Source organism: Haliotis asinina, chromosome 15 (assembly GCF_037392515.1).
Source record: "Haliotis asinina isolate JCU_RB_2024 chromosome 15, JCU_Hal_asi_v2, whole genome shotgun sequence".
Taxonomy (NCBI): domain Eukaryota; kingdom Metazoa; phylum Mollusca; class Gastropoda; order Lepetellida; family Haliotidae; genus Haliotis; species Haliotis asinina.
The window spans coordinates 52,720,046-52,781,106 of NC_090294.1; the positions used below are offsets into that span (position 1 = coordinate 52,720,046).

General features: G+C 41.8%; 1 protein-coding gene across 1 annotated transcript; it reads right to left on the reverse strand.

Moving 5' to 3' along the window:
• Positions 1-501: 501 nt before the first annotated feature.
• On the reverse strand, positions 502-45,253 carry LOC137265194 (26S proteasome non-ATPase regulatory subunit 4-like). The gene is made up of 11 exons (XM_067800536.1): positions 45,169-45,253; positions 38,937-39,077; positions 35,001-35,112; positions 30,765-30,851; positions 30,128-30,196; positions 19,275-19,336; positions 14,980-15,133; positions 14,494-14,605; positions 2,506-2,658; positions 1,914-2,002; positions 502-1,057 (listed from the first exon to the last, which is right to left on the reverse strand). The coding sequence occupies exons 1-11, from the start codon at positions 45,192-45,194 to the stop codon at positions 881-883; spliced, it is 1,182 nt and encodes a 393-aa protein (XP_067656637.1). The 5' UTR covers positions 45,195-45,253; the 3' UTR covers positions 502-880.
• Between the last annotated feature and the right edge of the window lie 15,808 nt (positions 45,254-61,061).

The window sequence follows — 61,061 nt, forward strand, 5'->3', positions numbered from 1 at the left end:
TTCGAGAAGTGACCATTCCTCCTGTTAGCTACCCTGCTACAATGGACTGACAGTACCAACCTACAATGTACTAACAGTTTCAACCTGCAATCGACAATGGACTGACAGTACCAACCTACAATGTACTGACAGTTTCAACCTGCAATCGACAATGGACTGACAGTACCAACCTACAATGTACTGACAGTTTCAACCTGCAATCGACAATGGACTGACAGCTTCAACCTACAATGGACTGAGAGTATCGACCTACAATGGACTGACTACAGTGGACTGACACCTTCAGCCTACAATGGACTGACAGCTTCAACCTACAATGGACTGACAGTTTCAACCCTGCACAGGACTGACAGTTTCAATCCTACACTGGACTGACAGTACAATGAAGCAGACAAATTCAGTCTTCTTGAACTAGTTGAAGGTACTGACAAGCTCTATCTACAAGTTGTGAACAAGAGTTGTCCACTGTAACAAAGAAAGCAGAATCTAACACCACCTGCATTTATGGCATACATTTATTTTTGTAGTTGATACACTGACAACACATCAGTGTGTTTCATGGATGAAATGATTACAAACAAGACAGCAAAACTGTTAACATCAATTTCCAAGTTCAGCTTTGGTTTGCAAATCTAAAGATTAATACTCAAAGCATGGTGTTATTATTCATAAACAAAACCATTTCATGCAAAACAGGAAAGTCGTCACCTTAACACTCAAATACTTGTTTCAATAACTCAGCAAGTGAGGCTATGTTCAGACAGACTGATTCACATAAGAGAATGAAAAAGTAAGAATTGTACATATCTGCACAAATGGCTGGAAGGTGATGTTGTATTCTGAAATTTCAAATGACACCAATGTTGCAGTTTATCCAATCTCATTTGGCATCCTTGTCTTTTTTTCCATCTTCCTTCTTTGTACCATCTTTATTTGTTAATGAGCTGACAGCATTCTGAATAGCCTCGCTGTTTGGATCAACCCCTGGTAAATTTTCTAACACACTTTGTAAAAAGGCTGGGTCATTCATGACTTCTGAGTAATCTTCATCCACATCCTACAGACAGAAACAAAGATGAAAAGTAGAACAAATATAGTTGTAAACCGTGGTGAACAGTGCTTCTATCACTTTTCATTTGGGGCAGGTTGTGCATACAGATGTTGTCACTTGGTAACTTGGGGCAGGTGTTTACTGATGTTGTCACTTGTTCTTTGGGGCAAGTGGTGTATACAGATGGTATCACCTGTTCTTTGGGGCAGGTGGTGTATACAGATGGTATCACCTGTTCTTTGGGGCAGGTGATGTATACAGATGGTATCACCTGTTCTTTGGGGTATACAGATGGTATCACCTGTTCTTTGGGACAGGTGATGTATACAGATGGTATCACCTGTTCTTTGGGGTATACAGATGGTATCACCTGTTCTTTGGGGCAAGTGGTGTATACAGATGGTATCACCTGTTCTTTGGGGCAGGTGGTGTATACAGATGGTATCACCTGTTCTTTGGGGCAGGTGGTGCATGGTGCATGGAGATGTTGTCACTTGTGGTGCATTGGTATACTCACTGATCATGTAGGATTCACCTGTCAGCTCAGACTCTTGGAACTACATGTCAGAGCATTGATAGTTTCTGCTTTACAAGTGTTGACGGAGTGAAGGAGCCTTCAAAGAGACTTCTATCAACTAACTACCACCAGGACCAACTTGCACTAAGCAACAATGATTGCAATCCCATTCTCCAATATAGGCTTAAGATAGGCACAGTGCTAAGATCATTTTGAGGAAGTGGACCCAGTTCTAACAAGGAATCTACACAGGGGCACTAACAGTAGTTGAAATGAAGTCACAGTTAAAATGGTATTAATAGGATAAAAGAAGTAACTCCTGTGCAGAGGCACAGACCAACAAACCTTCTTCTCAGTGGCAGCAGTGGCAGATTTGCCAGCTGTGTCCTCCTCCACCTCCATCGGAGCAGGGGTGTTTCCCTCACTACCTCCTTCTGCAAAAACATCATGTCAGGCAGTATCGTACAGTGTCAGATCACCACACAGTCAATGATACATAAACTGTCAAAACAGATCACCACACAGTCAATATGTACACTGTCAGAACAGAACACTGCAGAGTCAATGATACGTACAGCACAGAACACCAAACTTCAGGACTCAACAGTCAATGATATATCCTCTCTCACTACAGAGTCAATGGCAGTGATGCGTACACTGTCAAAAAAGTACACCACACAGTCAATAATACACACAATATCAGAACACCACACAGCCAATGATACATACTCTATCAGGACACCACCCAGTCAAGTCAATGGTATGTACACTATCAGGACAGAACACAACACAGTCAATGGTACATACACTATCACAACAGTATATGCAGAGAAAGTGACGCACATACAATCAGAAGAATACAACATATCACTGGTTTTGAAGCAGTGTCTAAATCACAGCCTATGTTTCAAAGAATTCTATGTCCATGATCTGGTACCTGTATTAAGTGAAAGTCTCATAGCATATGCTATTTGTTCATCCTCAGACATGGCTCCAAAGTCCATTCCACTGGTGGGTGTGGGAGTGGCTTCATCCGTCTGCATGGACATGGCAATTGCTTTCTCCAGAAGCACCTCCTCAGGGTTCCCACCTGGGCAAGAAATTACAACATTAGCACGGACAAAAGACAGAATCATCATACAAAATCTTGTTCTCAAATGGACTGGCAGCTATATCATCCCTAAAGACTCAACCAACAGTTTTATTCTCCACAAAGCCACAACTAATAGATATATTCTTCTCCACAAAGACACAACCAATAGCTTAAGTCTCCAAAAGGGCACAACCAACATCTTTATTCCCCATAAAGACACGTCCAACAGCTTTAGTCTCCAGAGACACAACTAACAGATATATTCTCTACACAAACACATCCAACAGCTCAAGTCTCCACAAAGGCACAACGTGATACAACAGGGAATTATGGGATGCTTATTCCTGTGTCCTATACACAAAAGAATTAATCCTGGAAGCAACAATATTTATTAACAATGTCCTCAAGGATGCACAAAAAGTCAAAATACTTTTTGTAAACAATTCTATTAAGTAACAATAAGTTATCTCTGAATCTGCTACTAGCCAGGTTGTAGTATCATTTGCAATTTAATTTTGCTGTAACAATGTGATGATCATGATACACAATACAATATCAGTAACTGAATTGCAAAAATATTTCAACAATAATCATGTTTGAATGTCTGTGACCCCCCATTTTGTAGCTCTCTTGGTGCTATGATGGTTGTAAGTGCCATACATTAACTTATGACTATCTTAGTGCTAAGAGAGCTTCGAAAATCTAGGCCTTGGACCCCTGAAAATCTTGAGTCCGAGGGACCCTCAGATATAGGACTCAAGATAAATCCTTGGTGGTAATATGTAATATTTATGAAAAAATTGATGTTTCATACTTATCCTGACACACATTGATTGCTTTTCTCCCTTTCTCTCAAAAGGTTGAGTGGAAACCTCTGTCCTAATGCTTTCTCACCCCTACTGGACCCTTTGCCTCTTCCCATCACTGTGTCTGACGCAACTGTGGCCATTTTCTCCATAATAAACCCTCACCATAGCATTCAGGGAAGCCAGATAGTGGTAAGAGGGAACAGTTGGGAGGGCCCTTCTATGAGTCAGAAGAAGTAAAAAATGTAATTTTCTGATTAAAATTGATATTATAGCCTTATCCTAACTCATATTTAGTATGACTTAGTCTCCTTCTTCAGTCCGAACATATTGGAACACTTGAATCCCTTGAAGTTTCATTCTTCAAAGAGGACATAAACTCAACACCCACAAGTAGCCTCTCTTTAGCCGGTGCATTAGCCAGAGTCAAACTTGTCAATGAAAGTGTCTTGTGACATCCTCATGTGGTTTTAGATGCACATGTACTAGTGTCCTACTAGTTATCTTGAAGCACCTTCATTGTTTGACACATCAGTTAAGTGAAGATGCAAACCCTTCTCCAGGTACAAGTATAGCATACAAGTACAGGGATGCAATCGCTCATTCAAGTCTATTCTGAGACATGCTAATGAATTTAACAATTCCACTCTGCAGAAGCATTGACAAGTTACGTGATAAAAAGGGTGTGATTTTTCTCAGCGCCTTTGAGAAACCATAAGTTGTTGTGCTAAAACTAGTGGACTGAATTGATGAATGCTAACATATTTGGTGGCGATATCTCTCGGGTGGTGGTTGGCAAACACTGTATCGGATTTCCCAAAGCAGTCCTCCATAATTGTTGTAATCAAGCTGGACGCTAGGGCAGTTACGTCATGTGGATTGGAGGCTTGTTGTGGAACAAGGCCAGCTGCTTTGTATGCCCGTAATATAGAAGTTCTTCTCATCCAGACCGAAATATTGTATTCCTTGAAACGTCTGTAGGCGGCTCAGTTGATAACGGAATAAAGAGGCGCTTGAATTTCTTTCTCCTTGTCTTTGTCCATTGCAGGTAGATTTTCAATGCTCTCACAGGACACAAGGACAATCTAGCGTGTCACTTGGACCGAGTACTGTAGACAGTGTTGGAATGTGAAATCGTTTGTCAGGCTGTCCAGGCAGATGATTCTTGGCAATAAAATCCCATCAGTCCAGGGTGTACACTGTCACTATGCGCCATTTTCTCGAGCATGTTCACGCTTAGTCCAGCACATGTATTTTTTACATCCAAACAGGTGTTGCTAGGGCAACCAAAAAATAGTGTTTTCTGCGATAGCAGGTCCATGGATGTCCAATCTAGTGGCTCAGAAGTGTCGCTTGAGATGTTGCAGGACTTCGTTCAGATCCCATGAGGGAGCCTTGACATTCTTTATCTATCCTCCAAATTGAATGAACGTAGTAACACAAGTAGTTTTGGTACTTTAGGCAACTTTGCGCCAGTTTTCATTGTGATGACTGTTCTAAGCACCGTTAAGTAAGTTGATAACTTAGAGCCTTTTAATGTCTTGCATCATAAACGGCACAAGTAGTCAACCACTTGAGAATGAAATGCTTTACTTGAAGTAAAGCCCTCCCGCTTTGCATGTAACTTCAATCTCTTTCACTTATCATTGCATAGTGACCGAGTAGATGTTAGTGAGGTGAACATGACAATCTTCGCCATTCAGGCAGCATATCTTCCTTTCTTCAAACAAGCGTGTAGCTGGAATGGTGGCTGGATTTCAGTGAGCTTGCTAGGTGTGTGGGTGAATGATTTGACAAATCTGGCAGTTTTAAGGCAGGATTTCCAAGGTCTTGTAGGAGGTCACCTTGTATTTTCTTGCAATACTTGAGGCAGTGATACTGCCATGGTATGCTGAGTGCATCTGTAGCTTGAAGGCTTGTGGATCCGGTATTGGAGACACAAATGTCTGTTACCGTTGAACTTGGTTGCAATCAAGTCTACTATCGGGGATCCTAATGTCTGTATTTTTAGCTGAAACGCCTCTGGATGTTTAAGCCCATTCTGTTGGAGACTGCTGTAGCGGTCGTGACGGTATGTTTGCTATGACATTCTTTGCTCCTGGAATGTGGCATGCCTTCATGAAGATGTGCAGCTTGTCTACAGGTGAAACGTGAGTTGTAACAAACGAGCAAACGGGTGTATAGGTGGCTGAGTGGTAGAGCATGGAAAAACTTCACTGAATAGTATTGATGTAATAAATCTATCTCTCAGGCAGTTGTGTTTGTTCTTCCACTTATCTTCACCGCAATGACTTGCGAAGCTGATACCGTCTTCTTTATCCAGGATAACTTCGAACATGGCATTTGCAACAGCCTGTGTGATAAAGATACAACTTCGGAGCTTTCTCTGACATTATCTGACACTGTTAGTTTCAGGTGCGCCCTCTTCTGTCAGCCATATATTAATCCAATTTAGCCATCATCTACATTCAAACATGCTTCATGAGCACGTCTGGGGCGAATTTCTATGACGTGGGCCAAATCTTGACACACTATGATGGAAGCGTTTCAAGAACGCTAAAGTGCTGTCTACACCTTCCTGAAGCTGTAATTTTGTGCAGGCTGTTTGTTTTCATGGAACATACTTACGTTGAACGTGCCTTCTTGGAACCTGCATATGTAAGTCTTGCTGCATTCATGGAACCTGTGTTCCTGGCATCCTCCAGACTTCTAGTAGTAGAGACAAGTAATAAATGTTAACGTTCTCCTCTCCGAGAGACCTTGACTGCATACATGGGTGACTGCTGCAGGTAATTGTTCTTGACTCACACCAGAGTTAAAGACTTGAAGACACTGGAAGCTTTCTTTGCTTTCAGCAAAGCATTGATTCATCATGTTCTCAGAGAGCTGTTATATAAACATGCAAGGTCAAAGTTCTGCAATGAATCCTGCACCTGTGACTGCTACAAAGGGGGTGTTGACACTGCTATAGGTTCTTGTACGTTGTGTCTGCAGTGATTGTAGGTCTGCGGCAGGTGTAGAAACTGTAGTTGTCACACTACCACTTGTAGAAGTCTGTAACCTCCGTCAGGAGGATCGGGGGTCATAAGAAAATGTCTGCTTAATCTGAAGGTCAATCTCAGAAGAGAATGACTGACTTCTGTGATGTACCACGACGGGAGCTTGACGAAGTCTTTTGGGTTGTCGTCTTCATGGACAATGGGCTAGGGATGACGACATCTTGGTAGGTGACAATCTCTTCTGTGTGGCAACGGCGCCCTCTACTGTAGCAGAGGACTGACCCCAGGAGCTACAATATTATTATTTACAACCCAAGCAAGTTATCATCAAATGTTAGCAAACATACAGAGATGAAATACAACACAAACTACATATAAAATACACACAATTTGGTCATAATTCTGCTATATAACATAAATATACAAATCACAAACCGGATACAGCTGAAATTTCAATGATATAAGGTCAAAAACTAAAAGGATATAGTGCTGTATCAGTACCCAGGTGCACTCATATATATCATGTAGGGTGATGAAGGAGAGAGTGAAATGCACCAACTTGCATGCCAATGCAAGGGCTAAAGGGAGGCTACTCGTGGGTGAGATCTGATTTTATATCTTTTTCAATGAATGAACTTGAACTATGTTTGAATAGATGAAAAAGACAGGCATCATAATCAAGAGTCAGGATAAGGAAAAATTATCAATTTTATCATAAAAATTACACACTTCTTCTAATCCTGTCTCAAACTTACTGCTCAAATCCAACAAACAGGTGGTGCCTCCGCCACCCTTCAGGCTACCCAAGCTTTCTAGTCTGATCATGTACTACTGTGAACTCATCTTCATTCTTCTGATTTAGTGACTGGTTGAGCAGGGAACCACCTATTCATACAGAAGTATTAGAAGTAAATCACACAATTTAGTTGATTTAAAAGACACACTGAGAATTCAAGATTCTCGCTGATGTAAAATTTCAATGCCCACACTCGTGACCTTGGACACCTGTCGGTCACACTTGACTGCTAAGACGGAATTAAGAGCCGATAAGTACATTGCAATGGTACTGCCTCGAAGATTCCACTTGTTATCATAAAGAAATCTCTAGTAGATACCCGGTGCACCAGAGCAATAACCTTTGCCACCCAAGTAAAGTAACCCTTCTCAAGGCTTTCTGCAGATGGTCCAAACGTGTAAAAGAAACCTCACCGAATCGGGATGCAGAAGATGACTGTGTGGATGACGTAGTAGCTGCGGCCAATCTGTAGCGGTACCTTGACCTTGGCCACCACCGCTGGTAGAAGAACTGGTGGAGGGAACACATAAGAATCCAGCAATGACGTTGATTGCCAGGCCTGTGGATCCGGTACGATCAGGTCGATGAGTGGCTGGTTGTGTTGTTGACACAGCAGACGAAAAGCCTCCGGGTGCAGCATCCACTCTGTTTGCGATGGTCTGCATGGTCTGGAGAGGGCGTCTGCCAGTACATTCCTGGGATGTGGCAAACTTGAACTCGAATGTTGCCATCGTCGAGAATGTTGGCCAGGTGAAACATCTGGTCCAACAGCTGCTGGCATCTTGTGGTGCCTTGATTCCGAATCACCCAGACAATACTGTGGAGTTGTCGGACGCTATAAGAAGGCATGTGTTCCGCAAAATCTACATCCAATACTGAACAGCAAGAATCACCGCTAGAAACTCCAGACTGTTGATGTGCCACCTGCGTTCGGCATTGGACCACAGCCCGAGAGCACCTGACTGTTGAGGTGAGTGCCCCAACCTTGAAGGGAGGCGTCGACAAAAAGTTCTTGGTTGTGTTTCAAGTCTGTCAAGGAGACATAAACGTTCGACTCTCGAGTCCACCATCGAAGATACTGGTGAAGATGATCCGGTAGACGGAACCTGACACATAGATTGTCAGCCTGTATGTGAGGAAGGAGAAAGCGCTGCAACGGTTGAAGCATCAGACGACTTCTTAGAGCCAAGTCCTGACAGATGTGAGAAGGCCTAGCAGGGACTGCCACTCCCTGAGGGTCATTGGCTGAGAAAGTCCCTGATCGGCGAAAGCAGCTATCTTTTCCCATTGAGACGGTGGGATTCTGACAAGGATGGAGTGTGTCATGAACAGGCCTCCAATGAAAGTCAACTCCTGGGATGGTTCCAGATGGGATTTCTCACTGTTGACAATCCACCCTAGTTGCTCGAGGAGACAAGTGGCAAACGCCATCTGTTTGCGTAGCCACTGATGATCGAGATGTTTGATTAGACAGTCGTCTATGTATGGGTTGAAATCCACATTCCGAAGATGGAGAAGCCGGGTGATGGGCATTGTGATATGGGTGAATAGCAACAGGGCCTTAGAAATGCCAAGCAGGAGTACCTTCCATTGGTAGTGACCGTTGTTGAATACAAAGCGCAGGAACTTCCTGCGCGGCCAGTAAATTGGAACATGTAGATAGGCGTCCTGCAAGTCTAAACTGGCTAGCCAAGACCTGGGGCAGAGCTTGGCATGAAGTTGTCCCAAGGATATGATCTGGAAGTGTGGCGGGTCCTGATGGTACAGCCTGTTGAATGTTGCCATGTTGTGAATCACTCTCAAAATCCTTCTTGGGCACGAGGAAGATGGGTGAGTAGAACCCTGGGGACTGCTGGGGGTCTTGCAATGTCTTGAGAGCATTCTTGTCTAATAGGATCTGAATGCTATCGGATAAGAGCACACTTTGGGCTGGAGAGTATACGCATGACTGGGAGAGGCGGCGACACAGTAATGGGGAGCTTGTAACTGGTCCAAATTATGTTGGTAACGAATGGATCCCCTAGAAAAATCCAGTTTCTCCAGAAGATCCCTAGTCTCCCGCCTACAGGAGTGGGTCGAATCAGGACCTCCCGCCCCCAGTCTAACAAAACCAAATCTTCAACGAGCTGACTAGGGGCACTTGCCTCTGTCCCTACTCAGTGTTGTAGGAGGCTCCCTGGGGCGCTGTCCATCATTGTTGGCCCTACCACAGCCTCGTCTTCTGACGAATGCTGAACGTACTGATACACAGCTTAGTATGTAACTGCGTTTCCCTCTTCCCCTGGAGGCTGTACAGCCACGAAAAGCAGGTACTTGAGATTTGAAAGTTAAAATTGACACTTCCATGTTAGTCAACCCTGCATGCTGTCTACATACCTCAGGGATCATGTCGTTGAAGAGATAACGTGATGAAAAAGGCGCCCTGAATAGATTGCGTTGAAATTATTCCTGCCAAGTACAGGGGTCAAGGAAGTCTGAACGCCAAACTGCCGTAGTCATAGCTAGCTCCGCTCTCAGATGTGCCAACTAGTCGTATAATACTTCCCCCAGCGTCGAGAGATGATCCACTCTAGAGGCGTTGTCTTCAGTGAGGTCCCAGGCGGCTTCCAACGAAGCTGAAGCTAAAGATGAGATGGGTTTAAGCATACCCTTCAACTCAGGGTCAATGGCCTACATCTTGGAGTCCTGGACTCTGTATGAATTCTGTGGAGAACTAGCCAGGCGTATAAGCGATTCGTCATGAGCTGCCCGTTATCAGCAAAATCCAAGCTGTGAATTTTATGGTCGCCATTCTTAGACTTCGGTGCCTTGATTGTGGAAGAGAGTGATAGCTTAGCAAAGTCCACATCAACAGAGGCAATCGCATATGCCACCATCGGATGCGGAGGAATCAGTAATTCTGGTGAAAAGCGAGTAGCTTTCAGATCATCCGTGCCAGGAGACAGAGAGGGACAATCCAGGTGCCCCAATCATCCGAGTCCTCAGGTGCTTCATCTTTGTAATCAGGTGAGAAGAACCTTTCCTCCATGTCGTCCCATGATACTGTATGACTCTGACGTCAATAGGCATCTGCAGAAGTCGACATCCGAGACTCCACACCAGAACAAAGATGAGCGTCGCGGAGCGCGATCTGAGACGCCGTGGCAAACGGCAAGATGGCGGTGTCTGGGAGCGAGAACGGAGCATGTCCAGAAGCGTTTGGAGTAAGCCAGCGATCTGGAACGCCTATCCTTGTCCAACAATGAACGAGGGAAAAAAAATCGTGAATCGTGAACAATGACGGGAGCGTTCCGCTTCTAAGCGCCTAGCACACTCTTCCATAAGTTGTTGTTGCAACATCTCCTCCCTAGAGAGTGTAGCGGTAACCGTGCACTTGAGAATTCTGTAAGACCCCATAGGTGTCCGTATAGGTGTGGGCACTGACAATGGAGTAGTGGATGGAGGTGACGATGGCACTGGCGTTGGAACAGGCGTAGGCGTTGCTGCTGTAGAAAATATAGTGTCCAAGGGCACAGCCACAGGCGTCGGCGTCGGTGTCGGCATCAGAAGATTAGATGACAGAGTAGAGAGCAATGCAGGTGATGGCGCTGGATCAGTGCTCAGTCGCAAAAGAGTTCCCAAAAGTTTCTGCACCTCAGGGTGAGAGAGAGCGTCTGGGTGGGAGAGATCGACGAAAGAATCTGAGGACCACTGTGGTAAAGGCGTAGGCGTCAACTCCGTAGGAAGTGAAGGAAGCGTTGATGGAGTCGCCGATGGTGATGAGTGGTTGTCCGGCGTCCGAGCGAGCGATGACTGTGATCCCAGATCCCTTTTCCTCTGAGTGTTTCCTTTTTGCCGACAGACAGGCCTTGAATTCCTGAATATGGAGAGATGAGCAATGATGGCATCGATCATCAAAAGTACAATTAACAGTCTCAGTCCACACACCAGGGGTGGGGATCCTTTGCAGACTTCTGCACCTTGCAGAGAGTGTTGAACTGCCAGATCATAACAAAGCTGCAACACGCAGAGAAACAATCAAATAACTTAAATGAAAGAACGCCATAAGGGAATTTGGTTTAACTGAAAAAAGAAAACCTACAACAGAAAATGGAGTTACACACCTGCAGAAAAAAAATGAGCACGCCAGAAGAGAGTACACAACCAAAATGGCTGCCCCCACTGAATCACGCAGAGCATAAAAAACTAGCAACAAATGGATACATAAGCAAAGTTATGTGCACAAGAACACACACTGGTCAAGAAGACGGACTGGAATCCAACATTACCAACATGTGCAAGGAAAAATGGACAAACAATATGGAAAACTGGGAGATATTGCCGCAAGTCGAAAAACACGAGGTAAACCAGGTAAGTGAAGATAAATTACTGTAATCTTCACCACCAATAAGGGAAAAGGTAGAAAAAAACACACCTACCAGAGCCAAAAGCAACTTTAATACAAAGCAAGTAGCAAAATAGCGTAATCAAACAAAAATCACGCCTGACAGGTAAGATGCTTGAAGTAAAAGTGAAGTTTTTTGATTCTTCGTGTATGCGTGGAAAGGGAGATCGTGTCACTTCCATTCCAATACACACGTCGATACATGAGGTAGCCATTCGATAGAATGGCGTATCAATGACTGTCTGATCTCTTTTAAGCGATGCTTGAGGTAATATGCATAAGCCCTATGGTAAGGTAAGTTAAAAATTAGCATTTGTCGTAACAACTCAAAAATAGCTGTCATCAGAGGCTCATAGTTGTCACTAGTAAGATGTTGGAGAACTATTCAGATCTTACACTGGAGGATTTAACTTGCTCTGTTGATCTTTAAGTTTCAAGGACTTTAATATGGTGATGAGTTCAGGAATCTTGGCAAGTATACCCTTGTGTTCATAGGGGAACTACGCTAACAGAATCTAGGTGAATAGAACCTTTTAAGCATCTAGTAGCTTTGGCATAACTTGATCGTGTGAAGCCTTAATGGATGAGAATATGCACCATGCATTTAATTTGAATCCTAATGGATTGGCATGAGTCCATCTTGTGTGATGGCCTCTCTGGTATTTAGGTTTGGGTCAGGGTTAGTTTTATTAGTTTTGGGAACTACATTCTCGACAGCTGGTAGGTGCCACCAAAGGCAGTTGGAGTACTTTAGTCTGAGTGATATTTTGTGAAAACTTTTGGTAGTAGAACTGGTGATGAAACGTGTCCAGTCCTTCCCCTGCGATGGTGTCAGATGAAGACATTAAATCTGGAACTGGTGATGAAAACCTGTTCAGTCCTTCCCCTGTGGTGTCGGATGAAGACAGTAAATCTGGAACTAGTGATGAAAATGTGTTCAGTCCTTCCCCTGTGGTGTCGGATGAAGACAGTAAATCTGGAACTGGTGATGAAAACGTGTTCAGTCCTTCCCCTGTGGTGTCGGATGAAGACAGTAAATCTGGAACTGGTGATGAAAATGTGTTCAGTCCTTCCCCTGTGGTGTCGGATGAAGACAGTAAATCTGGAACTGGTGATGAAAACGTGTTCAGTCCTTCCCCTGTGGTGTCGGATGAAGACAGTAAATCTGGAACTGGTGATGAAAACGAGTTCAGTCCTTCCCCTGTGGTGTCGGATGAAGACAGTAAATCTGGAACTGGTGATGAAAACGTGTTCATTGTTAATCCCACTGCCAAGGCAGGACAGCTGTCACGATCTCCATAATGATAATGGAACAGAGTTGCATATTGTTGTCAATAGATGTAGATGAAGTAATTCTGCATACAATGGATTTGTTTACAACCCAGTGAGCTTACTGACACGTGATATGCAGATCAGGCCAGCATAGGGCTTTGGTTTCCTGGACCAATCAGTTCACGAGCATGTGACCTCATCGGTCGTGTAACTAATTAGCTTCCAAGAAATATATTGCAATAGCTGCTTGAATAAACATGTGCATAAGACCTACGCTGCTTGAAATCCTCCCAAATCACTTGAATAAGGGTTGCTCCAGGAGTAAAATGTTCTTGACGGATTGTTTATCCATAGAATTCACAGCAGGTTGGTTGACAGACTGTGTATTGCCCCCAGTATATGGATAAGCCTCCTCTTGATAAGGGTTCAAAAGTAGGAGACAGTGAGCCAACATTCAAGACCTGCAGAGGATGAGGAGACTAATTTCTTTTCATCCACACTGTATGTGCTCGACTTCAAGTCATTCATGCTTAATCTTTGTCTACTTCGGGTGCTTTCCTTTCGCAAATGCTGCCTTCAGGGTATCTGTCACTTGTGAAATAGGTTTTTATTGTCTGGGTACCTATATCCTCCTCTACATGTAGACCTGAGTTATGTGTAGGACTGGGAGATGCAATCAGTAAACCGTTATGATCCGAGCTACAGCTCAGAATCTGTATAGCCTGATGAGGTTAATTCCACGTCAGTATTATCATCAGAGATGTGAGGCTTTTCAGGAAAGGGTTCACAAGATGGAACAGGGGTCAAGTGATGGACAGGTCGATCTATTTCTGAGCTAGATTGTTGCTGTTGTATCATGACTATGGAGGACAGAGTGACAATATGGCTGCTGTCATGTCAGACGCAGTGGCGGCAAGAGGCCACTATTTGGGTGAGTAAAGTTTTCACCGTTCTTGGAATATACGGACAGAGGTTTCCACTTAACCTTCAAAGGGAAAGGGAGATAAGCAATAAGTATGAGTCATAAAAAGGAAAAAGATAGTAACTGTCAGAACTGATGTTCAAATATTTGTGCGCAAACAGAAAAATTACTCTAAAATTCAAATGATTTCAATATAATGTGAAAGTGTCCCATTCTGTATCAGTGTTAGGGTTATTCTCCACCCTAACCCACCTTGTTGGAGAACTGGTTGTGGGTATTGATCAGAATATCTTCATCGTAACTAGCAAACACTTTAACCACTAGGCTACCCCATCAAAAGACAAGCATCAATGTCTGTCAGTATTACACATTAATATTACATCCTATAATCAAGAACACAGTACCAGACCTTGACTTAACCATTTCACACTGATCGGTAGGCAAGGTAACAACAAGTAGCAATGTCTATCAGTATAACAAACTAATGCTACATGCTATAATCAAAACCATCCTGAGTGACAATTAACCAAACTAACCCAATTGTAGCTACTACAGTTACAGTTATGCAGCATACATGTTCAATGACGTTCAGGAAACAACGGTTAAAGCTGACATAGTCAGTGTGAAGGTAGGTTTAAACCCTTCTGCCATACCCTCTGTAGCTGGTGGCCCCTGGGTGCCGGTCTCCATGACAGCCTGTGTGGCAGTGTCCCGTGCCTCCCTCTCCTGCCGGGCTCTCTGCTCCTCCATCGACACACGCAGAGCCTGCAACAACAACACCACCACACCATTTACCATGGACACAGTGATCAGACACATTGTAAGTAACTTCACTCTATAGTGCTGTCATGTTCTTAATCATGTAACCATGGAAAGTACTTATCAGTCTATTAGTAAGTGTCTTTCAATATGCATCGTGACTACACATTAACCAAGTATGGCTAAATCATGTACAATAGTCCATTTAAAGGAACACAAAAACATAGATACTGATCCCAATCCAAAATATTTCACCTTACACAATGTCACTATATCATGCATGTTTGAGCAGTTGTTAGTTAAAGTAACACTTTCTTTCAATATTACCGCTTATAAATCTGTAAACTCCATTGCCATGCATACAACATAAATGTTCTTACGAGAGCAAGTTCAGGATCTTCATTAGGATCAACACCAAACTCAAACCCTGCTGCACTGATGCCAACACCGGAGCCATCTTCTCCAACAATGACAGGTGAGCTGAGGAGAGCATCTGACAACATCGGGCCCGGGGGAACTGTCACCAGATGTGAGCTGCAGTGATACACATATACCTTTACAGAACAAAATAAACCCATCCCAGTAAGTGCATTTTTATGCTTATTGCTATTGTATAAACTTTATGGTCAATTTTAGAATGGGAGGTGACTTTTAGAATGCTTTCATTTCAACACTTTAATGTTAGTAGTATTCTCCTGTAAGTATACACTATGGTACACTATGATTCCTGGGTGACAAATGAGATAGCCTCCTGTGAGTATAAGGTACACTATGATTCCTGGGTGACAAATGAGATAGCCTCCTGTGACTATAAGGTACACTATGATTCCTGGGTGACACGCGAAATAGCCTCCTGTGAGTATAAGGTACACTATGATTCCTGGGTGACACATGAGTTAGCCTCCTGTGAGTATAAGGTACACTATGATTCCTGGGTGACACGTGAGATAGCCTCCTGTGACTATAAGGTACACTATGATTCCTGGGTGACAAATGAGATAGCCTCCTGTGAGTATAAGGTACACAACGATTCCTGGGTGACAAATGAGATAGCCTCCTGTGACTATAAGGTACACTATGATTCCTGGGTGACACGTGAGATAGCCTCCTGTGACTATAAGGTACACTATGATTCCTGGGTGACAAATGAGGTAGCCTCCTGTGAGTATAAGGTACACTATGATTCCTGGGTGACACATGAGTTAGCCTCCTGTGAGTATAAGGTACACTATGATTCCTGGGTGACACGTGAGATAGCCTCCTGTGAGTATAAGGTACACTATGATTCCTGGGTGACAAATGAGATAGCCTCCTGTGAGTATAAGGTACACTATGATTCCTGGGTGACAAATGAGATAGCCTCCTGTGACTATAAGGTACACTATGATTCCTGGGTGACACGTGAGATAGCCTCCTGTGACTATAAGGTACACTATGATTCCTGGGTGACACGTGAGATAGCCTCCTGTGACTATAAGGTACACTACGATTCCTGGGTGACACGTGAGATAGCCTCCTGTGACTATAAGGTACACTATGATTCCTGGGTGACACGTGAGATAGCCTCCTGTGACTATAAGGTACACTATGATTCCTGGGTGACACATGAGATAGCCTCCTGTGAGTGTATTCCTGGGTGACACATGGGTTAGCCTAATGAGAGTATAAGGTACACTAAGATTCCTGGGTGACACATGAGTTAGCCTCCTGTGAGTGTAAGGTACACTATGATTCCTGGATGACACATGAGTTAGCCTCCTGTGAGTTTAAGGTACACTATGATTTCTGGGTGACACATGAGATAGCCTACTGTGAGTGTATTCCTGGGTGACACATGAGTTAGCCTAATGAGAGTATAAGGTACACTAAGATTCCTGGGTGACACATGAGTTAGCCTAATGAGAGTATAAGGTACACTATGATTCCTGGGTGACACATGAGCCAGCCTCCTGTGAGTGTAAGGTACACTATGATTCCTGGGTGACACATGAGTTAGCCTAATGTGAGTATACGGTACACTATGATTCCTGGGTGACAGATGAGTTAGCTGTCTGTGAGTGTAAGGTACACTATGATTCCTGGGTGACGCATGGGTTAGCCTCCTGTAAGTACAAGGTACTCTATGATTAATGAATGATGCATGAGTTACGCTCCTGTAAGTATACGGTGCACTATGATTCCTGGGTGACAGATGAGTTAGCCGTCTGTGAGTATAAGGTACACTATGATTCCTGGGTGATGCATGAGTTAGTCTCCTGTAAGTACAAGGTACTCTATGATTAATGGGTGACGCATGAGTTACGCTCCTGTGACTATAAGGTACACTATGATTCCTGGGTGACAAATGAGATAGCCTCCTGTGACTATAAGGTACACTATGATTCCTGGGTGACACGTGAGATGGTCTCCTGTGAGTATAAGGTACACTATGATTCCTGGGTGACACATGAGTTAGCCTCCTGTGAGTATAAGGTACACTATGATTCCTGGGTGACACGTGAGATAGCCTCCTGTGACTATAAGGTACACTATGATTCCTGGGTGACACATGAGTTAGCCTCCTGTGAGTATAAGGTACACTATGATTCCTGGGTGACACGTGAGATAGCCTCCTGTGACTATAAGGTACACTATGATTCCTGGGTGACACATGAGTTAGCCTCCTGTGAGTTTAAGGTACACTATGATTCCTGGGTGACACATGAGATAGCCTCCTGTGAGTGTATTCCTGGGTGACAAATGGGTTAGCCTAATGAGAGTATAAGGTACACTAAGATTCCTGGGTGACACATGAGTTAGCCTCCTGTGAGTTTAAGGTACACTATGATTCCTGGGGGACACATGAGTTAGCCTCCTGTGAGTGTATTCCTGGGTGACACGTGAGTTAGCCTAATGAGAGTATAAGGTACACTAAGATTCCTGGGTGACACATGAGTTAGCCCAATGAGAGTATAAGGTACACTATGATTCCTGGGTGACACATGAGCCAGCCTCCTGTGAGTGTAAGGTACACTATGATTCCTGGGTGACACATGAGTTAGCCTCCTGTGACTATAAGGTACACTATGATTCCTGGGTGACTCGTGAGATGGCCTCCTGTGAGTATAAGGTACACTATGATTCCTGGGTGACACATGAGTTAGCCTCCTGTGAGTTTAAGGTACACTATGATTCCTGGGGGACACATGAGATAGCCTCCTGTGAGTGTATTCCTGGGTGACACATGGGTTAGCCTAATGAGACTATAAGGTACACTAAGATTCCTGGGTGACACATGAGTTAGCCTCCTGTGAGTTTAAGGTACACTAAGATTCCTGGGTGACACATGAGTTAGCCTAATGAGAGTATAAGGTACACTATGATTCCTGGGTGACACATGAGCCAGCCTCCTGTGAGTGTAAGGTACACTATGATTCCTGGGTGACACATGAGTTAGCCTAACGTGAGTATACGGTACACTATGATTCCTGGGTGACAGATGAGTTAGCTGTCTGTGAGTATAAGGTACACTATGATTCCTGGGTGATGCATGGGTTAGCCTCCTGTAAGTACAAGGTACTCTATGATTAATGAATGATGCATGAGTTACGCTCCTGTAAGTATACAGTACACTATAATTCCTGGGTGATGCATGAGTTAGTCTCCTGTAAGTACAAGGTACACTGATTAATGGGTGACAGATGAGTTAGCCTCCTGTGAGTGTAAGGTACACTATGATTCCTGGGTGACGCATGGGTTAGCCTCCTGTAAGTACAAGGTACTCTATGATTAATGAATGATGCATGAGTTACGCTCCTGTAAGTATACGGTACACTATGATTCTTGGATGACACATGAGTTATCCTCCTGTGACTATAAGGTACACTATGATTCCTGGGTGACACGTGAGATAGCCTCCTGTGAGTATAAGGTACACTATGATCCCTGGGTGACAGATGGGTTAGCCAAAACCCTTAAGTACTAAAGTTAGTATAGTCCTTACACATACACCCCTGTTACATGAGACTGCAGAATCCCATGTACAGACAATGAGACATTGTCCAAATGATACAAGGCCAGAAGGAAGGTGGTCTTCTACGCCAGGTGAAACAATCATGCTTATCGATAGGTTCAAACAGATGATGTAAAACACCTGATACAAAAAAATCAAATCTTGTAGATATGTCTCGAAATATCCTCAATGTCCAAGGAGTGTGGTAAGCTTTTCAGTATTGATACTTGATGTGGGATGTGGTGGATGAGCTGTCTATGGCGCCAGGCTGGTAATCCAGCAAGCTTGATGTGTCGTACCTTGCGTAAACCTTTCAGTCAGCTTTGTGTGCAGACCCTTTCACTGTGGTCACAACTCGTAGTGTACAGTACACCACCCTGTGCACTTAAAAGAGCCCACAGATCTGTTTGTAAAGATGGTAGCCACATGAATATCTGCATACACCTAGTTGCGGGTACAGCAACAATAAACTGGGCCAAAGTACTGTCACTGTCAGTATGTATCCCAGTCCACCCAGCCGTGTATGGGTACCTCATAAGGATGGGCAAGCCTACATAAACTTGGAGTCCCCAGTAGGTGCAAGAAGTTGAGTATTTGCAGTTTGTTTGACAAAACCTTCAACAATCTACAGCTTCCCTCAGCATATGAAATGCGAAGGGACAGACATTTCTATAAATTTCTCACCTTGTTCCCTCCTTTCCATTGATAGTGTTGATGAATGTAGTCAGCTTGTCAGTGTTTACTCCCTGTAACAGCCAAGAACATGATATGTAACACATCAGTGAGGCAAGGCCTACATACAGTATTAATAGCATTCTCCGGTCAGTGAGACATGTAACACCAGTAAAACAAGGCTCTGGGAAAGCCTTTTACTCATGCATTACCCACATGCAGTATTGACAGGATTCTCCAGTCTGTGAGACATATAACACACCAGTGAATCAAGACCTTGCAGAAGCCTTTAGTCCATGTATTACCCACATGCAGTAGTGATAGGATTCTCCAGTCAGATGCCATGTTTTTGTAGGCTGACCTTTTAATAGGAAAAATGTAACTTTCTGAATAAAATTAATATTTCATACTTATCCTGACTGATGCTTAATTACTTGCCTCCCTCTATTCTAAAGTTAGTGGAATACTTGAAATCCCTTGGAGTTCCCTAAAGAAGATGTAAAATCACGTTCACCCACGAGTACCCTACCTTTCTTCTATCTAGCACCAATATTGGTCACATGACCGGCCATATTTGTCACTGTCTCCAAGATATTGTAGCTAAAACACAAGGATTTGCAGGGAAATCCCAGTGACTGACATGAAGGGGTGGTTGGAAGGGTTGACATCATGAGTGAGGATAAGTATAAAATATCAATTTATTTCAGAAAATTACATATTTTTACTTATCCTGACTTATGCTTAATTGTTTAGAGTATCCACCAGATTATTCAATATTCAAAGGATGTTCGATCCAATCATTTATTCTTCACTATCGAGGTGTTGTAAAACAACATTCAGAAAGCCAGGGCTTTGAATTTATGTTGTTGATCCTCCAATTTGAATGAGCAAAGTAATCCTGGTGCTTTAGTTAGTTTGACACCAGATTTTTGTTTGTTTATGTAATATGCCACTGTGGAGCTGTTTGCGTCGATCAGGTGTACTGCATTTTTTAACACTTCTGACCAATGCTGTATTGGGTTGATTACTGTCTTCATTTCCAATTGATTGATGTTCAAATGGCAATCTTGGCTGGACAATTTCTCTGCTGTCATTTTGTTGTCGAGATGAGCACCCATCCTTGAAGGGATGCATCCACAGAGATGAGTGTTTCAGTCCACCTCTGATAAATAAGTTCCTGCGCAGACCTTCGATTCGCGAGTCCGCCATAGGAGATATGGTTTCAGATTCTCTGGTAACTGTATCGGGTTCGCACTGGTCAGATGTAGATTCACAAACCATTGAAGCAGCCTTAATTGTAACCTCCCCCTGAATGTTATATCCTGGGCTCAGGTTTGCAGTCCTAGAAGGCAAACGTTGTAATGGGCATAGTGATAAGTCTTCCCCTTCTGGTCAAGGGCTGCGCTGAATTGAACAGACCAAGAAGTCACTTCCACTGTCGCAGTGATAACAAAGTGAGTAGAACTTGCATGTTGCAAAAATTCTTCATCCTCAGAATTTAGAACTTGTGTCAGATCCAACTATGACTTCATCAATAATCATCCAGTTATACGATACCATTCTACTCCTTGCTGCAGGAACGTTTCAATCACTTGAATATTCATGAAGACAGTCTGTGAGGTAGTAGGAACAGGTACATGTTTCATCTGAAGATGTTGATATCAGGAACAGAGACAGGGAAAGAGAACTTTGACAATGGGCCATTTTCAGGATTATTAGCCATTTCCTGAATTTTGAATGGGCCACTGCCCTTGTATCAATAGTAAACTTCCGAATTTTAATGGGCAATTTTTCATACTACTGTGCAAAATGGCCCATGGCCCCTGATTTTCCCAATCCCTGCAGGAATCTCAACAATATGCCATGAAGATGTGTCATTCTTCATCTTCAGATAGCTAACACTGTACATTGTGAGCAAGATGTTCACAACAGTAGATGACTTCCTGACACGAGAACAATATAGCTGTCTTCTGCTCAGGGCACTGTCTGTTGAGGACCAATCAGATTCCAGATGTGACGTCTCCAGTGTTACAGTCATATGATCATTGTGAAATCTTGTGCAGTTGGCGATTCCCTCGCTAGCATTTGGGCTTGTCGTAACTTCACTTTTCAGCTCGTCCCAGAGATACACGAATGAGGACATGTATAGATGACTGAGTAGAAGTGTGCGGAACCTTCCTCCACTTAATACTGATGCAGGTACCTCCTGGTTGTTATGTTGGTGTTCTTTAACTGAACATAATACAGTGATTATCTTACACATATGTTGTGAAGTAATTTCCACAGTCTCTTCACGTTGGTATAAGTTGACTGTAGTAACCAGGTTCAATGAAGTGTCATATAACTCTTGTTGAATTCCTCATTGCTGGTGCAAGACAAATATGTAACTTGACTCCTTAAAGGAGTAAGTCCTGCTGATGTAGGTGCTATATACTTGAAGATGAATTGTTGATCCTTCTTAGACGTAAAGGTCACATATACTCTAATAGGCTACAAATGCAAAATCACTTGCTGACAATGTTATAAATTAAACCCCGTCATTAAAACTGCTCATTTCGATCTTTAATTACCTTAAATCGACCTTTTTGTAAACAGTGCACAATTCTCATCCGCAAACGAAATTTCAACCAATAAGAGCGGCGCGTCTCCGTGACGTAATAGTAAGTATAGAACTGAGGCTCTGTGCAGTATTCATCTACATTTCAGGGGTTAAACTATTTTCGTTTACAGGTTTGTACAAACCTGAAAACGTGAAAGCTGTGGAGAAAAATGAAAGCTGTATGTTCTCACAATCTACTATCATTTAGTTTTTTTGCCTGCTTTGCCTAGTTTTCGAGTTACAACCCTTGTTTTCATAGACGATTTTGTCAAAATCACTTGGTGTCGCTAGGTTGTAATCCGTGTTAGGTGGCATAAAGCTACACGTTATTTGTTATCATTCACTTGATGCTCAGTTAATGAATTTATAACAAGTATAATTAGTGGTAACGCCACTTAGATTACCCGACAAAGGACCCCATTTGGCATTTCTTTTCTCTGGATCGATCACAGGATTAATCGATAACACGCTGATTGATTAATTAGTTTTATGGGGGATTTGTCAAAAGGTAGTGTTTATGTATGTACATTTACTAATCTATACTGAATACACTCTGTCGTGTCTGTGTCTATGTAAAACAACACCCTTCTTTAAAAGGACTAAACGCCAATACATTGATTGATTGCTCATTATTGGCTAACTAAAAAACTTTTTAAAAAGAATGACGCACATTACGCAATTAGTTGCCAGGTGTGCTATCTTGGGTAACCAATGAAACTATGCAGCAATGTGAAATACCTGAAACGATACATCACGTTTTCGTATATCAGACTGTTAAAAAACTGTTAAAAGACACATCACTTGGGAAATCTGCAGATGAATTATATATCACTTGTTTTTGTGGATGTTGATGGATACATTCCTCGAAGAAGGTAATAGCCTGACATTGCTCTTGTAACTTTAATTTTAATATTTGCATTTTTGTTTTTAATAAGTTTTCAACAGAATCATTGTTTTCGTCCAGAAGTGTAATGATGCAGACGACATACACTAGGGCGTCCATGCAAATTATGATCCATATGGACAAACTATGAAATGTCTACATAATACATTCCTGTTATACATTCGCAGATCGCTTCTTTTCATTAAGTTTCAAAATGCATACAAGTATGATTATAAAGTAAATAGGATTATGAAACCAAGTATAAAGACGTATATTGACAAGTGTCTACACACTGGTGAGTGAACGTTTACAACCAAGTATGAAGACGTATATTGACAAGTGTCTACATACTGGTGAGTGAACGTTTACAACCAAGTATAAAGACGTATATTGACAAGTGTCTACACACTGGTGAGTGAACGTTACAAACCAAGTATAAAGACGTATATTGACAAGTGTCTACACACTGGTGAGTGAACATTACAAACCAAGTATAAAGACGTATATTGACAAGTGTCTACACACTGGTGAGTGAACGTTTACAACCAAGTATAAAGACGTATATTGACAAGTGTCTACACACTGGTGAGTGAACATTACAAACCAAGTATAAAGACGTATATTGACAAGTGTCTACACACTGGTGAGTGAACGTTTACAACCAAGTATAAAGACGTATATTGACAAGTGTCTACACACTGGTGAGTGAACATTACAAACCAAGTATAAAGACGTATATTGACAAGTGTCTACACACTGGTGAGTGAACGTTTACAACCAAGTATAAAGACGTATATTGATAAGTGTCTACACACTGGTGAGTGAACATTACAAACCAAGTATAAAGACGTATATTGACAAGTGTCTACATACTGGTGAGTGAACGTTTACAACCAAGTATGAAGACGTATATTGACAAGTGTCTACACACTGGTGAGTGAACATTACAAACCAAGTATAAAGACGTATATTGACAAGTGTCTACACACTGGTGAGTGAACATTACAAACCAAGTATAAAGACATATATTGACAAGTGTCTACACACTGGTGAGTGAACGTTACAAACCAAGTATAAAGACGTATATTGACAAGTGTCTACACACTGGTGAGTGAACATTACAAACCAAGTATAAAGACGTATATTGACAAGTGTCTACACACTGGTGAGTGAACGTTACAAACCAAGTATAAAGACGTATATTGACAAGTGTCTACACACTGGTGAGTGAACATTACAAACCAAGTATAAAGACGTATATTGACAAGTGTCTACACACTGGTGAGTGAACATTACAAACCAAGTATAAAGACGTATATTGACAAGTGTCTACACACTGGTGAGTGAACGTTTACAACCAAGTATGAAGACGTATATTGACAAGTGTCTACACACTGGTGAGTGAACGTTACAAACCAAGTATAAAGACGTATATTGACAAGTGTCTACACACTGGTGAGTGAACGTTACAAACCAAGTATGAAGACGTATATTGACAAGTGTCTACACACTGGTGAGTGAACGTTACAAACCAAGTATGAAGACGTATATTGACAAGTGTCTACACACTGGTGAGTGAACGTTACAAACCAAGTATGAAGACGTATATTGACAAGTGTCTACACACTGGTGAGTGAACGTTACAAACCAAGTATAAAGACGTATATTGACAAGTGTCTACACACTGGTGAGTGAACATTACAAACCAAGTATAAAGACGTATATTGACAAGTGTCTACACACTGGTGAGTGAACGTTACAAACCAAGTATGAAGACGTATATTGACAAGTGTCTACACACTGGTGAGTGAACATTACAAACCAAGTATAAAGACGTATATTGACAAGTGTCTACACACTGGTGAGTGAACGTTACAAACCAAGTATAAAGACGTATATTGACAAGTGTCTACACACTGGTGAGTGAACGTTACAAACCAAGTATGAAGACGTATATTGACAAGTGTCTACACACTGGTGAGTGAACGTTACAAACCAAGTATGAAGACGTATATTGACAAGTGTCTACACACTGGTGAGTGAACATTACAAACCAAGTATAAAGACGTATATTGACAAGTGTCTACACACTGGTGAGTGAACGTTACAAACCAAGTATAAAGACGTATATTGACAAGTGTCTACACACTGGTGAGTGAACATTACAAACCAAGTATAAAGTCGTATATTGACAAGTGTCTACACACTGGTGAGTGAACGTTACAAACCAAGTATAAAGACGTATATTGACAAGTGTCTACACACTGGTGAGTGAACATTACAAACCAAGTATAAAGACGTATATTGACAAGTGTCTACACACTGGTGAGTGAACGTTACAAACCAAGTATAAAGACGTATATTGACAAGTGTCTACACACTGGTGAGTGAACATTACAAACCAAGTAAATTTAGCAAGTGAGGAAATTTATCGTGCAGTAATTTCACTTCGACCTCGACCTCGTTTAGGTTATGTTACAGGTTGTGCCAAGCAAACTCCTTTTGGTAATGATTCAAATACATATTTATGTAGTTTTGATTTTCTAACTTGATGAGAACAAACCATAATCTCATCAATTCAAATGGATTTGACTTCACGATTTTCAAAAATGGTGATGCCCTGTCTTGAGATGAATGCTATATATGTTTGTTTTCCGCGACTTACAAAAGCAAACTTACCTTCTACTGATAGTAAAATATGTATTTTATTGATGGACAAAAGGATTTTGCATGACACTGCTCATCACATAACAATTTCACTCTTGGAAGTGAGGTGGAGGTCAATATAATATTGCTTGCAATATAAATAAATGTCACTTCAACCTCCACCTTGCTTCCTTGAAAGAAGTCCTTATGTTAAAAGTTGTGTCATGCAAAATCCTTTGGGCCATGATTCAAATGCATATTTAACTACCAGTTATAATAAGTAGTTTTGATTTTCTAACTTGATGAAAACAAATCATAATCTCAATAATTCTAACGGACTTTAGCCTGTGACTTCACGATTTTCAAAAAAATGGCGGTGCCGTGTCTGAGGATGAAGTTTGTTTTCACCAACTTACCAAATCAAAATTATTTTCTACTGGTAGTAAATATGTATTTTATTGATGGACATTAGGATTTTACATGACATTGCTTATAACGTAACAATTTCACACTTGGAAGCGGTCAATATAAGGGATCAAGATAATATTACTTACCATAATATTGTCACTTCGACCACAACCTCGTTTCTGAGGAAGAAAGCGTTATATCCATGCAAAGTCCTTTTGGTCAGCAATGTGTAGTAAGCAGTCTTGATTTTATAAACTCAATGAAACTTGAACTCCATTTTCTTTCCTGGAAGAGTGGTAGGGGGAGAACTATCCGATTTAGTATATACCGCAGGCTTCCACAACGCTCACTTCATACACACTAACAACCAATTTAAGTTCAAACTACGGAGTCTGGTGGAAATCTGAGCATAGTGACACCATCACCCAACTCCGAGGAACAATTGACGGCAACACAACAATTCGGCATGTCTTTAGTGACGTCGAGAAATCAGCAAAATGAAGAGCTTCCTACACATTTTCTATACATTTAACTGGAAATCGTTCCTTCTATGACATCACTGTAGGGCTCTGGCGACAGAGTTATGTAACCTGTCTGTGGTTTCGTTTGCGGGCGAGAGAGAAGCAGAGGGCGCTTTTAAGCGCTTGGTATTAATTAACCACAAGTTTCTTTTTTAAAAAAATGGTGTTTCGGTTATGAATAACCAGAAGTCTTTAATATGCAGTGATAAAAAGAGTACCAAAAAATTGAGTTTAGTGGTCCTATAAGTAAAGTAGATACAATCATCTCATCCTCTTCAAACAGCAAACATTGGTATGCTGATACCGTATGCCTTGGTCTATGAGAATAGTTTGCATTCCCAAATGCGTTCACACACACATGAGCACATGCTCCTGTGAAGGATGTAGATCCATGTTCAACAGTGATGACGACCCATATCTCAAGCTGTGGTGTCCTGACAAAGCATTAGCTGAAGTGCTGAAGGAGCTTGATTGCAGAGTAAATCTCTGTGCACTGAAAGACAAGATGTGTTGATGCTGATAATTGCAGGGAAGGTCAAGATGTCACAGTCATCGTTGATCATCTTGTTGATGAGGGTGTCACTCGACTCCTTTGATGGTGACGCAAAGTTGTCTAGGTCTAGCCCAGTTGTAATCCAGTATGTAATCTCTGAGTCCTAGAAAACGACTTCTTTTTTCTGGCAAATTATATCCCTGTTCAATAAGTCATCTCTATTCTTCCGCGAATGCATTTGCAAGTTGTCCAAAAAGGTCTGTTGAACGTCATCTCTGCGCCAAACATCAGATATCTTCATGTATTCACATACAGTTATAGAGCGCTAAATCCAATGCATTAGCTTTCCCTGAAGTTACTTCCATATCTGAGAAAACAACCTCCACTTCTTCATCCGAGAATCTATCAAAGAAGACGCGACGAGTATCAGTGCATGATTCCCTGCACTGTGGTGTACAATCATAATTTACGTTCCTTAGTGCAACATCCATGTGTCCATCCTGTGCAAATTTTCACGCCAATAATTCCTGAGCATACTTGAGGAAGGTCTCATATATCTGCATGAAAAGTGATCCTTCATTGAGAATTCCTCCTGCGGTGAAGGGTACCTGCAAGCAGGTTAACATGCATGCAAATCCGACAGTAAAGATGATGAATAAAGCTGTAGAGGATGACAAGGAGCTCGTCTGCACGTGGAATCCTTTCTACTGTGATGTTGATAATAAGTAGAATCTTCTCCTTAGAGAACTACTGATGAGCTGACATTCATGGAAATATCCAGACTGCATGACGCAGAGACTGTCAATGTAGATGATCTACAAGAATGTGACTGCATGTCCTCTTCAATATTCAAGGAATTTTGATTCGTAAGCCATCCGAGCTGTCTTAGTAGCCTGATAATGAAGTCCACCTGTAGACTGAGTTGACTTCTCTCACGATGAGCTCGTATACCGTGAAGATACGGCATTCTTCGTCTTCAGATCCTCATCCTTGCTCATTATGAGTGAGTTGACATGCGAAGGGAGTCTATTTATAGTTGGCTGCCTGTCCGATCAGAAACTGTCATTCATTGCTGCAGATCTCCTGATAAGCAACGCTGGATCTGCTGTTAGCAAACCTCTATGCCGTCTGAACAATGAAATGACGCTGTAGACAAGTGAACCCGCGAGTGCACTCATGCGAGCGGGACTCCTCACTGGTGCGAGTGCACCCACGCGAGCATGAATCCTCACTCCTGCGAGTGCACTCACTCGATGTAGGTGGATCTCTCTGTCCGGACTGGAGCTAGGGAGAATGATGAAGATCCTCTTCACTGACGAGTAGACCTGCGAGTGCACTCACTCGACGTAGGTGGATCTCTCTGTCCAGACTGGAGCTGGGGAGAATGATGAAGATCCTCTTCATTGACGAGTAGACCTGTGAGTGCACTCACCCAAGCGGGTGCACTCACTCAGCGAGGTTGGATCTCTCTCTCGATAGCGACGTGAAGAGTGTGTGCAAACACGTCCTCTTCATCCTCCAGCGTGAGTGCCGCTCTAGGTTAGTGCTCATGCCGAGCTGTAGTAAAAAATGATGACGAGTGCAATGGTCACTCTTACTCCAAACATCGCTTGTAGCGACGGTTGAGCTGTAAAGTTGTCTACTGTTGACAAAGTCTGCGTTGTCTGACGATTCTGTGTTGTCTGACGATTTTCCCCCGAGTTGAGTGGTGTAGAAGATGCCGTTGGGGTAGATCTAGATGATGTCATCTCATGACTGTGTTGGTTGATATCTACCTGTAGAATCAACGGTTCGTTGAAGATTAGTCGTCCGTGTAGAGGGACGATTTCTTCACCAAATGATTTCTGCGATGATTTCAAAGAAGATGATTTCGTCTTCGATGACCTAGACTTCTTCGGTTGACACAGCCCCCCTTCTGAGAGAGATCTCTTCTGAGATACAGGGGACGACACCCCGGACCCCAGACATAGCCTGAGAGAAACGCCAGACATTTCAGTGAATCTCAGTAGGCTTAGTTAACAAATCATCCAAATTAAAATCACTTGTTTAAACATGACTAACGCAAGCCGCCGTTGCTTGTCCCTAGCACATCTGTTAACAGACCGTGTATAGACAGTAAATTCTGAGTCAGACAATTCTATGCAAAATTTACAACGATTATTAGAAGAACATATGAGTTTGCACGTCGGGCAAATTAAATGAGGATCAACCACCAACAGCTGCAAATCTACATAGTAAACACGATTTCATCAATTGGGACTAAGTCTCAAGTGAAGAAATACATGCTTAATATGACATAATTATGACAAATTTGATAACCTATAATGCATACACAAATCCAAATACCGAATACAAGCAGAATTTAGTTGAAAGACCAAAATAAAGAAAGAACTTATCGCCGTATCGGGACTCTCAGGTGCATCCAGCCGCCCATGGCGGGTGATAAGGAGAGAATGACAAGCATGGCTGGCCACGTGGCCTTGGGCATGAGAAAAGGGAGACTACACATGGAAGAGTGTATTTTACCTCCGCTTCTTTCTAGAAGGGAACTTCAAGGGATTTCCGGTGTTCCAATACCTTCGCCAGGGAAGAGGAGATAAGCAGTTAGCACGAGTCAGGATAAGGAAAAATATTCTAGATAATAATCAAAAAAAGCAAGAGAAAAACTGCTGTGTAGGGACTCCCAAATCACCCGTACAACCTTCCAGTTGGCCGAAGAAGGAGAGAGTGACAAATATGACTGGTGATGTGACCTTTGTGACCAACATTGGCAACAAAACACACGAAAGGGAGGGTACTCGTAGGTGAGCGGGATTTTACATCCTCTTTTCATGAAGGGAACTCCAAGGGATTTCATGTGTTCCACTACCTTTTGAATAGAAGAGGGATACAAGCAGTTAAGCATGAGTCAGGGTAAATAAAAATAATGAACTTTCAAAACGACTTTAAATTCAACACTAGTTGTGTATTCTCACATGGGCTATGACTGGGATGTTGCACTATTCAGTTTAGTACAGTGGTCTATCTCAAGCAGAATTGAAAACATAATAGAGTTAACTTAGATAAGATGAATGATGTTGGTTTTATTAATTCGTCTATGAGAACAAAAGCAACAAAAAGTGGAAATGGTCATTTTACTAATGATTCTATGCAAGTATGCCCCTTGTCTGGAGACAGTGTCAACTGTGTCAGAATTATAAGTAGTGGACCATATGGTAAACAAACTTGTAGCACAACCTTTTCCACAATAAGACATGGTGCCTCAGTTGGTACTACCAGCTGACAGATTGTAGTGTGCATGGATCAGCCACATACCTCTTCACCAAAGTTGATAACGTCAACTGACACTTTCTCTTTCTTCAACTTCTTGGCCATTTTCACCAGCTGCAACAACAAACTGATTTTACACACAGTCAAATGTGCCATGAACACCTTTCAAAAGTGAAAATGAGACTTATTTGACAAAATAAGGTTAAACATTGACCACCAATCTCTTGTCAGCTGCCATCAGGTCAAATTTACATATTGCATGACATATCTGATTATTGTTATCAAAGGCTGAATGGCATTTATTCTGCAGGACACTTTTATTACACTCAAGCCCAATCTGCTTCATATTCCTCACACTGCAAGAATCATGTTTCAAAGCAAATGCATTGCTGTGTTGCGCACAGAGCTCCAAATGTATATTCTGTACCAAACGGAGACAGTCACAAAGACATTTCGTCAGTTTGTGGTACGTGATTTTCGAGGCAATAATGAACTTAATCAACTACACTGGTGACAGTTTACAATCCTGTTGACTCATGAAATTGTGGTTAATCAAATACTCAAAACAGAGTTACTGGAAACTGAAAATAGCTGTGGAAGCTTCTCTCAGGAACCTGACAACAATGTAGTACAGACAGATGTTATACAATGTATTACATCCAAGACTGCAGCTTCAACTGACCTCCTTATCCTCATCCTCCACTGGACTACCAACAAACACAACGATCCTCAGCTTGTGGTTCCTCCCTTGGCGGTGTTTCAGGGCCAGCTGGAAAACACAAACAAATGGGATGACTGGGCTGCTTTCACAAAAACTGCTGATTCAAGTCTAGAAACTCAATAAACCTGAGACTCTGAAAACATACAAAACATTTTTGTCTTGATGCAAGAAGAACTCACTACAAATTCCAAGGACCACAGACTTAGGTTGACAGTTGTCACCAGGTCTTTGAGAAAGATTCATCTCTGTGGATACGATTCATTCCAACTCTGGATAAACAATTCCCAGGCATGATCCCAGTACAAGATGGTTTATAGGTCCAGACTCACCCTTGACAGTCTACGCTGAAATTTCTCACCTACATTTTGGCTCGCCTAATAAGTCTTTGCATTTTCCAACCACATTTATGTTACAATCAACATCCATAAACAATAGCACAACTGCCATGTAGACTTCAGTTGAATGCAGGATTTGCAAAGGAAATTGGTAATATTAACAGGTTTTTTTCCGAAAGTCTTCATATTTTATTAAAATGCTAAAATGTCCTCATGCACTCGTTGAGGGAAAAAATTGTTTTAGTACAATATACTTGTCGATGAACTACAATGGCACCAAGACGTAGTAAAACAACATGCTATATACATAACACATGCTATATAACATACAGGGTTCAGACAAGTCAGTCTACTGTATATGCCTGAATCAGAGAGAGATACTAAAAGTTTCTTCTCTCAAACTTTATAATCTGAAAAACAAATAACTCATCTCTACCATATTGAGAACGTCCAACATGCCAAATGTCCTTAATGCCTTCTGAACAATAAGACAAATGTAAAAATTTTGACCATAAATTGTGTCATATTTTCCTAACCCTAGTCTGTCGTACAGACCCTGAAGTAAATATATCCAAGCAAGCCCACGCACATCTCGAGAAAGTGGCATGTCTAGATTTCCTTAGCTTCAGGAACGAAGAAAGTCTCAGGGCTCCATCTCATTATATTAATTTTTTTCACTATATACTAGTTGTTAGTCTATCCTAACCCATGTTATGGACCCATGTCTTGTCCTTGCAGCCAAGGGTGGCACATTACGTAACAACTCTTGTAACAAGTGGCCCAAACAAACACCTGGTCCATCTGTTGATGGAAACACTAAACTAAAGCGTATGCTAATTGTGCATCCTGCCATGGCTGACCACACGACTCCCAACTGATGACAAAATGTGTTTACTGAGTTCAGAATACTGAAATGCAGAATCTTCTTTTCTCTTCACTATAAGTCCAGCTATGCCCATCCTTTGTGATGTGATTATGCCATGTCAAGCTTTGCTTGACAGTCACACCTGCAGCTTATCTCTATTCATATGGAGCTTTTGTATTGTGTGTTTATACTGTGTGTAGTTTTGGCATGCACAGATACAGTGTGACAGTCTTATCGATATAAACTCCTTCATCCTTCATCATGTTCCTTTATTCACCAAAAGGGCAAGGAATTCCCTGGTTCCTTGTCCCTACCTGTAACAGGGATTCAGTAATAAAATGTCAATTACCAAAACAACAAGCATCGTCTCTAGGGTGACACAATCCCCGCTGCAAATTATCAAAGCTGTTTCAACACAGAAATATTTCCAAGACTAACTTTGACCTTGACTTGTTGCTCCTGAACATGAAGAGAATCCAGTGAACAGTTCTTGAGATATCTCCCTGACAAGGGTAAAATGATAAAGTCTCCTCCTGACCTTGAACACGAAGGTCAAGGTCACTAAACCTGACTGGGGCCTTCTTATACTGTGATGAAGGTAGGTACCAAATATGAAAAGAATCTAGTCAACGGTTTTTAAGATATTTCAATTCATATGGATGGACAGAGCCTAATGCTATATCCATTCTGCTTCACGTTAAACTCGCGACGGAGGATAATTAAACTGATCCCTTCTGACAATATGCTCTTATCCTACAGGACACTTACTCTGGTCTGTGGTCTCTGGGTAGACAACAGCCATGAGATGATAGTCACAATGATAGTCATCTAACCAAATGACAGTACTTCCCCCTTTCGGGAACTATACTACCAACAGAAAATAAGGGAACCAAGAAATTGAATGTAGATGACTTTGACTATGACAGGATCCGTTATTGTCCGTATCTCCCAAACGCAACATCCAATGACAATGGAATTGCGCATAATGCATGCCCAGCACGTGCATACAGAAGTGAACTCCTGTAAATGTACTGGAGAAGTCGAAATCACTAATGCAATAGAGTTTGACACTTACTGACAGAAATGCCTCCAAGGCAGTATCTCGGTGAAGCAACAAAATGGAGAATTGTGGGGATGATAGAGGGGGGGGCATCACTGTGTGAAGTTGCCCGGCAGAAGGGTAAATCAAAAAGTGTAATTTCACGCCTGTGGGATAAGTACCGTCAAACGGGTGGGGTTGCAATGAGACCTGGGCGTGGTAGACCAAAATCAATGACACCATGACAGGATCGTCTCATAACGTTAATTGCTCTATGTGATAGGTTTAAATCGGCCCCTGCCATCAATAGAGAATTCCGCACACTCACTGGAAGACGCATTTCAACCTCAACCGTTAAAAACCGACTCTATCAAGCTCGTCTGAAAGCAAGACAGCCTTTTAAGGCTGTCACCCTTTCAGCTTACCATAAGCACCAAAGAATGGCATGGGCTAGGCAGCATCAGGGAGGGGCTATGCGCCACTGGCATTACACCATGTTCTCTGATGAGTCAAGGTTTTGCCTACGATTCACAGATGGCAGAAAACGTTGTTGGCGTCGGAGCGGGGAGCGATATGCCAGAGCAGCAATTCTTGACCATGATCGATATGGAGGTGATAGTGTCATGGTGTGGGGTGGGATTACACATGACAGACGATCAGATTTGGTCATCATTAACGGAGCCATGACTGGTCAGCAATACGTTGACCAAATATTGCGTCCTGTTGTGGCTCCATTGGCTAGAGCTATCGGCCGAAATTTTGTATTCCAAGATGATAATGCCAGACCACATCGGGCCCGAATTGTCTCCGCTTATCTCCGACAAGAAGGTATCCAGACATTGGACTGGCCCTCTAAGTCCCCAGACCTGTCCCCAATTGAACATCTCTGGGACGTTCTTGGTCAAAGGGTGTACGCCAGGGACCCAGGACCCGCCAACAGCATGCCATCAAGGTGCCGTGAATGTGTTGCCCAACATGGTGGACACACCAGATATTGAACTTGACGCCTAAAATTGATTTAGTGGATATTTAAAGCAGTTTCAAATTCGCTATTATTTCATTACTTCCCTTATTTCTTGTCGGTAGTATAGGTTGGATTAACGACACTTGACTGTACCTTGATCTAAAATATAATAATACCTGTGCTTGTGTACCTCTCTGTGGGTGTCTGAGTTTACCGCTGATATAATCTCTCTCTCTCTCTGTGTGAGTGCGCGTACAGGAGTGTGTGATATTATCCATCCATTAGTCATATTATCCATCTTATGTACTTCAAATAAATGCATGGCTCTATGAACTTATGTATAAAATTATTTGCACGTGCACAAGAAGACTAAAATAAAGAAACAACTACTCCTATAAATTTTAAACTGAACTTTCCCTTGAGAAGTTGTGATTTTGCACCAATGCTTTTGCTAACAATTCAGTGTTAATTATATATTAATTGAGAATCACTGAATAAAGATCTTAAATGTTTTCTAATTTATATCTTGTCTTTGTTCTCTTTCTTTAACAAAGCTTTACAAAGCTAAGAAATCATTCATAGCTGTTCACGACATTTCACTTACTTAAAGACAAGTAATTTACAGTTCACAGAGTTGGAAAAATGCTCACATTTTTTCACTTAAAACTAACGCCTTTCCTCATGCAACGGAGACAGCAGACGCAAACATAATTCCTATGTTTCAATTGTTTTTAAACTTCAGATGCATTGCCAAGACTCTCCTCCTATTCCTAATGCAATACTGGTTACAAATTGTAAGTAGTATTTAAATTGTATCAGGACATAACATCTCTTGTGGCAACACATCATAGTATCATTGACCTTCACAATATAAGTATCACGATACATTGCCTAAATGTGTTTTGTACTGATGCATTTGTATTGTTGACGATGCAAACATCGATACTATCAATGTATCCTCACTCCACCATTCCAGTCTGGGTGTGCAACGTACATGAGCTACCCGAACAGCAGTGATGAAAGTGATGTTGCCTCTGGGTTGAACTTGATGCAGGGAGGCCAGAATACGCCCAACATCCGTTGTTAAAGTCACTAAAACTTCAACACTGAAATAGAAAAAAAATAATGTCTTGTAATCAAATCAAATCTGAGATAGACAAACATCTTCAAAGATTGTTTTTGGTTACCATGGTTAAATTAACACATAGCTTGTAGAGGCAATATGGATACTCCAGGCATTTATGTCAGGACTAAAACACTAAAGTATTTGTTGCCTCGACTCATGTAACCAGTCTGTTAATATAGCAGCATGTTTATCAGGCAGTCATATTGTGTGTTACTGTAACCTTCTACAACCAATTTTTTCTTTGAAAATGACACACATTTATGAAGAAACTCATTTTTGTTGGCTTAAAAACTGATCGGAATAAACTTCAATTCAAGCCAAGTTTCCCGGACACAATACAGCTATCAATTTCTAAGCAGGGGTTCATAATCTTTTTTAAAAGCAACTTGCCACAGGGCAAGTGACTTGAAGAAAGTAATTTGTCCTGACTCATTTTCCACTTGCCCTGATTTTATGACATAAAGTTTGATGTTAATGTTCACTGGACTATTTATCGAAGAGTGATAAATTTCAAAGAACAATAGCTCTAAATTACTATTATTGAGAAATGTAATAGGTACATTATGAGCAGATATGAAATGAAATCAAATCCATGTTTATTTGCAGTTTGAAATCGTAAGTGCAAATTATCTAGTAGTGCATGGACAAGTAAGATACCATTATTTGACTGCCCGAAATGAAAACTGACTTGTCCCTGGTGTCGGTCAATGGGATTTTTTAACCCTTGTCTAAGTAAATAAAATAACCAATATCTGAATGCTAAACGTCACGATAACAAAATTAAAAGTCAAATAAAAGTAACAGCATACAGTGCAAGGAAAATATTCTCATGGAAACAAATAAGGGAACACAAGTACAAGTGTTCTTTTAGGAGATAAACACCATGTGTTGGCCAATTTCCAGGTGTGGAGCATTTGAAGACAGGGAATTCATTTGGAACTTATTGCCATTGTAAACACAAAAGTAAGCCAAATGGCCCACATGGGTTTCACTGCTTGTGCTCATCTACATCAAGTATGGGTATCTATGGCCATTAGCTATTTCCTGTGGTAGCATCTGGAACTGCTCACTCTGACCAGATTCAAACTTGATCACAATTTGATCAGAATAATGTCACAAGTGCTAACTTCTTTGAGAGGCATTTTAAATGCTGTAAAGGAAGATGAAGATGAAGGAAAACCAAGTCCGGGGAGATGAGAGAGCATTTCATGGTGGGGTTGAAAAGTTTGATATTTATGGCTTCAAGGAGTGTCTTAACTTTATTGTTTGCTTGGGTGATATCCAAGATATCGATGTTGTTCGACTGGATGTCATGGTCAGGAATGGCTTGGGTATGGTCCGCTATATGGCAGATTTGGAGTCATGCATTGTAATTGTAATCTTGCGCATTGTAATCACAGCTGTGTACTTCAAGCTACTTATGAAGTATCTTATTGTACATTAAACTCATCAACTGTATCGACTCTAATCTAATCACATTTAATCACTGTGTACATTAGCCCACTCTGCTCAAATCACTTTCAGATATCCAATGTATAGTATTCCCAGAAATTATTGAGAATCATGTTGCGTCTTGTAACTCATTACGTTTATTAACTTTTGGCGTTTTACTTACATAAACATGTTAAAACATCTCCTTTTACAGTCTCAGTCTTGTTTTAGTATGCATGCCTGAATACGCCTAGGCACACTACCCATCAAAGTTTGTAGGTAATCGTGTGACAGGATATCCCAGTATTGGACCACCTCGGCCTTCATATCTTCAATATTTCTCAGTCCCTTTTGGTTTATTCTGTCCTTCATGACTCCCCACACATTCTCAATTGGGTTTAGGTCTGGGCTGTAACCGGGCCAGTCTAAAACTTGAACATTTTCGCCCGACAACCACTCTTTTGTGTACCGTGCAGTGTGTTTTGTGTCATTATCATGCTGGAAAATCCAATCATCTTCATACAATGTTTGTGCTGTCGGAAGAAGGTGACCATTTAGAATGTCAACGTATCTTTCTTTTGTCAAGTTTCCCGTGAAAACACACAATGGCGTCACTCCGTGAGCCGATATGCCACCCCACATGTGAAACTTCGGGCTATGTTTTGGTCGCTGGTAGATAGGTTTGACAGTATCTTTGGTCCAAATTTTCACACAATTAGGGAAAAGCCAAACAGAACTTTCATCCGAAAAGAAAACATTATCCCAATCTTGATTTTCATGAGCCCGACACCAGTTTAAACGTTTTTCCTTTTGTGCATCTTTCATTAACGGCGAGGGAATTCCACATTTTTTCACCCAATTAAGTCTCTGTAATTCCTGCCTAACTGTTTCATTGCATACCGGAGGACTTCCTCTGCTAATCATTTCATTTCTGATGTTCTCAACACTTTTCAATTTGCCCCTACTCAAAATCTGCCCAAGTCTTCGGCGATCCACAACACTGAATTTCCTAGGCCGACCTGCCCCTGCTTTGTGCTCTATCCCGGTTCCTGTTTGAATATTCTTCAAAGTTCTGTATACTGTAGACAGAGGAATACCATGTCTACAAGCTAACACTTTAGCATCAGCCTCACCCCTTTCAAAATCATCTAGAATGAGCTTTCTTTTCTCTCTTGCTGTAAATTCTGCCATGTCAACACAGGAAGTCGTCTGCTCAGACAAGGGAGACAACTCTTGACATAATGAGCTGCCTTCTAAGCCTTCAAGAGTTGTCTCCCTTATTTAGTATGCTTAGTGCATAGTGAAAGCCCTTTTTCCAATCTTAGCATCATTAGAAAAAAAAAACAAAGATTTTCTCAATAATTTCTGGGAACACTGTACATCAACACCCTTAACTGAATATACTCAGCAAGCAGTAATGTTCACAGTCTCGGTGTGTCAAATTGTTATATCACTTGCTCGACAACGGTGTTAGTACCTATGCCAAAACGTGGCAGTCATCGCAATAAAGAAGTTGACTATCTATAGAACTTGGCTTTCCTTCATCACCACTGCTGAAAATAGTTGTGAGCGATATATGTACGCATCAATACACAGCAAATAGTCTGGCAATTTCCGGGAATCCATTACCACTCGATCATATTTTCCAACCAATCAGATTACAGAATACAGTGACTATGGTTTTATAATTAGTCTTTTCCAGGTTTCTCCACAACGTTCATATTGCAGAGTGTGTGAAATTCTGTAAATGAATATAGGAACACATGAACTATCATGTATACCCTTATTTGTTTCCATGAGTATGTTATGTATATATCGGAATTACTAGCTTACAGACACAAAGGTATAGGGACGAAAACTAAAATTATCTGGACAGCACCTTGACATTAGTGAATGACGGAGTTTAGCATTACTCTGCTTTGAACGTTATTCTAGCTACATCATGAGGACACCAGAAATAGGCTTCACATATTCTACCATGTGTTGCATCAAACCTGGACCTACAACATGACAAGTGAAGGTTCTAACTATGATGCTACCCAACACCTCCACAACAATATTATATGAACTGCATCTTTTGCCATGCTCATCACTGGAAATGATTATCTGAACACCAAGTGATAGAAGCGTAGGAGGAATATTTGAGCATGTTGAGGGGACCTCGTGAAACAAATCATGGTAAGAATGAGTTTAGTTTTATGCCGCTTTTAGCAACATTCCCAAAACATCATGGTGGAGGACACCAGACGTGGGCTTCACACATTTATTTAACCAATGTGGGGAATAGAACCCGGGTCTTCGGCAACCATATGCATTAACCACTAAGCTACCCCACCTCCCAAATCATGGCAAGAGATCATTACAAGCACATACCCAGACATCTTCAGAAGACCAACATTATTCTCTGGGTTAGCTCTCGTCTTTGACAGACAAACAAGATTTACAGCATCCTGTTGTGCCTGTAGTCGAGTTGGGACAAAGTCTCCATTGCGCATGTAGTCACTGTTGTCAACACTGAAAATAAAGGAGAAAGATATAGTATGACCAGAAATTATTCAGAATTTTAGGAATGCGTTTGAAGGGATTTCTAGTATAAACAACCTTGACCACATATCCAGTGCATGGTCTCACACAAGAGACATAACTCTGTTAAACCTTTTCCATTAGTTTGTGAAGAGTTATCCAGCTGTGTCTACTTCCTAGCATTTTCAGTGATCCTCAGTATGGATGATCTAGAGGAGAGGTTGTTGATTTAAAAGCATTATAACAATGACATCAGATCACCTTAAGTGATTTCTAGTAAAACAGGCATCCCTTTGTCCACTGTTTATGGTGTTTTGAAAAATATTGCAAATGGATATGGTACTGAGCACCATGGATGCACAGGTATGCCCAGAAATTTGACTGCCAGTGAGAGGGGTGGCTTGATATTCTTGTTTCTAAAAACAAACAAAGGACTTTAGAGAAAACTTCAGGCTGGATATGACTGATAGAGGAAATGTGGCTGTCTGTAAGGAGACAATTCCTATTAGAACTGAGCTGCATGCACTGGGTTGGCAACAAAGTCAAGCAATTCCATCACCAATCATGAAGCCTGAACAAAAGGAGGGAAGGTTGAACTGGTGCTAACAGCAGAGGACTTTTACCTGAGACTTTGTGATTCTCTCAGATGAAAGTTCTGTGTAACCTTTTCCAAATACACTGAAATTCTGGACCAAACAAACTGAAAAACCTTTGTGTCAGCACCCAATTTACAGTCCGAAATTTAGCGTGTGCTGTGGCTTATCTGTGTCAGGGGCAATCCCATTCTGTGTATTTGAAGGGAATATGAACAGTGAGCTGTTCACATATATTCTCAATGGACACTTACTTCCACTTGCTCATGTGTATTATAGAAATGTTTGGATTTTCCAGCAGGACAATGACTAAAAACATCGTTCAAGCATGCACAAGCATGGTTTTGGACCCAAAATATGACATTATTAGATTGGCCAAGCTATAGCCCTGACCTAAATCCAATAGAAAATGTTCGGAGACTTATGAATGAAAGTGTCAATAAGAAAAATCTGACAAGTACTGCTGAAATGAAAAAAGAGGTGGTCCGATATTTGGACAACATCGACCAAAACTTTCTAACTCCTTTGATCAGTAGTATACCCCGCCTCATCGAAGCCTGCATTTCTGCCCATGGGGACTTGGTAACCCACTAACTGTTCACCTGTCTTTGAATCTGGACTAATGTTCTGCTAATATTTACATTCAATATGTGAGGAATGAGTCGAAATGACAAAAAATTTACAATCTTCAAATTTTCAGTAATTTCTGGACACACTATAACTATGGATCAAGTTGAGTCCATGTCAACTCCATCAATATAATTTCCAAGCTTTCTAGTTGAAACTGTCTAATTAATGAAACCAGGGACTGAGATAGGCAGGGGCCATAGGCCATCTTGTTCACTTTTACAAAAAAAAGACTGATTAAAATTTTGAAGTTCACCATTGACACAATGCAGTGTCATTCAAGGTCATTCTTAACTCAGAAAATGGCTAATAATCCTGAAATGGTCCACTGTCAAAGTTCACTATCTCAATTCCTGTGAAACTGATTTATTTTGACTACTATAGCCACTGCATCTTCCACTTATCCTGCAACAACTGTAACTTTTGCAGTTCTGCATATTTACTGTCCTAAAAGTATATAGTCCAACTTCACAGTGCACATGGAAGGAAAATTGCTTTCAGACTAAAAACTATTTTGTATGTTATTGTTACCTCACACCCTTGTACTTTCAATTCTTTTGGTCAAAACTGAATTACACTTATAATCCTAATGAAATTCATAAGGAAATTTTACTGTTGAAACCACTAAGAATTTTTTTTCACTTGTTCAAAGTAAACGCCTGACAGTGTTATATCTTTGTACTGTATCATGCCATACATACAAAATAGCAATAGATAATAGAGAGCCAGTTCATGTCCAGGGTCAAAGAAGGAAACCGGAATTACTGTGATCATACTAGTAACTACATGTCACACTATCTATGGCAGAAAAGAAGATTAAACATATGTCAGCTGAAGACAAAGACATGGACTTTACAACATGGATCATCGTCATTAACATTGTCTCAGAATTCAGTTCCTGGAACCTACAGTCCATTTGGTACCTGTAGTGTATACATTCAGAATGTAAATAATATTCCAAGGAAACTATGAGGTGGCTGTATCTAGCTCAGCAAATATAATGATACACTGTTAAAGCTTCTGATTTATTATACTGAGTATTGGTAACACACAGATTTGTAAGAACTGTACACTCTGTAACCAAGGGAGGAAATAGACATCCTTCATATATAAAGATGACATTCATTACAAGGTGACAAATGTCCATTGGTTCACAACCTGATTGTGGATTAATAACAACTTCACTAACTACTGCACGAAATGTTTGTTTCCTTTTATTTCCTTTTTTCACAGTTTTTTTTCTGCTATTTTCAAATAAACTTAAAAAGCATTTCATTGGGCTAATACAAAGGCAGTCTAGATGTTCCATGTGTTTCTCTAGCATAACAGTAACAATCATTCTCTCGTTCTCAAACATCAATCTGGATTCATTACGACAATGGATTGCAGAATTAAAACTGTATCAGCGAACTGTTACTAAGGGAACTAGCCAACAAGCAAAAGAGACAAGAGATCATGAACATCTGGAGAAAGCATGAAGCATCGATTGTGTGTTTGCAAGACATCCATATTTCTGAAAATGATGAGAATACTATGACTAATAAATGGGGCTTGAAGTGTATCATAAGACTATATAGGTCAAACTTTTAGAGGTGTTGCAATATTGTTTAACAATGACCAGGTGACAGAGAAATTCATGTCTATAAATGTAGGAAAGATGAGAATGCTAATTTTATCATTGTTGACACAAGTATTAATGGTATTAGGCTAACCTTTGCCACTATTTACGGTCCTATTACAGATGAACCAAACTTTTACAGAGATGTATTTGACCAAATAGATGCATTTGACAATGAATCTATTGTTCTCTGTGACAACTGGAATGTGGTACTTGAAACAACTATAGATCTTGAAACTTACAAACACATTAACAATCCAAATGCTAGAAACATAATTTCAGAAAAAACTGATCAGTTGAAATTCATTTGGCGCGACGTCAACTGTAATACGAGGAAATTTACTTGGTGGAAGAGAAAGTCTAGACAGCAAGCCAGATTTGACATCTTTCTGGTTTCCCATGATGTAGGTAATAATATGACTGTGGACACTGGAATCCTCCCTGGCTCCAAATCTGACCACTCTTCCATAACACTTACTTTTTCGACAATAACAACACAAGAGAAAAAGGTTACTGGAAATTGAACACCTCACAACTTCAAGATAAAGAATATACAAAAACGGTAAAAAAACTGAGATAGAATTAGCAAAACAGCAATATGCTCTTAGAAATTATACTGAAGATACAAAGAATATTGATGATATTGACCTAATCTTAAAGTATCGATGACTGTTTTTTCCAGAAACTCTGTTGATGAATATTAGCGGTAAATCAATTTCCTACAGTATCTAGAAAGAAAAAAACGAAAAAACAAACCATCTGGAAGCAAAAGTAATTGATATCGAACATAGCAACTTTCAAAATATTGATGAGGCTCTTTTGTCACAGTTATCCAAACATAAGTTAAAACTTGAGAAAATTAAGGAGGAAGAGATCAAAGGTATTCACATCAGAAATTTTGTGGCAGGAAGAAGGTGATATACCCACAAATTATTTTTCTAATCATGAAAACAGAAATTAATTAGTAAATCAATTAACTGTCTTCTGTCAGACAAAGGAGAGTTGATTAGTGATTTATTTTTATCAAGAACCATGTGCTTAAAAAGATAAAAAGATAGACCCCAATACTGTTCTACACTTAATGTCCTAGGTCTTCCAGTAACTTTGACTGAAAAATTAGAAAAAAACAACTAATCTGACTGAAATACTGAATGCCTTGAAGTCCATGGAAAATGATAAAAGCCTTGGTATTGATGGATACCTCACAGAATTATTCAAATTCTTTTGGAGTGATCTTGGAATACGGATTTTCCGCTACATAAATCAAACATTAAAAACTAATGATCTAACTTTAACTATGAACATGGCGGGTAACAACCTGTATACAGTTGAACCCCGCCTATCCAAACATTTTGGTTTCAGTCGAAAATCGTCCAGATAGCGAGACGTCCGGCTAACTGGATCAAACAAGCAAAACGTGAACAATAAATGAAAGCAAAAAATTTTCATATACGGATATATCAATATTTCAACAGTCAATAGTATTAGTAATAACAGCGAATCATCATAACATATAAGTGTACCGATAATACATGAAAGGCGGAATGCAGGTTACCATTTGTTAGGTTGTCTTGTACGTAATCATGTAGCGTGTGGAGCTTCAGGTGGTAAGTTAGACCAAAATCATACATCGATGACAAAAAAAGCTCTATTGTGCCAATTGCATATTCTCTTTTTTAAATTTTAAATGCCCTAAAAACATATGACATCGCGTCAAAACTTATGCTGACTGCAGAAAGTAAACTTCCAGACGGGATCACATGACTTAGATCATGTGGCAGGCTATTTTTAACTTGCATCATGACAGATAGCAGGGGTCGATTTATAAGTGTTATATACAGTACAATTACCATGATTACAGAGTAGTTTACCTTAATGCTACTAAACATGTGTTTTCGTTACTAATGAGATGTAACCACACGCGCCAAATCCTAATGATGGCTAATTAATCAATTCACATCAAATGCCTTCCGATAGATTAAGAGTGAAATCACCTAACTGTGCGGTAAACGATAGTGACGTGACACGTACACATGCACGTTGCACATATCTCCCCGTCCGGAAAACTGGATAATTTTTCAATGGAAACCTATAGGAATGGGTCTGGAAGCGCTAGGTCCGGTTAAGTGAATACAATTAATAAACGCAAGTTTCGTTCCACATAAAAATCGACCGGAGGGCAGGGTTTCCAAGTATGTGGGGTCCAAGTAAACGGGGTTCGACTGTACACAAGCAAGGAAAAGACAGAAAAATGCTTAAAAATTGAAGCCCTATATCCCTCCTAAACTCTGTGTATCAGTTGATTAGTCCTTGTATCACTAATAGATTAAAATGTACCCTGGACTATGCAGTGCAAGAAAATCAAACTAGTTTTATTCCAGATAGATTTATTAGTTAAAACATTAGACTGCTTTACGGAATTATTTTTGAGACAAGAAAACAAAATGTTAAAGGATTTTGGTATTAATTGATTTTCAAAAGGCCTTTGATACTGTTTCAAAACCATTTATTTACTCTGTTCTGAAAGAGTTTGGATTCTTCTCATATATGCTAAAACGGATCACTTTCTTGACAAGTAACGTGACTTCATTTGTCATTCAAAATGACCATCTTTCTGACCTTTTCCCTAATTCAAGGGACTGTCATCATGGGAATGACAATTTCACCGTACCTCTTTCTCTCTGTTGCTGAAATTTTAGGCATTATTTTCCGTGATAACATACATATCAAGTGTATTGTATTAAACTGTAAGGAATTTAAATTAGGGCAAAATGCAGGTGACACTCAAGTATTCTTGGATGGCACTGATGCTTGTCTCGAGGCTGCTAGGGACACACTCTCCCTTCTTATTAAAAAAATTCAGGATTGAAAATTAATGTGGATAAAACTAAAGCAATAAATGCTGTGATAAATAGTAAGGACATCGTTTGCAGGGAATACTTTCGACTATGGGCGCAAGTGTTACGAAATAGTTTTACCTGGTCCCATAAATTCAGAACATGTGGTAAATAGTTTAAAATGTAACTCACAATATCTAACTAAAGTCATAACAATCTAACGAAAACAGGTGACGAGTTCCAAATGTGCCTCGTCATATCTGGACCTGTCGGTATTTGGCAATGGTAATAAATGTATATTCGCAGCTGATTATCAGTTATCTTTCAGATTTCATTTCTTGACAAATACCACTTCCAAAAAGATATGCATACGGTTTACTCCCAACACAGTGCAGAAAAATACTTACCAAACAATCGTGCTTTCCAACACCATTTTCACAAGGTTGCTTAAAATTGCGGAATGGGCAACAATGAGAACCGGATATAGTACAAATTAGGAAATAGTTCGAAATCGAAATATGATTCGTACGGTGGGTAGGACAATACCGAAGCATCAACAATTATTTATCCATAATACCCTCACCATCCTACTATCACTATGACTAAATACAAACTTCACCCATATTGTCTATTCACCACACTATGCTGCTCAGTGGACAGACAAACAAAAAAGAAAATTCTCCTATTCAAAGTAGAACTTGTGTCAGGGTAACTCAGGGTAACACCTAGATTTGGTATATTGCATATTTCATTTTCACCCGTTTTCACGAAAGTGTCAATATTTTTCATAGTCGTTTGAACAGAGAGACGTGCGTGCATTAAATCAATGCAGATGGTCTGCAGTTAAATCATCGGCATCGCCGACGACATTGACAGTAGATTTGCTGATTCACTCTAGGTATACTGAAACGATCTAAATGTAGCAGCACAATGTCTGAATAAGGCTTCTCTGTGATATCAAACTGGGATAAAGAACGGAAAGCTGGTCCCTATTCGATTTACCTGAAAACATAATCAGAATATTAAACCTGCTTATCGACATGTAACAACATAAACGACGTCTGTAGCGACCAGAACTGGGATAAGCAGTCCACAATTTTGTAAAATCCTATTTACTGCAGTAACTGCTGCCGGTTAACTGCACAAACTTATGCGCGTAATATGATTTAGTTTATGCAGTGGGGGAAACACTGAAACACTGAAAATGACCTAATTTCTAATTATTTTTGTACTCGTCAGGTACCGAATCGTTTATATCGTGCGGTAATTTCTTACTCAAGCAAACATGTCAGAGCGTACGACTTTTCACTTTCATTAACTGTGTTTCATAATGCATTTCTAGTTTAATTTAGATCACGCAATAAATATCATATATCGCCTACGTTAATGGAAATATCACTTACACTTTGTACATAAATTGTAAGTGGGGATAGTCATTCACTTGTACATGCTTCTCCATACAAATCAGCATCACACGCCATCAATTATGAACTATCGATCCCTTAAATACAAATGTGAAAAACAAGATATTGTGTACGTGCGTTATGTAATGTCCTTCAGGCTGCAAGGTAAGGAGGTTCTGTGTCGTATACATAAATAACTCCATCACGGAGAATACGCACGCACGCACGCACGCACGAGAGAGAGAGAGAGAGAGAGAGAGAACGATGTAACTGGGTCGGGGAGGTCGGGAAGGGTATATCGTATATATAACTTACACACACAGAATGAAAGACGGGAAGGACACACCGGATATATAACTTACTAGCTTACACCATACAGAAAAGAGTGAGTGAGTGAGTTTAGTTTTACGTCGCACTTAGCAATATTCCAGCTATATGGCGACGGTCAGTAAATAATCGAGTCTGGACCAGACAATCCAGTGATCAACAACATGAGCATCGATCTGCGCAATGGGGAACCGATGACATGTGTCAACCAAGTCAGCTAGTCTGACCACCCGATCCCGTTAGTCGCCTCTTACGACAAGCATAGTCACCTTTTATGGCAAGCATGGGTTGCTGAAGGCCTATTCTACCCTGGGACCTTCACTGGTCCCATACAGAAAAGAAGGCGGGAAAGGTATATCAGATATATAACTTACACCACACAGAATGAAAGTCGGGAAAGGTATATCGGGTATGACTGACAGGCGGGAAGGGTATATCGGGTGCATGACTTACACCACATAGAATAAAATGCCGGAAGGGTATCTCTGATATATAAGTTACACCATACAGAATGAAAGGCGGGAAGGGTGTATCGGGTATATAACGCAACCCCACACAGAGGTTGTAAAGGGGTGTTGTACACCGGCTCTGTTCTAAATATCATTCTGTAAAAGGTCGAGGGAGGGTGTGCATAGCATGTTTGATCAATTACAAGTCTTTGTGAGAAATAGTGTCCACACACCAGTCGGACAAGCTATGCCTGAGAATTACTAGCCCACAAAAGTGTTCACTAGCTCTAAATCTGAATGTAGAAGCTGAGGAAAAGTTTACAAGAAATAGATGAGAATATGATACTGTCCAACATTTTCTCAGATCATAATCATGCATAACTTAAAACTTTAATGCAACTTAACATGTTGGAGAGAGTGAAATGTTTACAAAATGACCAGATGAATTGTGAGTTGGATGTGTAAGGGCGTTGGAGAGAATGTTTTTTGTGTGTTTTCGGTGTATTGGATATGTGTGTCCATGTATGTGTTATGCGCGTGCGTGTGTGTGTATCCGGCTATACCGTCTGTGTGTCTGTCTGTGCTCTGAGTGTCTGTGTGAATCTGTCAGTCTGTGTATGTCTGTATGTTGGTCTGTCTCTGTGTGTGTTCTTCTCTGTATGTCTGTGAGTGAGTGAGTGAGTGAGGGGAGTTTCACGCTGCACTCAGCAATAATCCAGCTATGTGGCAGCGGTTTGATGTGTATGTCTCTGCATGTCTCTTCATGTCTCTTTGTGTCTATCTCTGTATGTGATTACTTTCTGTATGTGTGTGTGTGTCTGTATGTGTGTTCTTCTGCGTGTGTATGTGTGTATCTGTCGGTGTATGTCCGTATCTTCGTCAGTCTCTGTGTATGTTCTTCTCTGTATGTCTGTTTTGGAGTGTGTCCGTCTGTCTGTCTGTGTACGTGCCTCCCTATCGTATGTATGTGTCGGCCTGTCTGGGAATGTGTCTGTGTGTCTATCTCGGTCTGTCTATGTATGTGTCCTTGTGTGTACGTGTCTGCCTGTGTGAGTTTGTATCTCCTTGCATATCTCTGTCCCTGTGTCCTTTTATGTATGTGTGTCTGTCTGTCTGTGTGTCTCCACATGTATCTCTCTGCATGTATGGTGTGCCTGTCAGAGTCTGTGTCTCGGCCTGTGACTGCCTGCATGCGAGTCTGTATCTCCCTGTCCCTGTCTATGTGTCTGTTTCTGTATGGGTCTGTGTGTGTACCAGTGTGCTTCTGTGTTTGTCTATGGCTCTGTGACCCCTAGTCTGTGTCTGTTGCTTTATGTCAGTCTCTGTGTGTGTCAGTCTCTGTTCCTGTATGTTTGTGTGAATGTGTATCTCTGTCCCTGTGTGTCTGCCTCTGTATGTGTCAGTCTATGTGTCTGTGTGCGTGTCTGTCCCTGTGCATGTCTGGGTGAGTTTCTGTCTCTGTATATGTCTTTCCTTCTGTTTTGTGTCTGTACATGCGTCTGTGTGTGTATGTGTGTCTTTGTCTCTGTATCTGTTGGGCGGTGGGGTAGCCTAGTGGTTAAGGCGTTCGCTCATCACGCCATTGACCCTCGTTCGATTCCCCACATGGGAACAATGTGTGAAGCCCATTTTCTGGTGTCCCCCACCGTGATATTGCTGGAATATTGCTAAAAACTCACTCACTCACTCTGTATCTGTTTCTGTGTCTCTCTGTGAGTCTGCTTCACTCTCACCACCCGCTCCACTCACACCACCAACTCCACTATGCTTCACTCACACCACCCACTCCGCTCTACCTCACTCACACCACTCCGCTCAACTCACACCACCAACTCCACTTTGTTCCATTCCCACCACCCACTCCACTTTGCCCCGTTCACACCACCCACTCCACACTGCTTCACCACCCACTCTTCTCTGCTCTACTTACACCACCCACTCCACTTTCCTCCACTCACACCACCCACTCCACTTTGCTCCACTCACACTACCAACTCCACTTTGCTCCAATTCCACCACCTACTCCACTTCACTCCGCTTACACCACTCACTCCGCTCCGCTGTACTCACACCACCCACTCCACAATGCTCCACTCACACCACCCACTCCACTCCGTTTAATTCACACCACCAACTCCGCTCAGCTCAACTCACACCACCAACTCCAATTTGCTCCACTCAAACTATCAACTCAACCCGCTCCGCTCTGCTGCACTCACAATAACCACTCCGCTTTCCACTCACCACCCGCTCTGCTCTGCTCTGCTCCACTCACACCACCCACTCCACCCTGCTCCTATCACATCACCCACTCTGTTCTGTCTGCACTCACACTATCCACTCCGCTCCACTCACGCCAATCATTCCCCTCTGCTGCACTTTCACCACCCACTCCACTTTGCTCCAACCAATCCTATCCCTATCCCCCTCTGCTCCACACACACTATCCACTCCTCTCTCCACTCACCACACGCTCCTCTCTCCTCCACTCACACCACCCACTCCACTCTGCTGCACTCACACCACCCACTCCACTCTGCTCCACTCACACCACCCACTCCTCTCTGCTTCAATCACACCACCAACTTCACTATCCTCCGCTCACACCACCCACTCCACTCACACCACCCATTCCACTCTACTCCACTCACACCACCCACTCCATTCACACCACCCACTCCACTCGCTTCACTCACACCAACTCTACTCTGCTGCTCTCATACCTACCACTCCACTTTGCTCCGCTCACACCACCCACTCCACTCTGCTCCAGTCACTCCACCCACTAATCTCTGCTCCAATAACACGACCCGATCCCCTTCACTCACACCACCCACTTCACTCTGCTCCACTTACACCACCAACTCCACTCTGCTCCGCTCACACCACACGCTCCACTCTCCTCCACATACACCACCCACTCCGCTCCACTCAACTCACACAACCCACTTCTCTCCCCTCCACACACACTACTCGCTCCCTTCCACTCACACCACCCACTCCACTGCACTCACTCCACCTACTCCACTCTGCTCCGCTTAAACCACCCACACGGCTCTAATCCACTCTCCTGCACTCACACCACACACTCCACTGGCTTCACTCACACCACACGCTCTGCTCTGCTCCAATCACACCACCCATTCAACTCTGCTCCACTCACACTATCCTCTCCACTCTCCACCCACTATTCTCTGCTCTACTTACACCACCCACTCCACTTTCCTCCACTCACACCACCCACTCCACTTTGCTCCACTCCCACTACCAACTCCACTTTGCTCCAATTCCACCACCTACTCCACTTCACTCTGCTTACACCACTCACTCCGCTCCGCTGTACTCACACCACCCACTCCACAATGCTCCACTCACATCACCCACTCCACTCCGTTTAACTCACACCACCAACTCCACTCAGCTCAACTCACACCACCAACTCTAATTTGCTCCACTCAAACTATCAACTCAACCCGCTCCGCTCTGCTGCACTCACAATAACCACTCCGCTTTCCACTCACCACCCGCTCCGCTCCACCCACTCCACCCTTCTCCAATCACATCACCCACTCTGTTCTGTCTGCACTCACACTATCCACTCCGCTCCACTCACGCCAACCATTCTGCTCTGCTGCACTTACACCACCCACTCCACTTTGCTCCAACCAATCCACCTATCCCGCTCTGCTCCACACACACTATCCACTCCTCTCTTCACCCGCTCCTCTCTCCTCCACTCACACCACCCACTCCACTCTGCTCCACTCACACCACCCACTCCTCTCTGCTTCAATCACACCACCAACTTCACTATCCTCCACTCACACCACCCACTCCACTCACACCACCCTTCACACACACTCCTCGCTCCCTTCCACTCACACCACCCACTCCACCTACTCCACTCTGCTCCGCTCAAATCACCCACACGGCTCTAATCCACTCACACCACCCACTCCTGTCTGCTTCACTCACACCACCCACTCCCTCCGCTCCCACCACCCACTCCACTCTCCTGCACTCACACCACCCACTCCACTGACTTCACTCACACCACCCACTCTGCTCTGCTCCAATCACACCACCCACTCAACTCTGCTCCACTTACACTATCCTCTCCACTCACCATTCTCTGCTCCACTCACACCACCAACTCCACTCTGCTCCACTCCCACCACCCATTCCTCTCTCCTGCACTCACACCACCCACTCCCTCCGATCACACCACCCACTCAACTCTGCTCCACTCACGCTATCCTCTCCACTCTCCACCCACTCCTCTCTGCTGCACTCACACCACCCACTCCACTTTGCTCCAACCAATCCACCTATCCCGCTCTGCTCCACACACACTATCCACTCCTCTCTCCACCCGCTCCTCTCTCCTCCACTCACACCACCAACTCCACTCTGCTCCACTCACACCACCCACTCCTCTCTGCTTCAATCACACCACCAACTTCACTATCCTCCACTCACACCATCCACTCCACTCACACCACTCTTCACACACACTACTCGCTCCCTTCCACTCACACCACCTACTCCACTCTGCTCCGCTCAAACCACCCACACGGCTCAAATCCACTCACATCACCCACTCCTGTCTGCTTCACTCACACCACCCACTCCCTCCGCTCCCACCACCCACTCCACTCTCCTCCGCTCCCACCACCCACTCTGCTCTGCTCCAATTACACCACCCACTCAACTCTGCTCCACTTACACTATCCTCTCCACTCACTATTCTCTGCTCCACTCCCACCACCCATTCCTCTCTCCTGCACTCACACCACCCACTCCCTCCTATCACACCACCCACTCAACTCTGCTCCACTCACGCTATCCTCTCCACTCTCCACCCACTCCTCTCTGCTGCACCCACACCACCCACTCCTCTCTGCTGCACTCACACCACCCACTCCACTCTGCTCCACTCTCACCACCCACTCCGCTCTGCTTCACTCACACCACTCGCTCCCCTCCACTCACACCACTCGCTCCTCTCCGCTCTGCTCCACTCACACAACCCACTCCCCTCTGCTGCACTCACACCACCCACTCCACTCTGCTCCACTCCACTCTGCTCCACTCACACCACCTACTGCACTCTGCTGCACTCACTCCATCCACTATGCTCTGTTTCAATCACACCACCCACTCCACTTTGCTCCACCCAATCCAACTACCCCTCTCTGCTCCACTCACACTATCCACTCCACTCTCCACTCCACTCACCACCCACTCCACTCTGCTCCCCTCACACTACCCGCTCTGCTCTACTGCATTCACACAACCCACTTCACTCCGCTGTCCACTCACCACCCTCTCCCCTCTGCTCCACTCACTCAACTCTGCTGCATTCACACCACCCGCTCCAGTATGCTCCACTCACGCCACCCACTCCGGTCGGCTTCACTCACACCAACTCCACTCTGCTCCGCTCACACCACCAACTCCTCTCTGCTCCACTATCACCACCCACTCCACTCTGCTCCACATACACCACCCATTCCGCTCTGTTCCACTTACACCACCCACTCAGCTCCCCTCCCCTCACACTACTCGCTCCCCTCTACTCACACCACCCGCTACTCTCTGCTCCACTCACACCACCCACTCCTCTCTGTTCCGCTCATACGATCCCCTCTGCTTCACTCACACCACCCACTCAACTCTGCTTCACTCACACCACCCACTCCGCTCTGCTTCACTCACACCACTCGCTCCCCTCCGCTCACACCACTCGCTCCTCTCCGCTCTGTTCCACTCACACCATCCCCTCCGCTCTACTGCACTCGCACCACCCACTCCACTCGTTTCACTCACACCACCCACTCCACTGGCTTCACTCATACCACCCACTCCGCTCGGCTCCACTCACACCACCCACTCCTCTCTGCTCCACTCATACGATCCCCTCCGCTTCACTCACACCACTCGCTCCCCTCCACTCACACCACTCGCTCCTCTCCGCTCTGTTCCACTCACACCATCCTCTCCACTCTACTGCACTCGCACCACCCACTCCACTCGTTTCACTCACACCACCAACTCCACTCATACCACCCACTCCGCTCGGCTCCACTCACACCACCCACTCTGCTCTGCTCCAGTCACACCACCCACTCCACTCTGCTCCACTCACACTATCCTCTCCACTCTCCACCCACTATTCTCTGCTCCACTCACACAACCCACTCCACTCTGCTGCACTCACACCACCCACTCAACTCTGCTACACTCACAACACCCCCTCCTCTCTGCTCCACTCTCACCACCCACTCCACTCTGCTTCACTCACACCACTCGCTCCTCTCCGCTCTGTTCCACTCACACCATCCTCTCTGCTCTGCTGCACTCGCACCACCCGCTCCACTCGTTTCACTCACACCACCAACTCCACTCTGCTCCTCTCACACCACCCATTCCATTCTGCTCCACTCACACCACCCGCTCTACTCTACCTCACTCACACCACCCACTCCGCTTTGCTCCACTCACACCAACCAGTCACACCACCCTCTCTGCTCTCCTCAACCTGTGAAGGTCCGGTTAGAATAGCAACCCATGCTTGCCATAAATTGCGACTATTGTTGTCGTGACTAAAGGGTAGGGTGGTCCGGTTCGCTGATTTGGTTGACAAATGTCATTGGTTCCCACTTGCACAGATCAATGCTGACGGTGATTGTCAAGCCAGTTCTACTCCTCACAAGTCAGCTCTTCTCAGTTCTTCTCCGCTCCTCTCAAGTCAGGTCTGCTCCTCTCAAGTAAGCTCCATCCAGCTCTACACAATTTTTGTTCCACTCACTGATTCCCCAAACAACCCACCCACCCTCTCACTGACTCATCGATTGTTTTCAAGCAAGAAAACAGTATAAGAAGCTATACTGCAACGTCGCATCATAGAAATGAAGAGGTTGTCATCCATAAAGCATTGTACAGTTGTTATACTGATCAATTTAGGACAGCCATCGTTCAAATATTCTAAAACCCCAAACTATGTAACCAAGCTATATGGGACTTATTAGTAATTATTTAATCGGCATTCTTAATCCATATCACTACTGATGCATGCATTGTCTTGCCAGCTACCCTGTTCCTCTTCGTCACTTCCATTAACTCTGTATGACATTTATGGCCTTTATTGGTCATCCCACCTTGGCTGTGTCTGTTATCACATCAACTGTAGAAGGAAGTGCCATTGTTTCTCTATCTGTCCATTGTTGAATCTTTGCCTGTCCATTGTTGTTCAAAACTGCATATATGTGTATGCTCACATCTATACGGCATGTGAGTGTGGAGTCTGGTATTCCGACGCTCCTTGATACTATGAAATCCTTTGTCTCCACTCTCCGCAGTACTGTCTGCTAGAATTTCACCTGGGCCAACATGATCCATCTCTACACCTCAAGGGTTTCTTCTCTCTCTCTTGTTGGCGCTTCTCCTCTGGAACAAGCTTACACTGTATATCAGTGTCACAATCTTTGTTACACACCAGAGCAGTTTCAACACTTACTTGAAATGGGTAAGAACAACTAGGCTGAGAGTTCTCCTAACACCTTTTAATGTCAGAGTTCTGTGAAATATAAATATCCCACTGACAAAGACCTGACAAATTCCAAAATCCCTTAACTATGCAAAGAATGAATTGCAAAATATACACAAAATAACCCTTGAGAGAAGAAAAGTGCATTTACTTAAAAAAGCTTGCGTGACATATAAGGGAGGGAATGAAAAGGATGAAAATTATGTCATATTGAAAACAATATAAAAGGATTTATACAAATTTAGACCTGACATATACTCTATGAAAAGAAATCCTACAATGAGAAATGACATTAAACAAAACAATAATCCTACCTAATAATAGATGCGCCCAAGCATGAACATCTCGGGGAAACTTTGAAAATATTGAAAAGATTTAAACACATTTTTATAGTTACAGAGCACGAGAAAATGATATGTGAAGTTACATGTACAAGAATACAAAGTACAAAATTGTACAACAGTCACATTTCACATAAACATGGGTTTGTCCAAAATACTCTTAATGTATTGTTATATGGGTCTAGTTGCCAAGAGAGGGTTCCAGTGAAATCCCTAACTGGCGTCCTTGAGGGAATTAACTCAGCAAAGAGTCCGAGGTCACAAGAAGCTAATCACAATTTTATTTACAAGAGATAGAACAACAAGGGTGGCCACACACAGAGAGTGTGTACAACCCTCTGGGCTGAGGGCTAGAACTGACCTGTGTTGGAAGTCTAAACCGTACTGATAGACAAATGGAGGTGGAGACTACTTAACTAAAAGTGAAGATTTTTATGGATATCAATTTCTTTATTATGAGAACACAACGTTACGGAGTTAATGCTTATTCCTTCATCAGGTGCCCTTCAAAGACAGTTTAACTACAGTTGAAACAATACAAAGATTATGATTTGCTGACTGATACAAAGATGGGTGTAACCCACAATAGCCAATGAAATACAGAATAAACAAAATGGGGTGTGTCCTACCAGAACAACTTCAATGACCAGACAGGGGGAGTACTTAATCTTTTAATCATATTCTAAGTGGCATTAATCTTGTTGACACATTTACTGGGTGTTTGATTACTTACTCTGTGCTGGATCTTTAACGACCCTTAAAGGGGCACTGATGCGGAGCGTATAATGTTTCTCGCCAACGGTCTGACTACAAAACCAAACTGCTAATTGCTCAGCGCCCGCTCCCTCGACTGTGATGGACAAAGGGACTGGACTCCGGTCCACATAAGCAGAATTTCTTCACCTAAACAGTCAGGAGGCCGGATGCCCATCATATGCCATTATTTAAAAATATCCATGGTATTCCTTGTCTGATCGTAACCGAATATCCCAGCAGTATAGTTTTTTTCGGATGCTTGGATGGTATAGTGACTGATCCAATTTGATCCTATTTCTGTGTTTTTAACCTCGATATTTAATCATGTTACATGAAAATATGATGTCTACAGGCACGTAGCAAGCCATTTGTTTCAGTCTGAAAGATTGCAAAGCTTTATATTTAAATGCTGGCCCAGCTGTGACAGCAAATATCACACATAAATTTTGGTAGCTATGGTAGCTACAATGGTTTATTATCTATGATAATAAAAACACACTGTTGATTCATTTGAATTTGTAAATTAAAAACATAAGACTTTGCCATTGGTAGAGAAATCTGAAAATGTTCTTACTTAAAAAAACTGATTACACCTATTTACCCAAGTACACAGCAAATGCCTGTATGTATTTCTAATGTAGCAAGTTCCATTGGTATCCTCAAAAGAGTTTCGGCCCATAAGTGTTTTCAGGCTGCATGCGACACAGAGATTACATCTTCCTTGCTGTAACTCACGTTTGATGGTGTAAACCTACATGTGTTATTTGTCATCATTCTCTTGATGGCCAGTTGATGAATTTATAACAGGCATAATTAGTGGTAACACCCATCAGGTTACTCAACAAAGGTTCCCTTTTGGCATTTCTTCCATCTGGAGTAAATACTCAACATTATAAATTAAGGTCTGTAGTGGCAAATGTATTGTACGTTATGTAATATGTGGATGTAAGTGATTCAATAGGTTTATCAACTGAGTTACAAAAACAAACATCGATTAAAGGATTAACCGATAACACACTGATTGATTAATTGCTTTTATCTTCTACAGCGGATTTGTCAAAAGGCAGTGTGTGTTGATGTACTAATCTATACTGCCTACATCCTGTCCTAAAGTGCGAGTGTGAAAACATTACATCCTCCCTTCAAAGAATTAACAACCACTGAGTTGATTGATTGATTGCTCATTATTGGTTAACTAAATTACTTAGAATGGTGGACATGATACAATTAGTTGCCAGGTGTGCTATCTTGGGTGACCAATGAGAGGTTTCTCAGGTTTTCACCACTTTTTCGCAAATTAGATTGTTGTAAGAAACACGACACAGAGCAGGATTATTTACCAGCTGCAGATGATTGGACTATCGTTCTTTTAACTATATACTGATGGATACATTCCTGAACAAGGTAGTAGCCTAACATTGTTTCTATAAAATTAGTCTGTTTTACATTCATTATTTGCATTTTGTTTTAATATATTAGTTGTAGCATTCAGCAGAATCTATATGACAGAAAACACACACTAGATCGCGTATGTGTGTGAAATAGGATCCACATTGGCAGTCTATACAATGTTTAAATGTTACAGTCATGTTGGAAATTTACTATAAGTATAAGCAGAGACCATATAATAGATTATTCCTAATAGTTTTGTACCATTTCTACCACTTGTAGATGATTACCCTTCAAAGTGTTTCATTTTGTTTTCATAATACATTTGTAATGAAGTAAAAATGACTTCACCTTAGCTGATCTGTCTACAATTAAACTCTCAATTGCGCATATGGACTGCGCAGCAGAGATCACAAACCAGTCACGAATTCTGGGATATCATCCGGGTACTCACTGGTGAAAACCAACAAAAAAGGTTTAAACCAGTCCACGGAAATTGCTCCATATCAGTACCCTTTTACCTTGTGTTTGCATAATGTTATTTTACTGTAGGTGATGGCATGTTTACCTCATCAAAGCAGTTTATTAACCTGTCTAGGCATAACCCCTGTCTTAGTGAATGGTTTGTCTTACAGTGGAGTTCCGATTACCTCTGGCTAGGATTTTAACTCTGTGAAATTGTGTCGTCATACCTTATATCTTTTAAATGTAATGTCTCTGAGATAAGTTTTACTACTTTTGACAAGACTCTTTGTCTAAGCTATTACTGACACATGATGAAACTAATATTCTATACTTATATTTTCCAGATATTTGAATGCAAATGTATTGCTTGTACTGGTTACGATTAATGAATTTTGGTATGAATTATCATTTCATGATAGTATACTGTTATGGATTGGCACTGGATGTATGCTATTTCAAAATTAATTATACAATTCTATGGTGTTAACTGTATTACCCTCCACTATTTATTGTTCAAGAAAGAGCTTTCAGCTTGGCCAGGGAAACATATGCAAGCAGGGGAGGTAACTGTGTGATTACAACTGTGTAAATTGTCTCCCCTTTGACCACACATACAGATTGGTCATATCAGCTTAAAAATAGTCTGCATCTGCACTAGGCAAATCTGTGATTTATGTACTGTATGTACATGTAACTTCTCAGAAAAAAATTAAAATTGCATGAAGCTTCAATACTTTTCCCTGTCCAACATATCTATTGTGGCAGAAGAATAAAGAGATTCATGAAGCTAAGACTTTTAAATACTTACAGTAAGTCAAAACTGTTAGCCAGTTTCATGTACATAAGCCAGTTTAGAGGGAACAAAGTGAATAAATCAGAGTCAACAGTGTTTGGCAATATTATCTAAAAGCAGTGTTTCTCTGCAATAATGTATGGGTTACTGGGTGACAGAAAGACGGGGTATTCAGGTAAACAAGGGAGATAATTTAGAGACATCAAAAACACATTCATGTCAATGAAATGTGAAGTCAGACCCATAACATTACATTCCACAAGGGTCAGTTGTTATTATTTACATCTAATCAGCTTCTTGGGTTCATGTACAGCCCTTACTTCATGTCTGGCAAACTAAAATACTGCACATTGAGGTACTTAGAGTGCACAGTCAGAAATTTCTAACAGATGACAATGACTGATCGGTGGAAGGTGACAGTCAGACATTGTGGTGCTTTAACTCGACTAGGGCACTTAAAAGTACTGTATGTACCTACATGTCTAAATACTGCAACTTCTAAAAGACAAATCGAAGAAAAGGGCATGTGTTTGATTAGACACTGTCAACAACAGACTTCAGGACGGCTTGTCGAATACCACATTGGATGTGAAGGCTTCTGTTGCTGCTGTACGTGTGCATATACACCTCCCCATTCACCACCATTCTGCAAGCTGAAAATAATGTTGAGATTATATGAAATGTCAAATCATAAAATCTAAAACAACAATAGGAGACAGTAAGTATAATTTTGAATGTCTTATGTGTGAAAAAAGGGGTATGTTTTTCAAAAAAGGAAAGAAAATTAAGTTGATTCACATGCAAAAGGGGTCAGGCAGAAAGAACTGACCATATGCTACAATACTACATATTCTGCTGTCTGTAGTGAACATATTTCATGATATTGGTATCATTTGACTTTAATTTGACCCTCAGGAGATGAACTCAGACACTCCCATTATTACAACAAAGTTGATTTGGGCCTACTTTTGATGTCAAGTTCATCAGTTCCAACAAATTTAAAAGTCAGGTAACCATTACTTAATGGAAGGACTCACCACGGTGGTCTATTACCACTGTTGGGCCACAAAACAAAACAATGTTTATATTCAGGACACTAAAACAACCTAATCCACTAAAACGGCCCAATCTTAAAAATACTCCCATTATCTTTAAATTTGCTTCTACATTGATACTAACTTGTTTCCATGGTGAAATAAACATAGGAAAGTATGTAAGGTATAAATTACTGAAATGTGCTCGAATCCTACAGGTTACCCCACATGAAATGTTTTCCCATAGACTTCTATAGTAACCCGGGTATATTTTTTTAAAAATATCCAGGCTATCAACAGCCATTCCATGAATATAGGGGTACAGTCTGGCCTTTAAACTACAATGAAACACAAATTCTGTCCAACCTGTCTAGCGTTTTTTCCGAGCACAGGAAGCAGAACTCATCAACCCTCCATTCTGCATCAAATGTCACGTACTTGAAAATATCTCTGCATACATAAGCATAAGCAATGGTGATAAAAATGACAGCACTGAATACTTAAAACTGTGGTCAGTTTTAATTACTGGATGGATGTGTTTTTAAAACACATAAACATCTTACACTGTTTCATCCAATCACAGCTGTCACAGGCCTCTGTCCGTTGTTTGCGTTGTTTCCTTATAGTGAAGTGGAGGTTACACAACACCAAATGTTTTCCCATAGACTTCTATAGTAACCTTATATTTTTTTAAAAAATATCCAGGCTATCAACAGCCATTCCATGTACACAAGGGCACAGTCTGGCCTCTAAGCTACAATAAAACACAAGTTGTGGCCAACTTGTCCGGCACATTTGCCAAGCACAGGAAGCGGAACACATCAACCCCCAGCTCCGCACCGAATGTCACCTACTTCCAAATATATGTACACACATAGGCATAACCCATGGTGATAAAAATGACAGCACTAAATACTTAAAATTGTGGTCAATTTTAATAACAGGGTGGATGTGCTTTTAAAACACATACACATCTTACACTATTTCATCCAATCACAGCTGTCACAGGCCTCTGTCCGTTTGAGTTGTTTCCATACGGTCCTCGCTCGGGCAGCATGTGATACTGATATAGTGTAGTGGAACCTGGAACCTGCAGTATAGTCAAACAGGGGAGGTAACTGTGTGATTACAACTGTGTAAATTGTCTCCCCTTTGACCACATATACAAATTGGTCATATCGATATTATGTGATGAATGATAGACAGGTTTTGCTTACCAAGACGGTCCATGTAATAATAATCAGTATGCTAGGACCAGCATAGCATCACAGAACATCATTAAATGTACAGATAAGATCATAATAAATCTCATTCAGCAGCATTCTGGCAACACTTACATTCTGTGGCTGTAACAAAACACTCTCTTTTAGACAAATTTGTTATAATGCCTTCGTCAGGTGATCTAGGTCCTTTAGAAAAGATTTGTTCTGTAACTGGTATGAATGTCAATACCCACAAGACTGAAACGATGGGATTTTTTTTCTCAAAATGGTGGGTCACTGCCAAAATTTCAGCAATGGTAAACTGTGTAAGTCACAGCTTTTTATGAATAGACAAGCAAATAAAGCACTTGGGTCCATGTATGACAATGAAAAAGGATTTGATGGTATGTCTTCTTGTGATTTATCTAGTATTCTTAATTGTATTGTTCCTATGTTAACTAACAAGTCTGAGTTATGCACATGTACTTACTGGTTGTATGGGGATAGGGGATTGTGTCAGAATCCCACTTATGCCTGTATATATCACTACAATTGTTCAATACTGTTGCTGACTTTTTCATACATATCACTG

Coding starts and splice junctions, on each gene's coding strand:
- LOC137265194 (XM_067800536.1), bottom strand. CDS start 45,194: ATGGTGTTGGAAAGCACGATTGTTTG. Junction 30,852..35,000: donor CTGCTGTTCGGGTAGCTCAT/GTACGTTGCACA, acceptor TGTGTTTTCCAG/CTGGCCCTGAAACACCGCCA. Junction 15,134..19,274: donor AATGGAAAGGAGGGAACAAG/GTGAGAAATTTA, acceptor GTATCACTGCAG/CTCACATCTGGTGACAGTTC.